At 35.4% G+C, this 72,089-nt stretch overlaps 1 pseudogene; it reads right to left on the reverse strand.

Moving 5' to 3' along the window:
* Positions 1-39,992: 39,992 nt before the first annotated feature.
* LOC123797359 (U2 spliceosomal RNA) lies at positions 39,993-40,142 on the reverse strand (annotated as a pseudogene).
* Between the last annotated feature and the right edge of the window lie 31,947 nt (positions 40,143-72,089).

Raw genomic sequence — 72,089 nt, forward strand, 5'->3', positions numbered from 1 at the left:
ACAGAATAATGGATTATTTTTCAGGTTCTCAATAGTGCTCTTTCTTACTGTTTTCATTAAAATAATGAATGTCAGTCTTCGATCCAATGTAACTGAAGGTTAATTGGTAAGCTTTTTTCTGGGAGGTTTTGTCAGTATGGGAGTTGTCAGACCCTGCTGTGTGGTGCTGATAGCTGCAGCTATGGAGGAAGCCAAGCAGAAGCAGCCTGATTAGCACTGGGATTATTTCATATACGATGTAATCAGGCCAAGATACTACAACAATGAGGTGTCTGTCTTCCTTTGAAACAAAGTACAAGAAGTGGCAGAAAAGGAAGGTTAAGGAGAAGGTGGAATGCTTCATGTGCAATCAATCTCCAGTGATCTTGGAAGAGTCTAGTGGAATCTTGGCTCTACAGAGATGGCAATGCTAATTTTAATCAGACACATTACGAAGCAAATTAAACAAAATCACCTTAAACCTTTTTGAGACTAAGCTAAGGTATAAACAAGAAAACAGATACCCAAACAGACAAAGGGTTTAATGTGTTCTGTAAAAGCAACCAACAAACAAACATTCCAAACCACGTATAAAAGTCTGTCCTCTTTTATAAGCACAGTCTGGCAGACATTTGCCTCCTCTCCTTTGAAATGTGCTGCATAGGCTAAACTATGAAAAATCAATCCTACTGGAGAGACTTGTTTTGCAACTTTTCTCTGTGGGCAAGTAAAAGTATACCAAAAGGTTCAGAGTCAAATTAACTCTGTCATGGCCATTAGGATTTTATTTGGTCAAGTGTTGCCATTGCTCACTAAATATGGACTTAGTGCCAGTAAATATGCACTGTTGCTCACTAAATAAGCACTGTATCACTTAGTAAGTGGTTTAGACCATTTAGGCTGCTATAACAAAATACCATAGACTGGGTTGCTTAAAAACAAGAGAAATTTATTTCTCACACTTCTGGAGCTTAGGAACTCCAAGATCAAGACACCAGCATGATTGCCTTCTGGATAGGATCCTCTTCTTGCTTCATAGCTGGCACCTCCTTTCTGTGTCCTCACATGGTGGAAGGGGCAAGAGATCTCTCTGGAGCCTCTTTAATGAGAGCATTAATCCCATTCATTAAGGCTCTGCCCTCATGACTTAAGTACCTTTCAAAGGCCTACTTCCTCTTGGGGGGTTAGGATTTCAACATAAATTTTAGAGATACGCAAATATTCAGCCTATAGCAGCAAGTTGCTGGTGTAACACAAAAATCAATATATCCTAATGGCCTCCAAAAGTCAGTTTACTTTGGAAACTTCTCCAGTCCTATGAGGACTCCTTTGCCACCAGGAGAGGAGTGGCAGCGGCAGAGACAATAATAATTTTGCCAAAGTGACAGGAGGGCCTTTAGCCATTGTTCCTCTTTTTTTTTAAGATTTTATTTATTTATTTGTGAGAGAGAGAGAGAGAAAGAAAACACAAGCAGGGGGAGCGGTAGACAGAGGGAGAAGCAGGCTCGCCACTGAGCAAGGAGCCCAATGCAGGACTCAATCCCAAGATCCCAGGATCATGACCTTGAGCCAAATGCAGCCACTTAACTGACTGAGCCACCCAGGCATCCCAAGCCATTGTTCCTCTTTAAACCTATTCACCATCCACTCCCACTACATATTGCTCAGTTGCCTGAACTATTACCAAACATAGCTGCTCTCTCTCCTCAGCACACAGAATGTATTATTCTCCTACCATTACAACACCATCAACCTCTACTTTTCTGCCAAACCAAACCTCTCCTTTACCACAAAATTCTACTGGAGATTTACCTCCTGTAGCAAGCCTTCCCAACTGGCTTTACACAGATGGTCACTTCTGCCTTCCAAACTTCCATTTTCTTCTCTGTGAATTCTATAACACTGATAAATGTTTATCTGGACAACTGCACAAATATCACACAAACACACTCACATATACCCACATGTTCATTCATGTGTTTTTAGACCCATTGCTTTTGATGGACTATATTCTAATGTATTTCAGAAATTCCTCTTCTGCTAGTAGTGGTTACTACATTTGCATTGCCATTCACATTGGCTAAGAATTTGAAAAAGAATGAATTTCTCAAAACAGAATCTTGAAAAAAAATCAACCAAGAAATCTTGTCTTTCCACTCTCATTCTTTATTTTTACTTTTCTTTTGTTCCTCATAAAACAACACTCTTTAAGTCCACATCACTTTCCACATATTCCCTAAAAATGCCATTATGCTTAAAGAGCTATTTGTTTCCTTTCTTGCCTCATAATTCTTGGCAGTGATATCACACATTTTTTTTTAAGGCAAAACCAATTGTGGAGAGAAAGCTGCTATCTGCTCAGATCTAACTCACTAACTAAACCAACATATGTATATATGTATACATGTGCACACACATGTACCCACCCATATATAACTCTGTAGTTGACAAAAAGCAATGTGTTTAGAAATGAACTTTTTATTGCACTATTTTGAGACATGGAAATATATTTAGGTTTGAGCATTAAAGCTCTACATTTTTCTGGTAAAATCTTGTATGTAGAAATACATATATATTGTTTAATGTAAATAGTTATAGATCTAATACACACAGAAGCTAAATTCATGGACGTATTTTCTATTCTTTATTTAAGCCCCTGTATTACCAGGGATTTGATGCTGTGCTAGAACTCTGAAGGATGATAGCTGCAAGGACAACAATAATTCTGCCAAAGCAACAGGAGGCCCTTTAGCCATTGTGCCTCTTTGAACTCATTCACTTTTTACTACGAACCCTGGTGGTAGAATTTGAGTAAACCAACAACAGCAACATGACTTAAAAAAAAAAAAAGACAACACAAAATCTTGGAAATCTTGGAGGGTGAAATTGAATATTTGCCACATTTAGTAGGGATTCATGAGTAGTGTTCATGTCATCAAATGTACTATGTATGTTATTTGCTATGAAACACAAATCCTACCTTAAATATATCAGTTATATGTCTTCTATTAATCTCCTATTTTAGGAAGCAAGCAATTTCTGTTGAATTCCATTATATAGATTCCTATTAAACCCAAACAAAAATGGATAAGAATACCTGATTCCCCGAGCTAACATTATTTGCTGCTGAGTTTTTCTCCAGTTATCATTGACCAGAGTAATTTTTTGATCTTTAGAATTTTTCAATAGAATGTATCAAATTCATTTTCTACTATTGGCCCAACTATGTTATGGAAATTTGAACATAGGGGGTAGTAATATCACATGCTAAATCAATCTTCTTGGATTATTCAATATTTATTAATGTTTTGGGTATATTTGGTATTGAGTAAGATTTTAATATAGTGTGCACACTTTCATTTCCTCAGCCTTAAGCAATGAATTTTAGGTCCACTCATTTCAAATGTCTCTCTCTCACACACCCCAACACATGCATACCCAATAATCATTTCAGACTGTATCCTTTCAAACTTCTATGGGCAGATCCACAAATTCTATGGTATCAGGGACATCATTAGGTTTGGCCATTTAGGGATAAATAAATGACAGAAAAGATGTGCGGCTGCCCTTAGCAACTACTGCATCACATGCTATTTGTGTTATCTGTGAGCCACAGAGTATCACCTTCTTTTTAAGAAACACAACCATGCACATATAGTATACCCTATGATGGTTTTCAGCTAATCACAGCTTCTAAAATAATTATAGCTAAGAAGTGGTGCACATATTCCTTTGGCTTCACTTTCCTGTTTATCATGCAGATATTTTCAAAATGTAACATTTTATTTTTTCTTGTTTTTAAGGAACAATTTCACTGAATAATATTTTTATGGAGAGAATAAGAGGCAGTGGAGCATTAGATTTGATTGTGATAGCAGGCTGTTTAAAATAACAATAACTACTTTAGTCAACAATTTGAAAGATTTCTCAGTATAGAAATCTGGCTTTTAGATGATTTTCCTTTCCAATTTCGTGATATGCATTTAAAGTTTTTCTTCTTTAAAGGTCATAGCACAGTATTTGTTATAAAGGAACATTGAAACAGAAAGAGTTTTTAATCCTAGGTATTATGAATGGAACCAAATAATGTTTGTAAAATGGTATAGGACAAAAGGAAGTTGTTTCATGCAAATTTATCTAATTAAACTTTTAATAGTCTCACCTCTGTAAAATTTTTAAGTATTTACATCTGTGGATTAGCTGGCCTACCTGTCCTTTCAGAAAGACAATTATCAAAAGGAATTGATTTTTTAAAAAATCAGATATTCTTTAAAACATTAGGCATTTCTCACTATAAAAATAAAGAATATTCTTCGGAGTTCTCTGTAAGACAAAGACTGAATGTGAGGTGCTTTCTTTTTCCTATCTTTCTTTCTTTTTTTCTTTAAGGTAGGGATACATTGATGAAGAATTTTCACTTTAAGAATTTCTGTCCTGTGACCAATTGTGTAGTCATAGGATCATTCATGAATACTATGTTTTTCCTCTTTCTGATACATGATAGGATTTGAGTTTAGTTGAAGCCATGTGACTTACTTTAGCCACTAAAATATGAACAGAAAGGACTTGGGTTACTTGAAGGGTGAAGGCTTAAGGGCTGGTGCTTGCTTGGCTACTTTCCCATTTCCTCCCTCCTCAGCAGTTGTTTCAAGCACATGTGGAGACAGCTTCCATCAACTCAGACTCCTGAGTTACTACTCTGAGTACAACCCCACCTTCAGCTAAGATTTTGAGGGTTTTAAGTTACTGCAACATCATCTAGCACAATTTCATGAATATAAAGATGAAAAGGAAACAAACAAAAACCTTAAGGCTACTGAAGTTTAATCACTGCAGAGGAGGTTAGATTGTTTTTGTTCCACCTTTGGGTTGCAAAGTTGAGGATAGGGTTGTATTTTCCCCCTAGGAACCTTGTGGTAAATTACAAAAATTGCCTCACCCCTCCTTTTATCCATGCCCTTTGCCGTGTTGTTTTTTAGTCTTCTACTCTAGCTCTGGGTTTAGCCATATGACCTCCTTTAGTATACTAGCAAACATGAAACAAGAAGAGTCTTGAAAATGATTACACTATTGGATGTGCATTCTCTTTTCTTTCTCTTCCACTACCATTGCAACATGCCTGGGATAACCCACTCACCAGTGAGAAAAATGTGAACAGAATCAAGTTGCCCTTATCATCTCAATCAAGGTCAGCTTAAATAAGTGGACAGCCAGCCAAATTTCAGACATGTGAGAGAACCCAACCAAGATCAACAAAACCCCTAGAAAGTCATCCTAAGCACATGAGCAATAAACACTTGCATGCCAACGAGGTTTTGTGGATTGTTTGTTGCAGAACATTATCATGGATTTAGATAACTAATATATCCTCCGAACTTCTCATCCTTATTCTCCATAGTTCCCTCTGAAACATCATCCTCTGGGTAACTCCGTATTTGCTGTTTCTTCACAAGTTTCCCTCCCTCCTCTCTCATGAGAAACCACTTCCTTGGTAGATAAATGATACAAGTTACCTTTTACAAACTGGTGGTACTTAGTCTTTATCTTTCTAGCATTTTTTGTTCTATTATCAGGCATATTGGCTCTTCCTACCTAGCTACCCTCCCTGCCTAAACACTGGATGAAAAAAAGTCTTCTGCTTAACTTGTGTGTGTGTGTGTGTGTGTGTGTGTGTGTGTGTGTGTGTGTGTGTAAAACATACATTTGGGAGATTCCTTACATGCAAAAATGATCCAAAGCTGTATACTTCTCATTGATAAATCAATTAATTAATCTCCTCTCTGCTTATCTAAACAACTGGCTCAGTGGGAGAATTAATCCTATAAATTTATACTTCACCTAATACTGAAGTGACTTTTATTTTTTCCTTGCCCTACAACTGAAGGAAGGTTAAGTTGGCAAGACACTGCCAGGAGACAAAAGGGATCTGAAATTTCAGTAACTTATTTTCCAATTTGTTTGCAGTTTGTTTTCTCTTCCAGAATTGCATTAAAGTGATATTTAGTTGGATGAGTTTACATATAAAAAGGAAAAATATATTCCCCAAAATAATTATAAGCCAAAATACAAAGATTTAGGGTATCCCAAAATTTATTATTTTACAGATTTCTTAAGACTCCATCAATCAACTATGGTATTATTATTTATAAAAATCTCTCCCTTGTCCAAAAAAGTGTTAACAGGTGTTAAAATTAGATGTTTCAGAAAAGTCAATATTGTGTTAAATCAACAATACTTCTGCCAGTCAGAGACCATCACCACATTATTTTAATACTTTTTGAAGGTATTAATCCTCAAGTTTATAATGTCTTTCGAGAACATGATCATGCTTTTTCTTTTTTCATTCATTTTGTATTTTCCCACCTGGAAAATAATGATTTCTCTATTGCTCCATTAAGTGTGTATTATAAGCTACTGGCCAATGTGGTTACTCTAGAAGTAATTTTAGCCATTTTGTGCCACATTTGGGGTAGCATTACAAAAGCCCAATCATAAAAACCCAAATTCAAACCTCTAATGAGACAAAGGCTGAGGTTTTGTTTCTTCTATTATGCTATCAGAGAGAAAAAAAAATCTTTAAAGAGTCTTACTCTACATGTATTTCTTTCTTTTTTAAAAAAGATTTTATTCATTTATTTATTTGAGAGAGAGAGAGCGCATACCAGGGAAGGGGCAGAGGGAGAGAAGGAATCCCAAGCAGACTCTCTGCTGAGTGCAGAGCCCGATGTGGGGCTCAATCTCACAACCCTGAGATCACTACCTGAGCCAAAACCAAGTCCAATGCTCAACAAACTGAGCCACCCAGGCACCCCCCTGCTTGCATTTCTGCTTCCAAATGTATTTAACAGGTATATGGACAGTTCTGAATACTATACAAAATACAATATTTTGCCTGACAATAATCTGTCATTTATTCCTGTAAACCCACTAAGTCTATCAAAGCAAATCACAATTTTGTAGCTCTGTTAAGCACTTTGCATTTTTCATAGTAAATCCACACTTAGTTATTTAACAGGTGTTTCTATAATTGTGTTACATTAGGAAAATTCAATGCTCATTGATCCTCAAGCACATCCACCTGTTGAGTGTATTGGTCCATTATTAGTATATGAAATGAAATTATAAAATGTATAAAATGTTAACTGATTAAAGACTAGGTTTGGCTTATTCCGATTGTGGTTAGATTTTTCTTGTCGCTTCATTCATGTTAAGCACATTTTTGCCACCTTAGGAAAAAAAATGAAGTTATTGATATATTTCACAAGAAATACAGATGTTATATATTCAAATTGAGACCTTGAATTTAAGAAACAGATAGTTTTCTGTGTTATAAATCTAATTTCGAAGAGAAATGAAGCAAGATAAAAAGTCAGTGACTATTGCAGGAATATAGTTCCATGCTATAGTGTTCTAAACTGTGCTTAGATGATAGGTCATTGCAAAGTGTTAAATGATTTTTAAAAATCTTTCAAAAAGCCTTTTTTGAGCACAAATAGCCCTGGAGAATGGGGGGGGGGCCTTCTTAGTATTGTGCTATGAGAAAATGCAAGGTCCTTGACCCGTCCAAAACTTTATCATTTAGTTTGGAATGAAAAACTAATATGGGAAACAATTAGTCAACAAGTAGATGCTAAAGCTTCACAAATGAGGTGAAACTGGAGGTTAACTCTAGAAAACTTCAACAGAAGAAAGATGAACTCAAAGTTGGAGGGGAGAACAACTAGCACTAGCAAAGCCTTGAAGGCAAGAATAAACATGAAGAAGGTCATGAAAATAATAGCTTGAGAGACTGGAAATATGAGCTAATATCTTTGCTGTATTCAGAAGTTTTAATTGTAGTAATTTCATTACCATTTATTACTAAGCACTTTAAAATTTCCATTGTAATTTCTTATTCGTCTCATGACTGATTTAGAAATGTTTCTAATTTCTGAAAGTATCAGTGCCCTTTCTTCTTTGTTTGTTATTGATCCAACTTAATAGAATTATGATCAGAAATTAGTCTGCATGATATCCATTCACTAAAAATTTTAGTAGCTTCTTTAGTTTAATATGTATTCAGTTTTCATCAATATGTTGTTAAGAAGAAAAGGCATACCCTCTACCTGTTCAGTGTAGGGTGCAGGTTTTTATATATATATTATATATATCTGCATACATAGCTCATTAAATTAAATGTATTATTTATGTTATCCAAGTTTTCTATAACTTTATTAAACTTTGTCTTTTTGACATATCAGTTGAGAGAAGTCTGTTGAAAACTTGCACTAAAATGATGGATTTGTATATTATCCATTCTAGTTGGTATAAGGTGATATTTTACTGTGGTTTGGATTTGCATTTCCCTAATGATTAGTGATGTTGAACATCTTTTCATGTGTCTAGAAGACACATCTAGATGTCTTCTTTGGAAAAATGTCTATTCATGTCTTCTGCCTATTTTTTAATTGGATTGTTTATTTTCTTGGTGTTGAGCTGTAAGAGTTCTTTATATATTTTGGATATTAAGCCCTTATTGGATATATAAATTGCAAATATTTTCTCCCATGTAGTAGGTTGTCTTTTTGTTTTGTTGGTGGTTTCCTCTGCCATGCAAAAGCTTTTTAGTTTGGTGTAGTCCCAAGTTTATTTTTGCTTTTGTTTCCCTTGCATCAGGAAACATGTTACAAATATGTCGCTATGGCCAGTGTCAAGAGAAATTACTGCCTGTGCTCTTTTCTAGGATTTTTATGGTTTCAGTACTCACATTTAGGTCTTTAATCCATTTTAAATTTATTTTTGTCTATAGTGTTGGAAAATAGTCCAATTTCATTCTTTTTCATATAGTTGACCAGTTTTCCCAACATTTATTGAAGAGACTATCTTTTCCTCATTGTATATTCTTGCCTATTTTGTCATAGATTAATTGACCATATAATTGTGGGTTTACTTTTGGCATCTCTACTCTATTTCATTGATGTATGTGCCTATTTTTGTGCCAGTACCATACTGTTTTGATCATTATGGCTTTGTAGTATATCTTGATATCTGGAATTGTGATACCTCCAGCTTTGTTCTTCTTTCTCAGTATTGTTTTGGCTATTCAGAGTCTTCTGTGGTTCCATACAAATTTTAGTGTTATTTGTCCTAATTTTGTAAAAACACTCTTGGTATTTTGATAGAAATTGCAATGAATCTGTATACTGCTTTGGATAAGATGGGCATTTTAACAATATTAATGCTTCTAGTTCACGAGCACAGACTTTCCATTTGTTTATGTCATCTTCAATTTCTTTCATCAGCACTTTATAGTTTTCATAGTACAGGTCTTTCATCATTTTGGTTAAGTTTATTTCTAACTATTTTATTCTTTTTGGTGCAATTGTCAATGGTGTTATTTTTCTTTCTTTTTCTGCTGCATCATTATTAATATATAGAAATGTTACTGATTTCTGGGTATTAATTTTGTATCATTCCACTTTACTGAATTTGTTTATTACTTCTAGTAATAAGCTAGTAATAAAATGGTTTTTTTTGCTGGAGTCTTTAGGGTTTTCTATGTACAATACCATGTCATTTGCAGATAGCGATGGGTTAACTTCTTTACCAATATGGATGCCTCTTTTTTCTTCTTTTTCTTTTTCTAGTCTGCCTACTGTGTCTAGGACTTCCAGTACCATGTTGAATATCAGTGGTGAGAGTAGACATCTTTGTCTTATTTCTGACTTTAGAGGGAAAACTCATTTTTTCCCACTGAGTATGATGTTAACTGTGGGTTTTTCATAAATGGCTTTTATTATGTTCAGGTATGTTCTCTCTAATCCCACTTTGTTGAGAGATTTTATCATGAATGAATATTGAATCTTGTCAAATGCTTTTTCTGCATCTATTGAGATGATCATATGATTTTTATCTTTCATTTTGTTAAAGTAGTGTATGATGTTGATTGATTTGCAAATATTAAGCTATCCTTGCATCGTTGGAATAAATCCTACCTGATTGTGTGAATGACCTTTTTAATGTTTTGTTGTATGTGGTTTGCTAATATTTTGTTGAGGATTTTTGCATCTCTGTGATGTCTTTGGTTTTGGTATCAAGGTAATGCTGGTCTTGTAGAATGTATTTTGAAGCTGTCCTTCCTCTTCTACTTTTTTGGAATAGTTCGAGGAGAATAGGTATTAACTCATCCTTAAATGTCTGGTAGAATTCCCCCTTTGAACCTATCTGGTTCAATAAAACTTATAAAATTTCTATGTTTTTATGTATTAGACATAATACATTAATTGTATTTGGATTATTATTTTTAACAACTCTGACAATTTCAGTCTTTTAATGAGTGAGTTTAATTCAATAACATTTATTGTGGTTCACTGAGATATTTGAACTTGAACTTGCTTCTACAATTTTTGTACTTTCCCTTTCTCCTGATAAACTTTAAAAGTAATAAAGAACAAGAACATTAGAATACTAACCCTAATTAGTGCCTTCTGACTTCACAATAATTTTTTTTCATTATTTTAGTTCTCTTTTCTTCAATATCACACATTGAATATTATTTTTGTTATCATTTCATAAGGATATGAAATGAGCCCTTCATTTACTTTTTTATGTCACAAATTACTTCTGTAGTTATTTCATTCTACCTGAGACATTCTTTAGAAATCTTTTGTTAATAGTCTGTTGGCAATGAGTGCTTTCATTTTTGGTTCATTTCAAAATGATGTTTTTCTAACCTTTTTATTGAGAAATAGTTTTCTGGATACACAGTTGTAGGTAGACAGTTATTTTCTTTCAGCAGTTTTAAGATTTTATTACACTTTCTTGGATTTCTTAATTATACCTAAGACATATACTATTATTGTTATTTTCATTCCTTTGTAAATGGTTTTTCCTCTGGATTTTTGTAAAATATTTTTGCCTTTGATGTTCTGCAGGTGGACTACAATATCCCTGAAGTGTGGATTCATTTTTTTAAATCAGTTCTGGAATGTTTTTATCCATTATCTCTTTTTTATTTTTATTTTTTATTATTTTTATTTTTATTTTACTTATTTTTATTTATTTTTAAAGATTTTATTTGACAGAGAGAGAGAGAGAGAGAGAAAGGGATAGAGCACAAGCAGGAGAAGTGGGAGGGGGTAAAGCTGGCTCCCCACTGAGAGGGAGCCTGCAGGGTTTGATCCCAGAACCATGGGATCATGACCTGAGCTGAAGGCAGATGCTTAACTGACAGCCACCCAGGCACTCCCCATTTTCTCTTTAAATACAGCTTTTCTCTGTTCTATTATTTTTTCTGGTATAGTTATTTATATTAGACTTTCTCATTCTATCCTACATGTCTCTAAAATCTCTAGGCTCACTGGTAATATCATCTCAGTCACTATTTTTCCCCCATAAATTGTTTATAATCTGCACTAAACCCTATCCAGTGAATTTTTAATTTAACTATTTTACCATTTCTAAATGTTCTATTTAGTAATTTATCAAATGTTACCTGTCATTTTTGATCATCATTTATTGTTTGCTCATTTGTATTTGACCTTTCATATCATTAAACATCTCATATGTAAGCATTTACAACACACATTTTTGAAGGTCTAAATTTATCTCTAAAAGAAAGTCAGAGATTTTGAGTCCATTCAAACTTCCCTTTAAATGTAAATTCTATAAACAAAAAGTATCAATTGTGGAAGAGCTAAGAAAAAAAAAACATGTGACCTTTTCTTAAGAAACTTACAAGATAATAATCTCCAGTCAGCCAAGAGATGACTACAAGAAAGGACAGTCAGTAAGCATTAAAAATATTTAACAGTATACCTAAGTCTACAACCATAGGGTGGATTACTAAGACAGCGCACAATGAAAATTATATATGTCCAAATAATTATAAATAATAAAACTAAAAAAAAAATCAGGAGAACAGAGAAAGAATGTGGATTCAAGGGGCAGAACTGATTCATTGATTGGCTTATCTGTAACAGCTAAGAGTGAAATAATATCATTTTAAAACTGCAAGACAAGTAATAGAACATAGTGGTGCACCAAGGGGTGTGTGTGTGAATAGAAGTGGTACATTTATGTCCCTGCAAGAAGGAGTATTCTATCACTGACATAGAATTTCTACTGCATGATAATAATAAAACACAGATATATTCAGTAAGTTTTGTTATTGTTTTTAAATTCCTTGTAGACAATGTACTCCCTTATTTCTGTCCCTAGGATGGACCACTCCCACTGTCCCTCCTTGATATGCCACCAATAGCAGTACAAGCATACTGAACACTGCATAAGTAAGCACCAAAAAAATATTACTGAGTAAAATTGATTGATGGTAAGATGAGAAGAAAATGATAAGGATCAGGAGATATGCTAATTTTATTATTGCTTTCAGTAGGAAACTAAGAGATAGAGTTTGAAGGAATAGAGAACCAAGGTATTATGCCAAGTCTGTATAAATATAATTGTTTGAACAAAAATACGAACTTTTTTATGTGTCCAAAGATTTATAAAAAATGAAGGCAAGCTGATCACATTGTGAAAAACTTAGAAACAAAAAATATATAAAATACTATGACATTATAACATATCTGTTATATCACTACACGTAAGTTAGCTAAATTTACAAATTAAAAGAGAAACGGTTTCTGATTTTATTCAAAAAGTAAACCCAATTCAATTTTTATACAAAAAATATACATCAAAGTTGGCCAGGGGCTGCTGCAAAAGTGATTGAAATAGATTGAAAATAAAAGGATGAACAAACTCATCCTGTGAACAGGCAAACAAAGCACAGACAATGATCTTACCATTTGACAAGATGACATTCAGTTTCAGTTGAGATGTGAAAATGGATTTCAAGGTTGTAGGGAGATTAGAAAAAAATAACTTGATAGCTAAGACATAAAGATAACTCTAACCATGTATTTGAGATATTTAGGCTGAATGAGAATTTTAGTATTATCTAGAAGATATACCTGGGCCAGGTGGAAAAATAACTTTGAACAGTTACAGGACCCTATCAAGTTCTTATCTCTTTCTTCCTTCTTTTTCTAAATATTTATTGAGTACCAGCTATGTGTCAGACACTGTTGTAGTCGCTTGGAAATCAGCAGGAAATAAAATAAATGAAAACCATGGCTTTTACAAATCTGCGTTCTAGTAGAAAAGACTTCCAATAAAGACTTCCAATAAAATATTTCTATTTTTGGGGGCGTCTGGGTGGCACAGCGGTTAAGCGTCTGCCTTCGGCTCAGGGCGTGATCCTGGCGTTGTGGGATCGAGCCCCACATCAGGCTCCTCTGCTAGGAGCCTGCTTCTTCCTCTCCCACTCCCCCTGCTTGTGTTCCTTCTCTCGCTGGCTGTCTCTCTCTGTCAAATTAATAAATAAAATCTTTAAAAAAAAAATATTTCTATTTTTGCTTTAAATGAAAGATAGAAAAGTTCCAAGAATAGATATAAGTATCAAGGAGGAAAACATAGCAGGACAGAATGACAAAAGAATGTAGAGGACATTGCAATTTTAAATAGGGTGGCCAGAAAAGGCCTTGTCGGAAAGGTAACATTTGAGCAAAGACCTAAGGAAGTGAAAAACAAAATCAGCCAGATGTCTAAAGGAAGAGTGTTGAAAGGCAGAGGGAACAGTAGATGCAGTCTCTAAGATGGGTGAATGTCAGGTGAATCTGGTAAGAAGGCTCATACGGCTGAAATTGAGGGAATAAGGGGAGGTGCAGTAGGAGATGAAGTCAGAGATATAATCGGGAACATGCAGCATAATCTGCAGGGCCTTGTATGCCATTATAAGGACATTGGGTTTTACTTTGAGTGAGATAGGCAGCTATTAGAGGGCTTTAATGAAAGAAGTGACTTAATCTCCTGCTTATAAGCAGGAGAGAAAAAGAAGGAGAAAGAATCAAATGGGTAAAGAGAAAGGGCATAATTAAGTTCCTGTTATAAAACTCTTAAAGCCAAAGTTTGCATTTTTCTACTTTATTAGTAAAACCATTGTAGTATATTTATAATACACACAGTACAATATTTATAAAATGTTCACTCCATGATGAAGTAAGTTTACAACTGCTGAAAATTAAATGTAACATTCTACGACAATTATCAAACTTTAGGGTGCATCAGAATCACATGGAGGGTGTGTTAAAATGTAGATTTTTGGGCTCCACCTACTGAGTTTCTGATTTAGTTCTGCTGAGGTAAGACCTAAAAATTTGCATTTTGAGCAAGTTCCCAGTTGATGTCTGTGCTGCTGCTTTAGGCTTTGAACTTTGAGATCCACTGGTCTAGAATACTTAGTGCATGTGAGTATTGCAGAGATGACCTGAGAATTATTGGCATTTTTAGTAACCCTTCTGAGGAAATAACCTTGTGTATTGACCTCCAATGTTTAGAACCTACAAAGTCTTACTTTCTCATGACTGACATCTGAAAATAAAATAATTGGGTCCTTCTGTGTTAATTTATCTACCACATATTAATTAAACAGAAAATAAGAAAGGCATAAACTTTCTTACAAAAACCTGCTTAATTCTTTTAAAAATTCTGAAAGTGCTAATATTAAATTTTTGGAAGGGGTCAAAATATTTTGCTATCAAGCCAAATGCATTCATACTACAAAATGCTTAAACCAGATAATTCTTATTATTAAACTTTGTTTTTTTATTGTTACTCTGACTCTTGCAATTTTAAAATGATATTCTTTCACTCTTAGCTGTTACAGATAAGCCAATCAATGAATCAGTTCTGCCCCTTGAATCTGCATTCTTTCTCTGTTCTCCTAATTTCTTTTAGTTTTATTATTTTATAATTATTAGGACATGTATAAGTTTCATTGTGCGCTGTCTTAGTAATCCACCCTATGGTTGTAGACTTAGGTATACTGTTAAATATTTTTAATGCTTACTGACTGCCCTTTCTTGTAGTCATCTCTTGGTTGACTGGACGTTATCATCTTGTAAGTTCCTTAAGAAAAGCTCATGTGTTTTATTTTCTGACTCTTTACTCTCAGAAATTTATTAATAGGGCTTCATTTTTATTGTAATTATTCTGTCTCTGTTCTGAAGAGGAAATCTACAATAAAGGTTTATATGATATGTCATCTGGACAGTGTTTTTTTGTTTGTTTGTTTGTTTTTACTAGTTGTTATCCTTTTTAGAATAAAACGTGTGAGAAACTAAATAAACTTTTCCAAGGGTTTTTGCTGTGATTTTAAAGATGGTGCACCTGGAAACAGTTGACTATTACAGGAATACTAGGTAGGATTGATGTGCTAAAATTTTCAGTCCAAGAATCTTTCATAAATATTCTTTGCTATCAGCAAGGTGAATGGGAATAGCATTTGGTATTGCTAAATTTTTAAGGATTTATTATTGTCAAGGGACATTTCTTTAGTTTTCTGGCTTTACAGATTTTCAGTTAACCGGTGAGGTTTCACGTGTTAATTTGGTATTTAGAAAATCTGCAAGCGAGAAGCAGGACCAAAGCCAACAAAATAAATGTGGAAAAAAAGGGAGAATACTTTTTAATAGTTTTACAGGTTTTGTGATCTTACCAATTTCTTCCTGCAAGGAATGTGGGCAATTGACCTATTACACCCTGAAAATGAAAGGTTAAATATATCTAGTTACATGTATATTTGTTTTCCAAATCCCAAAGAAAACATAAGACAAAATAAATCATTTAGACTCAGAATATATGATCTATTAAATCTGTCAATTTGGTGAAAGATTATTTCAAGATGCTAATATCTTGTGACTGTGTTTGAAGTGAAAGAAGGGACAGATCAATTGGGCTTAGATTATTCCAAACCACTTTATTTTTAAATAATGCTTTTGGGAAGTTTTTAAAAATATTTAAATATTTAAATTAATATTCTTAGCATTCACTAAAAAGATGTACAGATAATGACATGCTTTCATTTTTACTCTTGTTCTTTATATTTGCACATTTACCTTTGAACTTCTGAAAGTATATTGATAATTTTAAATATGTCATTTCCTCAACATAAACAAAGGTGATTTTAAACTGTCCGTATTTGCTCTATTCCATAAGTAAAGTTATTACAGCATATGAACATTTTAGATGCTACTCATTGCTGATGAGAACTGTTTTTTGTTTTGTATATTTAGGTAACTTTAGTAATTACTAGTATAGCTAGGTATATAGGTTCACTGAGAAGATTGTGATCTTCATGGAGATGAGCCTTACTATTAAAATCTGAAATTTTTTCATGTATTCAGGCAGAAGCTATTAAAGCTAAATGACATCTTTGTTCTTTGTATTTTCCCTGTGTCTTACACATAGCAAGCACAAACTGATAAAATATTGTGGGAAGAATGAATGCAAGATATTTCAAGTACTTAGTGGATAAACCTTAATAGACCTTAATACAATGGTGCTGTTGCTTTTTAAAATTATTATTATTTATTATTTATGTGAGAGTGGTAGATCAGGCAGGAAGAGACACAAGATTTTACCAACACCTGTGCATTGTGCAATATGTGTGCTTTGTTTAATCCTTATAACAACCATGTGAGGTGACTACCATTATTTTCTTCATTTTGCAGATAAGGAAACTGAGGAACAAAGATTAAGAACATCGCTGATGACAGAGCTAGGATCAAAACACATCTGGCTCCAGAGAACATGTTGTGAACCATTTAGGTACACTGATTCCTTTCATGTTCTAATCTGTCCTCCTTTTGTTGTATAGGCCAGAGTGAGGACATTAAGAATGCAAAGTAGGTGACCCTTATTGTGGATGGCAGGAGAGTAAAATGTAGCTAGTGAAATTAATGTTTCTAACTTAGAGGTGAGGTCAAGGACTTTTGAAAGATTATATAGCTTAAGACTTATTCAGGGAGATGGGGCGCCTGTGTGGCACAGTGGTTAAGCCTCTGCCTTCTGCTCAGGGCGTGATCCCGGAGTTATGGGATAGAGCACCACATCAGGCTCCTCCGCTATGAGCCTGCTTCTTCCTCTCCCATTCCCCCTGCTTGTGCTCCCTCTCTCGCTGGCTGTCTCTCTGTCAAATAAATAAAATCTTTAAAAAAAAAGACTTATTCAGGGAGAGAGACTAAGGTAACTGGGAGAATTCATACAGAGGACAGAACGATGAGAGTACTTCCAGAACAATGGAAGTAGCTGAGGAAGGCCCTTCACCCTTCCATTAACAACATTGTCGTCATCATCATCATCATCATCATCATCATCATCATCATTTCTTTTGGAAAAGAATGTATATGCCAACAGAACTCTGACCCTTTTAAAAATCATTTACCAAAGTCTTACCCAGCATTTTCTGCTTAATTTAACTGTTAAAAAGGGGGTCACATGACCACATCTAGCTGGGAAGCTACAAGACATAAAGGGAGTTCTAGATGGGATTGGGATCAATCAATACTCTATAAAAAATAATAATTCACAATAAAAACAAAACTTTATGTGTGGAGATTTCATTGCAACATTGTTCATAATAACAAAAATTAGAAGTAACCTACTTATCCAATGATAATGAGAAAAGTAAATCATTGCATACCCATACAAAGGAAAATAAGCAATCTTTAACATATTTATGAAGAGAAATGTTATAAAAAAGTCCTATAATATTAAATGAAATAAAGCAGTACATACTGCAGTACAAGATGTTAGCAGAAGATTTCCTTAAGATAGTAGGAAAATAGGTGACTTTCAATAATTTAGTCATACTAATAATATTTTCCAAGATTTTTACAATGATTGCTAATTATCTTCATAACAAATGTATTAACTAGTAGACTTTCAAAATTAAATTTTGAAAGTATTAAAAAACAACTCTGACTACACCAAGAAGGAAAAAAAGAAAGATTTATTGGATGGATACTGTGTCCCTCACAAAAACAAAGGAAGACTAGAGAAAACTAGGCCACATGAAGAAACCAGGGAAGTTCTAAATATTTCAGTTTTAGCTATTCTAGCACCAGAATACTTCCATCTGATATCTTAAATCCAATTGTATTAATTTCTATGTATCACCATTCAAAAACCACATTCTCAGGAAGGAAACTCTAATAAGCCTACCTTGGGTCACAAACTAACCCTGTGGCCAGAGGAGCAGAGTTCTGTCAATGACAACTCTGTTGGAATTATCTGGAATAGGGAATGGGCTATTTCCCAAAGGAAAAGATTATGGTCAGATAAAACAGCATGTGTAATACCAGCAGGAAAAAAAGTTTTCTTTTTTTAAAATCATACTCAGTAACACTCAAAGTTGTGACAACACAGAAAGAGACCAGAATTTAGCCGTCTTTCATAGAAGCCACACTACTGCTTTAAGATCATAACACTCAAAGGGGAGTGCTGAATTTAGATATTAGATGGGCTGAAATTAGTATCCAAGGAGGTTTAGTGCAGTGCAAAATTTTGAGTCAAAAGGGTGGTTATATTATAGGTTTGAATGGCATGAGAAATATCCATTACCTAGAGAAACACACTGAAAAGAAGGAAAAAAGATTAACAATATGCAAGTGCCCTTCTTGAACCACACACTGGGCTAAGAACTTAACGTGTCCTGACAACTCTGTAAAGTAAGACTTATTCTTATTTTGAATTGAAAAACAAGTTCAGAAAAATTAAATCACTTACTGAGATCGTATGCCAATGAGTGGTAGAGCTGGAATTCAAACTTAGATTTAAGATGTTGAGAGCTAACTAAACAAATTGGATTCAAGACAGAGTTCTAGCTCTATTGGGTTGAATAACTAAGAAAGATTCCAGTTCCTAGGAATCTGACCTGGTAAACATGGTAAGAGTTAGAGGAATCTGAAGATTTCATCCAAGCCATAGAAGACCCCAAAATAGAGTGGGAAGAGCCTGCCCACTGGTAGAAGAATACAGTCAATTCTACTTCCTGGCTTTGGTCCAAATTGACTCAGTTTGAGGGGGTAGAAATTATTGGTGCCAAGACTTAATGACTACAGGTAAGCAGAAATTAACTGAAATCTAAGATATTAAGAATGTTCAATTATCTTGAAAGAATAGTCTATGTACTAAAATATTAGAGTGGGACAAGTCCAAGAAAAAACAGGAACAAAGCTCAAAGTAAACTAAGGCTATGGATCGTGATGTACTAATCCACAGCTGTATAACCAATTACACAGAACTTTACACAAAAATAACACCAAAATTGAGCAGCTTAAAATAATAATATATGCAGTCTTTTTGAATCAGAAATCTAGAAGTTCTTTACTTGGGTCTTTTTGGCTCAAGATCTCTCATGAGGTTGAAGTCAAGATGTCACTGTATCTGTAGTCATGGAATGTCTTGATGGGGCCTGGAGGACTCATTCCCAAGGTGGTTCATTCACATGTCTGATATTCTGGGAAAGGCAAAGCTATGGAGACAGCAACAAGATCAGTGCTTTCTAGAGGTTCCAAGGGAGAGAGGGAAAGATGAATAGATGGAGCACAGGGTATGTACAGGGCAGTGAAATTATTCTATGTGATATTATAATAGTGGATAAATGCCATTATACATTTATCAAAACTCAGAATGTAGAACACAAATAATATACCCTAATGTAAACTATGGGCTTTAGTTAATAACAGTGTATCAATATTGGCTCATCAACTGTGAGAAATATACAATGTTAATGCAAGACATTAATAATATTGGAGGGAGTTGAGGGGCATATGAGAACTCTGCTTTTTGCTCAATTTTTCTGTAAACCTAAAACTGCTCAAGAAATGATTTGTTAAGTGTATCTGGGTGGCTCAGATGGTTAAGCATCTGTCTTTGGCTCAGGTCATGATCCCGGGGTCCTGGGATCAAGCCCCCAGTCGAACTCCCTGCTCAGCAGGGAGTCTCCTTGTCCCTCTGCCCCTCCCCCCACTCATGTGCGTGTGCTCACCCTCTCTCTTTCTCTGAAATAAATAAAAAATCTTTTAAAAAAAGAAGTGATCTATTAATTTAAATTAGCAATATCTATTTATTTTATTTTATTTATTAATTTTTAAAATATTTTATTTATTCATTCAAGAGAGAGAGAAAGAACCTGAGCGGGGGCAGGGGTGCAGAGGGAGAGGGAGAAGCAGACTCCCTGCTGAGCAGGGAGCCCTACATGGGGCTCCACCCCAGGTCCCTTAGATCATGACCTGAGCCAAAGGCAGATGTTTAAACATCTGAGCCACCCGGGCCCCCAATTAGCAATATTTAAATAGCAATAAAAATAAAAGTATTCTTTATATTGCCAATTGACTTTAAAAAAATTGAAATATGTACAGTTTGACAAAAAGTGAAAAATATTCATTATATCTAGTGTTGTCAAACATATGAAATTAACAATTTAATTTGTTTTTTAATAGCATGTAAATGGATTGAACATCTTGGAGGGAAATTTGGCAGTTTTTTCCACAGTCATTTGTTCATTCAGGTCTTTATATTTCATTAACTAATTTTGAAAGTTGTCCACTACCCTGAGATTGCCAAATTATTAGATTGTACATAGCCTTATCTCATTATTAGTAAATAATCTACATCCTTTATTATCTTTTCTTTATTACTTCTAATTTTCTTGTGTTTTCAAACTTTTTCAAATTATACTTTTCAGATTTAAAAGAAGTTTTATTTTGTTGTTGTTTTGTCCCTGAGCACTAGTTCTTAGATTAAGTTAAATTTTTAATTCTGATTTTCACTTTCTCTAAGGAATTTATTTCTGCCTTTAGCTTTGCCATTTCTTTCCCTCTATTTTTCTTTGTAATATTTTCTTGTCCTTTTTCTAGTTTCTTGATTTAAAGCTAATTCATGTTTTTTTTCCACTAGCTTTTCTTTAATAATTAAAGTCTTTTTAAGGCTACAAGTTTTTTCTAAATGAAGTTTTGGCAACATTGTCTAAGGTTTAATAGATTGAGCTCTCACTGCTGTTAATTTATAAAGACCGTGTACATTGTTTTTTATTAAGTTCAGTTAGCCAACATTTTTTAAGATTTTATTTATTTATTTGAGAGAGAGAGAGAACGAGTGGGGGTAAGGGCAGAAGAAGAGGGAAAGGGACAAACAGACTCCCTACTGAGCACAGAACTGGACTAGGGGCTCAACACAGGGTTCGATGCTGGGCTCTATTCCAGGACTCTGAGAGCATGACCTGAGCCAAAGTCAGATGCTTAACTGAGCCACCCAGGCACCCCTGTATACATTATGTTTTGATATTCTCTTTCACACAATCCTTATTTTAAATAGTCAAGGGATGATAATGATGATTCCTTAATAGTTACATATTCCATTGCTTAATTAAACTACAGATATCTAGATTTATTGTCTCATGAGAGACAACTTGATTTGGAGGGATTTATTGAGGCTTATTTTGGTTGTTTGTTTGATTATTTGTTTTTTAATACCTAGACAGAAATCTATAAGCTATATTCTTTAGAGGAGGCTTAATAGGTTCGCTAAGTTCTGATTTGTGTTATCAAAATATATTTTAAATGTTTTGGTATTGTAATTATCAAATTGCATATAAAATACCTGTTTATACATGTTTTCTTATTGAGTTTATAAAAAGCAAATGTTATAAGGATAAATATATAAAATAAATATAGATATTACCAAATTTTTATAAATTTTCATGCATGCTTAAAAAAAGTGTGAAATTTCGATGAATTTTCTTTAAAATTATTACATTTTATTTTTGTGAGTTTGTCTGCTAGCTATTTGCCTACACTATTTTTACTTCAAAATGTGTCATACATACAATAGAATTTATATAAAAAATATATATTTAAATATATAAAACAAAATTAAATCCATGTATACAGTACCCAATTTAAAGATTAAATATTACCAGTGCCTTTAAAGTTAGCTGTATGTCCTCCACATCACAATGCCCATTTTCCCCCCAGAAGAAGCACTCTCCAAAATTTTATGCTTGTTATTCCTTTGCTTTCATCTATAAATTAAAACCATAATATAATCTCTAAATAATATTGCTTGCTTTTGGAAAATTATTATTTATTAAAATGAAAAATTATTCTATCTGTTGACTCAGTAGTCTCATGACCAGAAATATCCCTCAAAATGTTAAATCTGCATTTAAGGTGGTTAATCCTATATCTGTCCCTTTTTTAAGTTACATTTTCCCTTTTGTAAATTCATGGTTAATCTTCAGAGTGATACTCTGAGACTATGTATATGTCTATTCCCCAATAGCCTTACATTCATTGATGATCCTTGATTAATAAATCAATTATTCTATTGTTAGATGTAAAATGGTGACTAAGTCTGTCATTCCTTCTATGCTTATTAGCTGTCATTGTCTCTAAAGCAAAGGTTTCTTTCCCTCTCTCTTTTTGTGTATCATTATAAGCTCATGGATTCTCTTTTAATATAATATATTACCATGCTCAAATCACTCCAGATATGGCCAGTATGAGCCTTTTTTTAATATGCTTCCATTATTTGAATATTTCCTTGCTTTCTAGCACAACACTTTTTTAAAAATATTTTATTTATTTTGATAGAGATAGAGAGAGCACAAGCAGGGGGGGCTGCAAGGAGAGGGAGAAGCAGGCTCCCCGTGGAGCAGGGAGCCTGATGTAGGGCTCAATTCCAAGACCCTAGGATCATGACCTGAGCCAAAGGCAGATGCTTAACTGACTCAGAGCCACACAAGAGCCCCCACAAAATGTTGTTCCTGTATAGGTTTATCCTTTGCTTTGTCTGGTGCAGACCTGGAATTGGTTATTTTTACAAGAAGATCCATTTTCTTTTATGGAGAATGTTATTTAGAAACCTATGTCTGGGTATTAGGGTGATCATTACTACTGGGGTAGTTTTGCTTCTAGGATCTAGTTGACACTACAGAGAAATATAGTCTTTAAGAAATCATGAGTTCATACTGGTACTCAAATGCAAATGTAGCAATAAGAGTTCTGCATTTTCTCCCATTGCATATTTATATCTCATTAGGGGACAATGTGCAATTATTGATTTTGCCACAAAAAATGACTGGAAGACTTTCTATTTCATGAACCTCTGAAATTTTTAACTATAATAAAGAACTTCCTCCTTCTGAATAAATGTTAATAAGGTACTGAGATTGAATTGTTTTTTGTATTACACCCAACAAGTCATGCTTGTTTAATGTACTGATTACACATTTATTATATATGTTCTCATTATTTCTATATTATTTTCTACACATATGCCTGGGAACCTTTATTAATATAGTTTTACCATCTCACAAAAAGAGGGGAAATAAAATATAATTTCAAAAGTTATTACTTTCAACTGTTATTACAGCTCTTTGGTTTGTACACAACAGGATACAACCCTCTCATAATTTTAGTGAAATAGTATAATTAATCTGTATGTTTATTTTTTCTTGATGTAATTATGATCTCTTTTGTTGTTGTTGGTTGTGGGGGAGAGAACTTAATAAGAGATTCTGGCAGATTTTCTGTTGTTTTTTTTTTAAATTTTATTTATTTATCTGAGAGAGACAGAGTTAGGGAGGGGGAGAGAGAGACAAGAGAACGAGAGAGCACAACAGGGAAGAAAGTGAGAAGCAGACTCCCCACTGAGCAGGGAGCCCAATGCTGGGCTCAATCCCAGGACCCTGGGATCACAACCAGAGCCAAAGGCAGATGCCTAACCAAATGAGCCACCCAGGTGCCCCTCTGTTGGATTTTAAAAGGAAACTTTCAAGTTTTAGAACAAATTCCAAAGATTTATAAGTATCAGAAAATTTAAGGAGATGAAAAGAATATTTAAGTGTTTCAACCACAGTATAAAAAAAAGACAAATGGAACTACACAACAAAATGAAAGTCTTTATTTGATAAGCAAAGACAAAAGAACTCAGCAGGAGATTCAGTTACAAAGCATGAAAGAGGTGGCTACTGGGGCGCCTGGGTGGCACAGCGGTTAAGCGCGTCTGCCTTCGGCTCAGGGCGTGATCCCAGCATTATGGGATCGAGCCCCACATCGGGCTCCTCCGCTGTGAGCCTGCTTCTTCCTCTCCCACTCCCCCTGCTTCTGTTCCCTCTCTCACTGGCTGTCTCTATCTCTGTTGAATGAATAAATAAATAAAATCTTAAAAAAAAAAGAAAGAGGTGGCTATTATAAGAAGCATATTTGCATGAAGTAAAAAATATTGAGAACCATAGTCTCAAATATATGATGGTAATAGTTAAATAAAATAAATAGTTAAATAAAAGCATATATTGTATGTGGGGTTTTTTTGTATTTACATAGCAAATGAGAGTAAAATTTGTTTACAGTGGAGACATGCTTCACAGAACATTACTTGGACGATCTTTTTATTACTTTACTATACATTCTTTTTGATGTATGATTGTTTGATTATGTTATGAGGCAATCCGGAAAAGAAATTGAATACAGTCCAGTCTTTTTTTCAGTCACCTTAAGAACTAAATTAAATTATTAAACTGATCTTTCAGTGATAAACAAATCTGTAAATTATCCAGCTTGTGATCACAGATAGACAAGTAGTAAAGGTAGGGTAGCACAATTATTATCTTATTGTCAAGGTCTAGTAAAACATTCTACTGAGGGAAGCTCCAGGTAATAGCTGCTTCTTTCTTAAGCTTATATAGGAATCTCCTCCTGTGTTGTTTTCCAAATTTCAATTCAAAGAGGGAAGGAGACATAGAAGAGATAAGAGAAAGAAAAGAGAGAAAAAAAAAAGAAAGAAGACAGGAAGAAAGAAAAAAGAAAGAAAGGAAGGAAGGAAGAAAAAGAAACTAGGTTGAATGATTTGTAGGCTGTAGAAGTTGGAAAAATAGATCCTAATAGCCATAAGTATATTTATGTCATGTATTTTCATATGACACCTCTTAATCTTAACCATAGACACTTCTACCTTAACTAAATCTTACATTTAAAAATTAATCTGTTGTTCTTTCCTCCTTTAACCTAAACTGCATCTGAAGTAACCAGCAAAATATCTTGGGAGATACATTAACATTTTGCTAATAGATACATTAAGGAAAAATATTTCTTCATAACAGCTTAATTACATCTACAGAGTAAAATATACATGTAAGTAAATTTATAAGAACCTTCCTTTAGACTATCTATTACCTTATATACACATACAAATCCCTTTGCTCATTGAAATAAGAATCTATTGTTTTTTGAAGTTCACTATGAAAGATGAATGAGCATGAGGCTCATTAAGATAGAAAATTGACTACATTTTTCAACAGGGGTAATTGTGAAGATCTACAACCTATCCTATACAGAGAAAAAAAAATCACAAACACAGGTGCACATGTTTTTAAATACTTGAGATTTCTGCATTTGGTTTGGGGGGAGCTTTTTTGTCCAGTAGATAGATGATATTGGATGATAAATGATGGTAGAGTATTTCCCAAAGTAGAAGACCAAGTGATGTTTATAGGATCCTGGTTCATAGTGGTAGAATTGTCTTCCATTTCTCTTTATTGCCTCTTGATTCTTAAGGTTTATTAACAGCTCTATGAAGTCAGAGCTAAAACTTGACTAGGGTCTCTTGTGGCAACAAGCAACATTCTATGAAATTTTCTCTTTGCTCTGGATAGATAAAACCTCCCTGTCATGGAATGTTTAAGGACACTTAGATATTCAAGCATGTTCCCTGATATAAATTTGTTCAAGGCTGTCATGGGAAAGAAAAAAAAATCTTGTCTACAGTTAGGGCTCAGATTTGACTGATAGAAAGAAGGATGATATGATGGGAGGCAGGTATCAACGGGGAACAAGAACTTGATAAGCAATTCTCCTAACTGAGGAAGATGTCTGGTGAGTGGGCCAGATTCAAACTGTAACTTCATTGATTTTCTATTTCAGAATTTTCTTTGATTTTTTGCTTGTCTATTTTTCCATACAAATTTTAGAATCAACTTCTCTAATTACAGATTAAAATAATAACCTGTTAGGGGCGCCTGGGTGGCTCAGTCATTAAGCGTCTGCCTTCGGCTCAGGGCATGATCCTGGAGTCCTGGGATCAAGCCCCACATCAGGCTCCTCTGCTGGGAGCCTGCTTCTTCCACTCCCGCTCCCCCTGCTTGTGTTGCCTCTCTCGCTGGCTGTCTCTCTGTCAAATAAATAAATAAAATCTAAAAAAATAAAAAATAAAAAAAATAATAATAACCTGTTGGTATTCTTATTGGGACACATTATATTTACAAATTTTCTTGGAATGAATTTATATACATGTAAAGTTGAATCTTTCTACACAGGAACATAGCAGGCCTATTCATGTGTTCTTGTATTCCTCCTAGTGTTTAAAAGTTTTCTCCTGGGGCGCCTGGGTGGCACAGTCCTTAAGCGTCTGCCTTCGGCTCAGGGCATGATCCCGGCGTTCCGGGATCGAGCTCCACGTCAGGCTCCTCCGCTGGGAGCCTGCTTCTTCCTCTCCCACTCCCCCTGCTTGTGTTCCCTCTCTTGCTGGCTGTCTCTCTCTGTCTAATAAATAAATAAACAAATCTTTAAAAAAAAAGTTTTCTCCTACACTATGAACAGTACAATTAAAAATGGGCCAGGTAGTGAAATAAGCCAAACAGAGAAAGACAAATACTGTAAAATCTCACTTACACGTGGAATCTAAAAAAAGAAATTGAACTCATAGATACAGAGAACAAATTGGTGATTGCTAGAGGCAAGGAGTGGAGGGTGGGCAAAAAGGATGAAAGAAGTCAAGAGTCAAAATTTCCAGTTATAAGATAAGTAAGTCCTAGAGATGCAATGTGAAATTCTTTTAAAAGAAAGAAAAGGTTAAGATGGTAAATTTTATGTGTACATTACCACAGTTAAAAGTAAAAAAGAAAAGAGGTTATTGGTAATAAAATGTAATTAAGGAAGTAAAAAATTCTGCCCTGTCTAGGAAATAAACTAGATCTACTTTTAAAAATTCTCTTTAGGGGCACCTGGGTGGCTCAGTCTGTTAAGTGTCCACCTTTGGCTCAGGTCATGATCCGAGAATCCTGGGATTGGGCCCCACATCTGCTGAGCAGACTTCCTGCTCAGCAGAGAGCTTGCTTCTCCTCCTGCCCCTCACCCTGCTCATGTGCTTGTTCTCTCTCTTGTTCTCTCTCTCTCTCAAATAAATAAATACCATCTTAAAAAGTTAAAAATCCTCTCTATATAGGTATTTTAAAAAATATTTTATGTACTTATTTGAGAGAGTGCACACAAGCAGTGGGAGCAGGAGAGGGAGAGAGAGAAGCAGGCTCCCTGATGAGCAGGGAACCCGATGCGGGGCTTGATCCCAGGACCCTGAGATCATGACCTGAGCCGAAGGCAGATGCTTAACCATCTGAGCCACCCAGGCACAGCTCTTGTTATAGGTAGTATAGAAGTTCATTCCTAAGTCTTTTATAATAGTGTTGCTATTGTAAATGGTTTTTTGGAATAGAAATTTTCATTAGTACACATGAAACAAATAATCAAATCAAAAAATGGGCAGAAGATACGAACAACCACTTTTCCAATGAAGACATACAAATGGCTGGCTAACAGACACATGAAAAAATGTTCAAAATCGTTAGCCATCAGGGAAATTCAAATCAAAACCACACTGAGGTACCACCTTACACCAGTTAGAATGGCAAAAATTGACAAGGCAGAAAACAACAAATGCTGGAGAGGATGTGGAGAAAGGGGGTCCCTCTTACACTGTTGGTGGGAATGCAAGTTGGTACAGCCACTTTGGAAAACAGTGTGGAGGTCCCTTAAAAAGTTAAAAATTGAGCTACCCTATGATCCAGTAATTGCATTACTAGGTATTTACCCCAAAGATACAGATGTAGTGAAGAGAAGGACCATATGCACCCCAATGTTCATAGCAGCATTGTCTACAATAGCTAAATCGTGGAAGGAGCCAAGATGCCCTTCAACAGATGACTGGATTGAGAAGATGTGGTCCATATATACAATGGAATATTACTCAGCCATCAGAAAGAACAATTACACAGCATTTGCAGCAACATGGACGGAACTGGAGGAGATAATGCTAAGTGAAATAAGTCAAGCAGAGAAAGACAATTATCATATGGTTTCACTCATTTATGGAACATAAGAAATAGGAAGATCAGTAGGAGAAGGAAGAGAAGAACGGGGGGGGGGGGTAAACAGAAGGGGGAATTAACCGTGAGAGACTGTGGACTCTGGGAAACAAACTGAGGGCTTCAGAGGGGAGGAGGGTGGGGGATTGGGATATGCTGGTGATGGGTATTAAGGAGGGCACATATTGCATGGTGCACTGGGTGTTATATGCAAATAATGAATCATGGAACACTGCATCAAAAACTGGGAATGTACTGTACGGTGACTAATATAACAAAATAAAAATTATAAAAAAAATAAAAATTAAAAATTAAAAAAAAGAAATTTTTCATTAGTTAATTGCATGTGTGGGATATATATATCTCCCATACATTAATATTTACCTTTCTTAACTCGATTGTTTGCAATAGTATTCTCGGTTGATTCTCTTGTATTTGTCAGTTACATAATTATATCATCTACAAAGAATGATAATACTTTTATCTTTTATCCAATTTTTTTGCTTGAGTGTCCCTTATCTGATTACATTAGCTATTGTGTGTAGTAAAGTGTTAAATAATAGTGGGGATAATGGACATGCCAAACTTCTTGCTGATTTGATTGGTAATGATGGCTGTGTTTTCTTATGATAGTGAATTTTGGGCTGAGATAGAGTTAATCATGTTAAAGAAGTATTGATTTCTTCTCATTGAGTTTTTAAAATTGAAACTTATGATTGAATTTTGTCAAATTCATTTTCAGCATCTATGGAGAAAAGCATATATATTTTTTCCTTTAATCAATTAATATAATTACTTATTTTAATAGCTTTCTAAATAGTAAACCATTTTGATTTCTATATAAATCTCATGGGTCTGGATGCATGTTTCTTAAAATGTACTGCTGGATTCTGCTTGCTAATATTTTGTTTAAGAATTTTCAGTGTTTTTATTATAGTATAACCCATATAACATAATATTCTCTTTTTAAAAGTGTATAATTAAGTGATTTTACTAAAATCACAAAGTTGTGCAACCATGGCTACTAATTCCAAAATTTTTTCATCATGTCAAGAAAAAAACCTTACCTATTATTAGTTACTCCTCAACCTCCAAACCTAGCCCTTGGACAATACTATTCTACTTTCTACCTGTTATGTGTTTGCCTTTTCTGTATATTTCATATAAATAGAATCATCCAATACATAGCTTTTGTGTATGGCTTCCTTTACTTAGCATAATGTTTTCAAGGTTCATCTGTATTGTAGCATATATTTCATTCCTTAACTATTGGAGCTGAGGATCTCTTCATGTGTTTATTGGTTTTTTTTCTTTTCTTTTGAGGCTGTCTATTCAAATATTTTGCCAACTTTTAACAGAGTTATTATAGTTTTATAGTTTTATGTTGAGTTCCTTATACATTCTGGGTACTAGACATTTTGCAAATATTTTCTCTCAGTCTATAGATTGTTTCTTCACTTTCATGATATCTTTTAAGCATAAATGTTTTTAACTTGATGCAGTTCAATTTATCTTCCCCCCTGCCTTGGTCTCATACTATAAGGTGTCATATCTGAGAATCCATTGCCTAATTCAAGGTCACAGAGATGTACTGCTATGTTTTCTTCTAAGAGTTTTGTAGCTTTACTTCTTATATTTAGGTCTTTGATCCGTTTAAGTTTTGTATATGGTGTGGAGTAGGGCTCAATTTGATTCTTTTGCACGTAGATATCCAATTTTCCCAGTACTACTTGTTGAAAAGACTTCATTTCCCCATTGAATTGTTTTGACACCCTAGTTGAAAATAGATTGACTGTAAATGTATGGGTTTATCTTTAAACTTTCAATTTTGTTCTATTGATCTTTATTTTTATTCTTATGCCAAAACCATATAGTCTCGATTACTGTAGCATTGTAATAATTTTCAAAATTGAAAAGTACAATTCCTCCAACTTATTTTCTTTGTGTTTTTATTGTCATAAAAATTACATCTTTATACACTGTGTACCCATTAACTTAGTTCATTTGTATTTTAATCATATAGAAGAAAAAAGTTACAAAGATACACTTATACTCTTATGTTTACCTGTGTAGTTGTCTTTACTAGTTATTTCTTCATATAGATTGGAAATATTGTCTGGTGTCCTTTCATTTTGTTAATTTCCTTCAGGCACTCCTTTTAGTATTTCTTATAGGTCAGGTCTGCTAGCCATTAATTCTTTCCTTTTTTTGTCATGTAAGAAAGTTTTATTTTTCCAATCATTTTTAAGGATAATTTTGCCAAATATGTACTTTCTTTGCAGAATTTTTTTTCAGCCTTTGAATGTCATCCTACTACCCTCTGGCCTCCATGCTCTCTGATGAGAAATAATTTGTTAATCTTGTTGAGGATCTCTTACACATGATAAGTCACTTCTCTCTTGCTGTTTTCAATTTTCTTTTCCTTGGTTTTTGACAGTTTGATTATGATGCATGTAGGTATGGATTTCTTTTATTTTACCTTACTTGGCATTTATTGAACTTCTTGAATAAGTATATTAATGTCTTTCATTATATTTGGGAAGCGTTCCAATTATGTCTTTACTATTTTTTCTATTCCTTGTCTCTGTCCTCTCCTACAACTTTACTTTTCATATGTATATATTGTTGGTGGTGTCCCACAGGTCTCTAAGTCTCTGTTCACTTTATTTATTCTTAGACTCAATAATTTCAATTGACCTACCTTCATATTGCTGATTTTTTTCTGCCAGTTAAAATTTACCGTTGAACATCTCTAATGAAGTTTTCAACTAAGTTATTGTATTTTTCAACTACAGAATTTCTATTTCCTTCTTTTTATAATTTCTATGCCTTTATTGATATTTTCTATTTGGTAAAATTTAGAAAATTCTCATCCCTTCCTTTAGATTTTTAGACATGGCTTCTCTTAGTATTTTGAACATATTTAAAATAGCTGATTTAAATTATTTGTCTAGTAAACCCAACATCTGGGCTTTTTCTGGGATAGTTTCTATTAATTCCCTGTTTTTTCTTATTTCTTTATAAATCTCATGTATTTTTATTGAAACTTAACACTTTAAATAATATAGTGTGTTGATTTATCCTCAAGATTGTTGTTATTCCTGCTCTTTGTATTTTCAAGTGACTTTTCTGAATTAATTATGTAAAAACTGTATTTTTTGTCATGTTTGAATTTTGAAGTTTCTGTTCAGTTACCTTAGTGGTTAGGTAATAATTGGACAGAGATTTTCAATTCAGTAAGTCTCCCAGGCTTTGTTGAGGGGCTTTGTGTGCACGTGGGTGCACATCTTTACCACTCAATTAGGCAATTGACAACTCTGTCTTAACCTTTACTTCCTACCTAAGGAGACGCAAGGTCACCCAGACACGAGAGTAAGTCTTTTCTGAGCATACTTAAAGGTCTAGGCATGTGCACATCCCTGTTGTATGCACAATATAACATATGTGCATGTCCTTCAAGATCTTCAGGAATATGTTAGAGCTTTACAAAAGGCCATACAGATATCTCATTACCTAGCTTTTCCTTTTAGGCCTTTTGGTTTCAGTCTATTGTTTGCTCATCTGTTATCTATGTCCTCAGCCACAAAGTCAAACATTCACCAGTAATTATTTAACAAATGCCCAGAGAGAAAGGCCTTTTTGCACTGACTGAGCTTTGAGTCACATAAAGTAAAGGCAGCCTTGCAAGTTGAGTATTCCAGGGAATCACCAGACAGGTTTAATAATGACAATTACCTGAGAATGAGGAGATTGAAGGAGCTCTAACCTCATTCTACTCCCTCTAGTTTCTGCCATTCTGCTCATTTTCACCAAAACTGAAGGCTGTTGGTTTTCAAGGCTACCTTGGAGTTAGTCAAATCAGAAGAGGAGAAGTTAAATTTCCACAAAACTTTTTGGTATTGCTAAGATTCCAAAATTATTTCTTAAATAAATGCTCCCCAGAATGCTCCAAGCATTTGCTTAATTTTCAGAGTACTAAAATTTCAGTGTAACAACTTTTGCTAATTTTCCCATTGACTTTATGGAGTAGAGAATTTGCAGAAGCCTTATTTTGCCATTTTTGCTGATGGCATCATTCTTGTTAAGGAGTTTTGCATCAGTATATATAAATGACATTTATAGGCTTTTTTTTCCTGCAAAATATTTTACAAGTTCTGGTGTTAGTATTAAACTCACATTAAAATAGAATGTGGAGATTTCCTTTTTTGGGACAGTATTACCAGATTTGTAATTATCTGTCTTTTAAAAGTTTTATAGAATAGTCTGTGAAACCATTGGAAACTAATTGCTATTTGAGGGGATAGCACTTTGATCAAGTTTTTCATTACTTTACATAAATGTATATGTTCGAATTTTCTATCTTTTCTGAGAATAACTTGGTAAATTAAATTTCCCTAGATTATTAGATATTTTATTCAAATATTCAAATTTAATTGTGTTGCATAGGTTTAAGAAGAGTTGTCTCTTACCTTTTAATTAACTCTGATTCTGTGGTTATTTCCTCCTTTAATATTTTATCTTTCATTAGTGATTTTCTCTTTTTAAATTTTTTAAAAGATTTATTTATTTATTTGATAGAGAGAAAGAGTGTGCTAGTGAGGAGAGGGGCAGAAGGAGAGAATCTTCAAGCAGACTCCCTGCTGAGCACAGAGCCCTTCTCTGGGCTTTTCTCACAATCCTGAGATCATGACCTGGACCAAAATCAAGACTCAGATGCTTAACAGACGGAGACACCCAGGTGCCCCTTCCCTTTTCAATTTTTAATTAGATTAGGTGGAGATATTTCTTAGTATTTTTTATTTAAATATAGTTGACACACAATGTTATATTAGTTTCAGGGGTACAACCTAATGATTCAACAAGTTTATACATTATGCTATTCTCACCACAATTGTAGCTACCATCTGTTACCATACAACACTATTACAATATCATTGACTACATTTCTTATGCTATGCCTTTTATTTCCATGTCTTCTTCATTCCATAGTTGGAAATCTGAAGCTCCCACTACCCTTTACCCATTTTGCTTAACCTCTCCCCCTGCTCCCCACTCACAACCATCAGTTTCTTCTCTGTGTTTATAGGTCTGATTCTGTTATTCGCTTGTTTTTTTCATTTGATTTTTTTAAGATTCCGCTTATTAGTGAAATTATATAGTATTTGTCTTTCTTAGTCTGATTCATTTCATTTATCACAATATCATTTAGTTCTATCCATGTTGTTTTAAATAGCACAATCTCTTCCTTTTTCTTCTTCCATTCATTCTATCAATGCACACTTGGGTTGCTTCCATATCTTGACTATTGTAAATAATGCTGCAATAAATATAGGGGTGCATATACCTTTTTGGATTACTGTTTTCATTTTCTTTGAGTAAATACCCAGTAGTGGAATTAATAGATCATATGGTAAATCTATTTTTAATTTTTTTGAGAAACCTCCATAGTGTTTTCCAGGGTGGCTGTGCCAATTTACGTCACCACCAACAGTGTACAAGAATCCCTTTTTTGCCATATCCTCACCAACATTTGTTATTTCTTCTCTGATTTTTGACATTCTGACAGGTGTCAGGTGATATTTCATTTTTTCTATTTCAAATTTTTATTTAAATTCCAGTTAGTTAACAAATAGGGTAATATTAGTTTCGGGAATAGAATTTAGTAATTCATCACTTACATACAGCACCCAGTGCTCATCACAACAAGTGGCCTCCTTAATATCCATCACCCATTTAACCCATCCCCCTGCCCACCTCCCCTTCAGCAACCCTCAGTTTGTTCTCTGTAGTTAAGAGTATGTTTTATGGCTTGCCTTTCTTTTTCTTCCACCTTACGTTCATGTTTCATTACTTAAATTCAACGTATGAGTGAAATCATGTGGTATTTGTCTTTGACTGACTTATTTCACTTAGCATTATACACTCTAGCTCCACCTGTTATTGTGGTTTTGATTTGCATTTCTGTAATAACTAGTAATATTGAACATTTTTTCATGTGTCTGTTGGCCATCTATATGTCTTCTTTGGTAAAATGTTTATTTAGGTCCTCTGCCCATTTTTTAATTGAATTGTTTATATATATTTTTTGGTGTTGTATAAATTCTTTATATTCTTTGGATATTAACCCCTTATGATATATATCACTTGCAAATGTCTTCTATGCAATAGGTTCCCTTTTTGTTTTGTTTATGGTTTTTCTCCGACTGTGCAAAAGCTTTTATTTTGATGTAGTCCCAATGTTTACTTTTGCTTTTGTTTCCATTTCCTTAAGAAACATACCTAGAAAAATGTTGCTACAGTTGATGTCAGAGAAATAAATAACTACCTGTGCTCTCTTTTTGGGTTCTTATGGTTTCAGGTCTCACACTTAGGTCTTCAATCCATTTTGAGTTTATTTTTGTGTATGGTGTTAGAAAATGCTCCAGTTCATTCTCTTGCATGAAACTGTCCAGTTTTCCCAGTACCATTTATGAAAAACAAAACAAAACTGTCTTTTCTCAATTGTGTATTGTTGCCTCCAGTGTCATAAGTTAATAATTAACAATGTTAGTGTGAATTTATTGATATATGTGTTAGCTATAATGATCTCCTTTTCCATAATTGGATATGGGAACACCTCAGTTTCTTACTTCAATATTCTCTGCTATAGAAAATATAGAAATGTGTAAATTTGCCATTGAATTGAAATTCTCAGAAGCAATGATCTAGATATACATGTCTACATTGCTTTAACTTCAAAATCTAAATTCCTCAAAGTTTTACAGTGTAATAATGAAAAGCTTAATATTAAGAATTAAGTTGGGTGGCAATTTTAAAGATAGTTGAGTATTTAACAAAAAGTTTTCTCACTATTTGACAACTGGTTGGAGAGATGTTTCAGTTTTTTTAATGTATCTCCTACAATTACGTTTCCTTTGAGTAAAATCATGGTCAGGTGACTAAAGCCACTCCATATTGAAAAGACAAGGTACAGTCAATTAGGCATCATTGTCTTCCTGATACATCCACTGTCAGACTTTGACAACAGTTGGCAGAGGTGGAAGATACCTTGGAAATATTTCTAGAGCTCAAATGAGAAGTCTTTCCTTGAATGTGATAGATGTTTATAGATCCCTTGAGGACAAAGTGTCTCTCTCAATATGACTTAAATCCTTAATCTCTGTACTATGCTGAGAATACTGTCCAAGCTAAACAAATCATGTCTTTTTATTTCATTTAAGTGCAACTGAACAAGGAATTTTTACTCTAACAGCATTTAAACATTTAAACCTGTCATATCCCCAAGCAGCAATGTCTCTATTACCTGAAGGTAATATAATTATGTAATACAGTCATGTATAGTATTTGTATTCTCTCAAGATAGAAGGGTGTTGAGTTATGACAAATAAATCATGTAAAACATATACAGATTCTTGCTAAATGACCATTTGTCAGGTACTACAATTCAGAGGAATGAAAGGACATAATACTTTGATATTTACAAAATCCTTATTTTTCACTGGTTCATATCCTTCTTAAGTAAGTATATCCATTGCCAGATTCAGAGCATAGTAATGTCAGCTGTAAGATTGAATGCATTTGGAATTTCCATCTCCCCTCAGTTTTCATAGATTGCTGAGGATTTGTAGAGAGTGGCCCACTTGGTTTTCAGAGTAGAATGACAGTTTATTGTCAGTGAGTGGCTGAGTGCATAGGGGCTGGAGGTAGGGGTTATGGAGGAAGGAGGGAGCAAAAGCCAGTGTAAGACACACAGTAATGACATGTTTGTTGGGATTGGCTGTTGGCTTATAGTAACCTAACCTCTAAATTAGAAGGGGTAATAAGAACACATTATATCAGGCAAAAGAATGATGAGAAATGCATTACATTATTTCTAAGGCACATAGACTTTTTATTTATTTTTATTTTTTTAAGATTTTATTTATTTGACAGAGAGACACAGTGAGAGAGGGAACACAAGCAAGGGGAGTGGGAGGGGGAGAAGCAGGCTTCCCAATGAGCAGGGATCCTGATGCGGGGCTAGGTCCCAGGACCCTGGGATCATGACCTGAGCCAAAGACAGACGCTTAACGACTGAGCCACCCAGGCACCCTAGATTTTTTTTTTAATTTTTCTTAAAAATGCATCCAAATCCAATAAGCTAACCTCTGAATGAATTTCCTTTTACTGTTATTCTGAATTATGAATTCCAACAAAGTACCAAATGATGAATCAGAGAGAACTGCCCTGCTGATGATTACCTGTTGAACAACAAAGTTCCTCAAAGAGGGTTGGATTTTTTCTATGTAAACTGTTCATTCTATTTAATAACATCCCTGAATAGCTAAGATGTAGAGTAATATTTTTCTCTTTGAAATGCTAGCATCTTTATACAGCTAACTGCCAGCTGGTTTCTCATAAAATGGTTCCCAGTTATCATACCTCAAGATAAGAAACATTACCTTGGGGCGGGGGAGAATCATTACCCTGGAGTAGAAGCTTGACAAGTTAAAAAGAAAACCAAAATTCAGAATCCTTACCCTATTTGGGTCCTATTTTAACTTTCTTCATGTCACCATGAACAGAGATTGTTCTTCAAAGTTTATGTATGTAAATGTCCCTGAAAATGTGCAATAAAACAGAGAGAACACACCAACAAAAGGTTTTCAGCCTTGCAATTTATAGAGTTAATCTGAATTATTACTTCAGTGATTTGAATATTAAGTTCTTATTTCATCTCTAAAACGACAATAATCAAACCATCTTAAGTCAGCAGCAGAAATTATCATTAGCAAAATTTTCTGGAACTTACAAACAAAAAGTTAAGGGTTTTATTATGAATATTGCTTGCTGAAAGTAGCAGCTCTCATGCCTTACTGTGCTGAAGAAATGAAATACCAAAGCAGTAAAGTGCCAGAACGTTCATCATAATAAACAACAAATTCAAGGTTACAAAGATTAACCTCAACTTGCTCTTGTTTTAAGTTGGACAATTTCTCACCTCTGTTTCCTAAAACTGGTTTCACACTTTCTGTTACTAGATAACACTGAAGGAGAAACTAGAAACTCTGTTTTATTTAACATCCTTCTTCCTTAGAATTCACATAAGTAGAACTCAGTGTCAAAGAAATGCAAAGAAAGCAAATATGAGAAAAAATGTTAAATCTCCAAGGAGGACACATGATGCTTCTTTTTGGCTTGGCTTAATGAGGTATTTTTTGGCTTTGTTTTCTTTAACTCATTTGGACACTGCAGGACTGAAAGATGGAGATGTGCTCAATTTATTCTCAATCTATCCTAGGTCATTAAGTCACAAAATGAGGTCCACGGATTATCTGCATAAGAATCACTGGAATTCTGGTTAAAAATAAAAATTCTGGAATGACATCCAATAACTACCGAGATAAAGTCTTCTAAAATAGGACTTAGAAATCTTTATGAAGGTGGTGAAGAAAGAAACTGACTTGACTTTGTAAAAACAATGTCTTGATAAAATAGGATTAGGCTAAACACAGAACAAAACAAAAACTACTAAATCACTAGACTGTAGTTGGTAAATTTGTTTCTCGCAGTAAAACAGGTAAGCAATTCTGAAACTACATGTATACTGTTTGAACAAATTAGTAAATATATTATAGATGGTATGAGCCAAATTTCACAGTGGTAGAAAAAGAAGCTTATAGGAAAAAATAAAGGAGCAATGTTAGAATGAATCCTGTCGTATTGAGTTAGACGTAGATATCAATATGAACGCATGTTTATTTTAATATGTATATGTATATTTAATATATTTATTTAAATAGATGATAGATAGATAAAGGAGTAAATATGAATGTGTATATATACATGGGTTAGCATATTTACAAACATTTCCTAGGTCTGCATACCTAACAATCAGATTTTGATTTCTAAATACTATTCTCCAATAAAAGGATCCAGGGATACTTGGTAAATGGCTGATTTTAGCCCTGGAGCAGTGAAAATACAAGATTCCCTTGTAGCATCATGTAGTCCAAGAAAGTAACAAAGTATTCAAGGAAAAAAAGAAAAGAAAAGAAAAGAAAAGAAAAGAACACAGTAGTCAATCCAACAGAACTCCCAATGACCAAAGCCAGGATAATTTGAGTAACAAAATAAATACTAATATGGATTATGAGCCGAAGAATAAAATAAAAATCCATGAATCCATTCTGATATAAATAGGTGAATAAATAAATACTGGGAAAATGGAATAAACCTTCTCTACAGAACAATTACAATTGATAACTGTAGAAGAAATGAGGAAACTAGAAACTCACCTTAGAATACCACAGTAACAATTATGGTTGGCAATATCAATGGATGGATGCTAAAATTATTCTGTAAAACTTTAAGAGAAAAGAGTATATTTGTACAGTCTCAAAATATCACTCCCAAAATATTAATTACTGTGGTATTTTTCTAACACATGCCCACAAATTCTTTGATGATACTCATCCTTATAGCATGTGGAATTTAATTTTCCCTTCCCTTGAGTGTGTAGATTTAGTGACTTATTTCTAATGAAAATAGTATAGAAAGGGAAAAATAGTAACTCTGTTGTGTAGAAAGCTAGCTGACTCCACTTTCACCAAACAATCACAGTTAAGATTACCAGTAGTAGGGGCACCTGGGTAGCTCAGTCAGGTAGGCATCTGACTCTTGATTTCAGCTCAGATCATGGTCTCAGGGTCATGAGATCAAACCCCACTTTGTGCTCTGTGCTCAGCATGGAGTCTGATAGAGATTTTCTCTCTCCTTCTGCCTCTCTCCCCACTTGCTTGTGCTCTCTTTCTTTTTCTATTTCTCTGTCTCCTATAAATAAATAAATAAAATCTTTAAAAGTAATTACCAGTAGTAAGTTATATTGATACTACTGACCCCTTGATATTAAGCAATGAGAATGTAATATCACCTGTTGACTATATAACCTCAGACCAATCATGGGAAAACATCAGACAAAAGTCAAGATCAGTCAACATCAGGAGGAGGGGGGAAAGATGGCAGAGGAATAAGGGGCCCTATTTCAATCAGTCTCCTGAATTGAGCTGGATATCTACCAGATCATTCTGAATACCCATGAAATCAGCCTGTATCTGGAGCTCTATAAACAGAACATCTCTGACAGTTGGTGTCGAGGTATGAAGCGGGGAGCCAAGATTCTGTGGGCAGATATCAAGAGATAAATGGAAGGAGGAGGGAGCTCCCATGCTCTTGCACCGGGAAGGCAAAAGCCTCCCACACTGGGGACCAGGCACACACTAGCAGACAGGTAGCTGTGGGGAAAGGACTTTAGGGCAGCCCCCCAGTCTGAAACCTGGAGATACTGGGGTGCGCATGCGAACTGGGGGCTGCTGGAGTTTTAGAAGAACAAATGACAGAAACATGCCTGGCCCTGGGAGTGAGGACTGGGAGAGCAGCTGCAGGGTGCACAAACCAGGACACTGTGAGTTTTTAGCAGCACAGATAGAAACTGAGTCCGTGTGACCTGGAGAGCTCAGTGAAGAGCAGACTGTGATCTCTCTATTCTGAGACAGAAGTTTGGATACTGTCACTTCTGCTCTGACTTTCAGAAGAGACATGGAAAGCTGCCAGGAAAAGCCGCCAGAAAACAAAAGCCCCCCAAAACTTGTTCTCACTGAGCCCATCCCCCCAACAGGGGGCAGGGAAACTGAGCCCAAACAGGGTTGCCTGAGTATCAGTGCGGCAGGCCCCACCCCCAGAAGGCAGGCTGGAAGAACAAGAGGCACACGTCCCTAAGGTCCCTATAAAACAGGTGCATCTTGCTTGGGTCATGGTCAATAATTTGGACTCTATACATTCCCTCAACCATACCTCATCAGAATGACTAAGAGGAGGAACCCCCAACAAAGGAAAGAAACAGAGACTATGGCCTCTGCCACAGAACTAATGGATATGGATATAACCAAGATGTCAGAAATGGATTTCAAAGTAACAATTATCAAGGTGATATCTAGGCTTGAGAAAAATATTAATGAAAACAACAAATCTCTAAGGGCTGAAATGAGATCTAATCTAGCTGAACTTTAAAAAGCTATGAATGAAATGCAGTCTAAACTAGATGCTCTGACTGCCAGTGTAAATGCTACACTTGATCTTAGCCAAAAGGCCGAGAAGCGATTCTGACTGCCAGTGTAAATGAAGCAGAAGAACGAATTAGTCAGTCAGAGGATAAGATGATAGAAAAGAAGGAAAATGAGGTGACACGAGGAAAAAGAATACCATTTCAAGAAGCTAAGCTGAGAGAGATTACTGACTCAATGAAACGTTTCAATAGCAGAATTACTGGGATCTCCGAAGGGGTAGAGAAAGAGAGAGGTTTAGAAGATATATTTGAGCAAATCATAGCTGAGAACTTCCCTAATCTGGGGAAGGAAACAAGCATTTGTGTCCAAGAGGCAGAGAGGACCCCTCCCAAGATCGGTGAGAACAGACTGACGCTATGACATATCATGGTACAATTTGCAAATCTTAGATCCAAGGAAAATCTTGAAAGCAGTGAGAGGGAAGAGATTTCTTATGTACAGAGGGAGGAACATCAGAATAACGTCAGACCTGTCCACAGAGACCTGGCAAGCCAGAAAGGGCTAGCAAGACATATTCAGGGTACTAAATGAGAAGAACATGCAGCCAAGGATCCTTTATCCAGCAAGGCTGTCATTCAGAATGGATGGAGAGACAAAGAGCTTCCAAGACCTGCAGAAACTGAAAGACTATGTGACCACCAAGCCAGGCCTGCAAAAAATATTAAGAGGGGGTCTGTAAAAGGAGAAAACCCCCAAGAGTGATACAGAACAGAAATTTACAGAGACTATCTATAGAAACAAGGACTTCACAGGCAACATGATGACATTAAAATCATATCTCTCAATAATCACTCTTAACCTGAACAGCGTAAATGCTCCCATAAAATGCCACACAGTTGCAGATTGGATAAAAAGACATGACCCATCCTTATGCTGTCTACAAGAGACTCATTTTGAACCTAAAGATACATCCAGACTGAAAGTGAAGGGATGGAGAACCATTTTCCATGCCAACAGACCTCAAAAGAAAGCTGGGGTAACAATTCTTATATCAGACAAATTAGATTTTAAGCTAAAGACTGTAGTTAGAGATACAGAAGGACACTATATCATTCTTAAAGGGTTTATCCAACAAGAGGATCTAACAATTGTAAATATCTATGCCCCCAACATGGGAGCAGCCAACTACATATAAGCCAACTGTTACTTTAATAGTAGGAGATCTCAACACTCCACCCTCAGCAATGGACAGATAATTTAAGCAGAAAATCAAGAAAGAAACAAGAGGTTTGAATGACACACTGGACCAGATGGATTTCAAAGATATATACAGAACATTCCACCCTAAAACATCAGAATATTCATTCTTCTTGAATGCACATTGAACTTTCTTCAGAATAGACCACATTGGGTAACAAATTAGGTCTCAACTGATACCAAAAGATTGAGATTATTTCCTGCATATTCTCAGACCACAATATTTTGAAACTAGAACTCAATCACAAGAAAAAAAAATGGAAGAAACTCAAACACTTGGAAACTAAGGACCGTCCTCCTTAAGAATGTTTGGGTCAACCAGGAAATTAAAGAACTTAAACAATTTATGGAAACCAATAGGAACAAAAACACATCAGTCCAAAACCTATGGGATACTGCAAAGGTGGTCCTAAGGGGGAAATACATAGCCATACAAGCCTCACTGAAAAGATTAGAAAAATCTAAAATACAGACACTATACTTAAACCTTAAACAGCTGGAGATGGAACAACAAAGTAGGCCTAAGCCACATATGAAAAGAAAATTAATTAAGATTAGAACAGAGATCAATGAATTAGAAACCAGAAATACAGTAGAGCAGCTCAACGAAACTAGAGGCTGGTTCTTTAAAGAATTAATAAGATCTTTAAACCACTGGCCACACCTATCCAAAAGAAAAGTGAAAGGACCCAAATTAATAAAATTATGAATGAAAGGGGAGAGATCACAACTAACACCAAGGAAATAGAAACAATTTTAGAAATTATTATCAACAACTATATGCCAATAAATTAAGCAACCCGGAAGAAATGGATGCCTTCCTGGAAACCTATAAACTACCAAGACTGAAACAGGAAGAAATTGACAACCTAAATAAACCAATAACCAGTAACGAGATTGAAGCAGTAATCAAAAACCTCCCAAAAAACAAGAGCCTAGGGCCTGATGGATTTCCTGAGGAATACTACCAAACATTCAAAGAAGAAATAATACCTATTCTCCTGAAGCTGTTTCACAAAATAGAAACAGAAGGAAAACTTCCAAACCCATTCTATGAGGCCAGCATTACCTTGATCCCTAAACCAGGCAAAGATCCCATCAAAAAGGAGATTTACAGACCAATATCCTTGATGAATATGGATGCCAAAATTCTCAACAAGATCCTAGCTAATAGAATCCAACAGTACGTTAAAAGGATTATCCATCACGAGCAGGTGGGATTCATCCCTGGGATGCAAGTGTGGTTCAAATTCACAAATCAATCAGTGTGATAGAATACATTAATAAGAGAAGAGAAAAGAATCATATGGTCCTCTCAATTGATGCAAAAAAGCATTTGACAAAATAGAGCATACTTCCCTGATTAAACTCTTCAGAGTGTAGGGATAGATGGTACATTCCTCAATTTCATAAAAACCATCTATGAAAAGCCCACAGTGAATATCATTCTCAATGGGGAAAAGCTGAGAGCCTTTCCCTTAAGATCAGGAACACAACAAGCATGTCCACTCTCACCACTATTGTTCAACATAGTACTAGAAGTCTTAGCAACATCAATCAGACAACAAAAAGAAATAAAAGGTGTTCAAATTGGCAGAGAAGAAGTCGAACTCCTTCTCTTCACAGATGACATGATGCTTTGTGTGGAAAATCCAAAAGACTCCACTCCTAAATTACCAGAACTCATATAGCAATTCAGTAATGTGGCAGGATATAAAATCAATGCACAGATATCATTTGGTTTCCTATATACTAGCAATTAACTGTAGAAAGAGAAATTAGGGAATCCATTCCATTGACAATAGCACCAAAAACCATAAGATATCTTGGAATAAACCTAACCAAAGAGGTAAAGGATCTATGCTCTAGACACTACAGAACACTGATGAAAGACATTGAAGAAGACACAAAAAGATGGAAAAACATTCCATGCTCATGAATCAGAAGAATTAACATAGTTAAAATGTCTATGGTACATACACAATGATGAATTCTAAATGGATGAAAGACATCAATGTGAGACAGGAATCCATCAAAATCCTAGAGGAGAACATAGGCGGTAACCTCTTTGATATCAGCCACAGTAACTTTTTTCATGACATATCTCCAAAGGCGAGGGAAACGAAAGCAAAAATGAACTTTTGGGACTTCATCAGGATAAAACGCTTCTGCACAGCAAAGGAAACAGTCAACAAAACAAAGAGGTACCCCACGGAATGGGAGAAGATATTTGCAAATGACACTTCAGATAAAGGGCTGGTATCCGAGATCTGTAAAGAAGTTCTCAAACTCAACACCCAAAAAACAAATAATCAAGTAAAATAATGGGCAGAAAATATGAACACTTTTCCAATGAAGACATACAAATGGCTAACAGACACATGAAAAAATGTTCAACATCATTAGCCATCAGGGAAATTCAAATCAAAACCACACTGAAATACCACCTTACACCAGTTAGAATGGCAAAAATTGACAAGGCAAGAAACAACAAATGCTGGAGAGGATGTGGAGAAAGGGGATCCCTCTTACACTGTTGGTGGGAATGCAAGTTGGTGCAACCACTTGGGAAAACAGTATGGAGGTCCCTTAAAAAGTTAAAAATTGAGCTACCCTATTACCCAGCAATTGCACTACTGGGTATTTACCCCAAAGATACAGATGTAGTGAAAAGAAGGGCCATATGCACCCCAATGTTCATAGCAGCAATGTCCACAATAGCCCAACTGTGGAAGGAGCCGAGATGCCTTTCAACAGACAAATGGATAAAGAAGATGTGGTCCATATATATAAAAGAATATTACTCAGCCATCAGAAAGAATGATTACCCAACATTTGCATCAACATGGATGGGCCTGGAGGAGATTATGCTAAGTGAAATAAGTCAAGCAGAGAAAGACAATTTTCATATGGTTTCACTTATTTGTGGAACATAAGTAATATCAGGGAGGATTTTAGGAGAAGAAAGGGAAAACTGAAGGGGGGGGGAAACATGGGGGAGATGAACCATGGGAGACCATGAACTCCAGGAAACAAGATGAGGGTTTTAGAGGGGAGGGGGTGGGGGTATGGTCTAGCCCAATGAGAGCACATATAACATGGAGCTCTGGGTGTTATGTGCAAACAATGAATCATGGAACACTACATCAAGAACTAATGATGTACTGTATGATGACTAACATAATATAACAAAAAAATTAAAAATTAAAAATCAAAAATTTAAAAAAGGGTCAGTCAACATCAGTAAAGATCATGAAAGACTAGGAAAACCCGAGAAAAGTTGTTACATATTGAATGATATTTAGGAGACATGACAACAAAATGCAATGTAGTATCCTGGATTGGATCCTGGAATGGCAAAAAGACATTAATATAAAATTGGGTAAATCTAAATAAATTATATAATGTAGTTAATAGTATTGTGCTAATGTTAATTTTTTAATTTTATTAAATGTAACATGATTATGTAAGATACTAGCATTCTGAAATCTGGATGAAGAGTATATGAGAACCCTTTTGCCTTAGCTAGGGTTGTCATAACCAAGCACTATAGACTGAGTGTCTTACACAACACACATTTAGTTTTTCACTGTTCTGTAGCCTGGAAGTTTGAGATCAAGGCTTGACATCATGGCTGATTTCTGGTGAGAGCTCTCTCCCTGGCTTGTAGATGGCCACCTCTCACTATGTCTTCACATGGGCTTTCCTGGGTGCATGTGTGTGGGAATGGTGGGACAGAAGCAGGGAGAGAGAGAGCGAAATGTAGCATGATAATTTCAATGGAAGCATTATGATGATTTTTCCCCAACAATATGATAATCTGGTTCATTGCTGTTTATAATAGCCAACCGAGATCCTTAACATTTGGCTGTGACCATTGTGTTTTCATAAACATTAATCTGTCCACAAGTGTTTTTTATGTGTGGAAGTATAGCAGAAATATGACTTTATTTGTGGAGCACAGAAGTTTCTAATAAAGAACTGAGAATTGACATTTTTATTAATGTATTGTAAAATCTTAAATGTATACCAATAAATAGACATCAGTGAAGCAATGGATTACAAAAATATCGTTTTGACAGTAGTCCAACTATTCAAGGTCAGTGAGTAATGAGAGAAAGTGTCAACTATTTAAGATTGAAAATAATTTCTGAGGAAGTTTACTCCTGCTGTCTTTTCATCTCCTACACACACACTTAAAAACGCAAGCTAACAAATTCCAGTGGTTTGTTAATAATCGGTCTACAGTGAATTAAACCTGAATTCATTCTGTTATATGTTTTTGGCAGCTTGGAACTCTATATATTTTAGTTTTTCTCTATTCCCTAAGTGCAGATTGCTTGATGGTGTGTGAGAGAACTAATTAGATATAAATACCAACCAGCACCCAAATAACAAGGATCATAATGATCATACAGTGAACAGCTGTGCCATTCGATAAATTGGTTTCTGTTCTAATACTGCAGCAATTCAAACATTTTCTAGCTCCAAAAATGTTTTACCCTTTCATAGGCCAGTTTCAATTAAAAAAAAAAAAAGTCCTGCATTAGCAAGACTTTATAAGACCAGAAAAATCTGAGGCTTTGTGAACTTTTTTTTTTTTTTTTGCAAAAGCTGTACAGAATTCTTATTGATTCTGGCATTCTCTGATTTCTTAACTGATAGCACAACAACATATAAGGAGTAATGCTTTTGGGATCAGTGCAAGGAGGGAATACAGGATTATAATTAAAGATTGAGAAGTAAATAGCTGCCCTCTGTAAAACTGAGCTTTATTGTGTTTTGTTTTGCTTTGTTTTTCCATATTCTGTTTTGATCTGCCATTGAAAAGGTTTGGGGCAATGTTTTAATATCGCTTTAGATTGACAGGTCTAAATTCAATTTAATTCAATACATATTTATTTAATGCCTCCTCTGTGCCTGGTGCTATTTTAAGTGCTGGGAAACAGACAGACATTTGATCTTTCCTTTCCTCAAGCAATTAACAGTCTAGTTTGGGGGAAAGCCCAAAATCCTCTTAATATTATAAAACAAAATAAATAAAAATTGTGATTTCTGTGTAGGGAAAAAGGAGGTGAGGCACTGCCCTAGGAAATCATGGAGGGCTGAGAAGTTACCTGAGATAAATAGTCTAAGAAAGCTTCTCTGAGGAAGTGACATTTAAGCTGAGATCTAATTTAAGCTGATGGAAAAGGAACACCCCATATTCCTACAAATCAGAAAGAAAAAAAAATCATGCTACTTATTTTGTGGTCACATTTCAGTCTTATTTTGAAGTTTTGTAAAACAGCTTCCAGCTTCTACTTAAAAATGATTCTTGAACGCCTTGCCACCCTCCTAAAACTCCATTAAAATGATTGCCAAAAGATTAAACTTGGAAGGAGGCATGATATTCATAATATCAACAGGACCAAAAGAACAAGAAAGGAGACAGCAGGAAACAAAATTTTGCAATGTACAAAGCAGATGGATGAATGGAAACTGGCTTGGTATACCCAGAAAAGCTAAATCCTTATAGTGGAGAAAGCCAAGAAGCAACCAGTTTTATATCATTGTGCTCCTGAAAACCTTAGGGAGGGTAGTGCCAAGAACCACTGGAAGATGAATAAGGAGTTAAAAAACAGGAAGATTGGTTTAAAACATTCACTTGAATTTCCTTGAGAAGTTACAACCCAAGTACATTTTCTATTTCATGTAGCTGATGTAATGCCCTTTCTCTATCCATGGAAAAATAATGACAGTCAATTCTCTGGCAAAGGTAAAATAAAGGGTCTCTGGAATGGGAGAAACTAAGTATAACTAGGGACTTGGCTACTGTATTAAAACAGGTGGATTGTGTGAAAGTTTGTATATTGAATATGAAAAAACACATTTTCCCTCACTGAGATTCCAGAATGCTGGCAGCCAGGTTTATATTTCATAGTAAGGAGATTAGAAAATCCAGGTATCCTCTAAGGAAATGATTTAGCCAGGTCACACTACCATGAAGCCAGTCAATAAAACTTATCCAACACACAGAACTTCCGATCTGCTTTTTAGTGCCCAACACTAAACTATAATGTGTCACTCAGAGATCACTAGCCATTTGAAAAAAATGTCCAATGGATAACAAAACAAATAGACATAACAGAACAACATGGAGGAAATAAAGACTATGAATGAAAAATAATACAAAAAATATCCTCAGATAAAGGAGAGGTTATTAACTTATGAAACAAGAATGGTTTGCTATAAAAAGTAATATCTATGGACAATAAAGGGTTTTGAAAATTGCAAATAACTTCTTATACATGAAAACCTAATAAGAAGGCTTAAAAGATAAAATCTAAGAAATATTCCAGAAAGTAGAGTAAAAAGGCAAAAAGATAGAAAATGAAAAAGACAGTAAAAATAGAAGATCTATCCAAGAGAACCAAGATTCCAATAATAGGAGTTGCAGGAAGAAAGAATATAGAAATCAGATGGAAGAAAATGATCAAAGAAACAATTCAATAAAATGTCCCAGGCCTAAAGGACATGAGTTTCCAGATTGAAAGGGCTCATCAAGTACCTAGCACAGCAGATAAAATTAGGCTCACCAAAACACATCGTCATAAAATTTTAGAACTCTAGAGGCGAGAAGGGTCCTAAAAGATTCAGAGAAAGAACTTCCCTCACACAAGGGATCATATCACAGAATGGTATCAAATTTCTCAGCAATATTAGAAGCTAGAAAAGAATGAAACAATGATTTCAAGATTTTGAAAGAAAATTACTTTCAACCTAGAATTCTATGCCTATGAACTATCAATCAAGATAAGGATAGAATAAAAACTTCAGATATGCAAGGTCTCAAAAACTGTGCCACTCAGGCATCCTTTCCCAGGAACGTACTAGAGGATATACAACTCTAAAACCAGGGTAAGGGGTGCCTGGGTGGCTCAGTCATTAAGCGTCTGCCTTCAGCTCAGGTCATGGTCCCAGCATTCTGGGATTGAGCCCCACATTGGGCTCCCCGCTCGGCGGGAAGTCTGCTTCTCCCTCTCCCACTCCCCCTGCTTGTGTTCCCTCTCTCTCTGCCTCTCTCTCTGTCAAATAAATAAATAAAATCTTTAAAAAAAATAAAATAAAAAAATAAAACCAAGGTAAATACCAAGAAAGGGGAAGAAAAAAAGAGACTATCATAGTCACCAAAAAATTGGTTCCTTGAAGGACATTAAGAAGATAAAATTGTGCTTGAATATACGAAAGAAGATTTATAAAACAGGGAGAGTATGGGTTTAAATTAGTGATAAATAGAAAGCTAAGCAATCAAAACCAAAATAATTGTTAATGAGGGGAGAACCAAAAGTTGAGTAGGAAAGACAAGTACAAACAGATTACTACATAACTCAGCACAGTTACTCATTTGCTTTGTCATATTCATGTAAACACTAAGTAATAAATGATATAACTATATTGAGAGAATAGGACACAGGAAGTATAGTAGAGGTTGTGAAAAAGAATTAACTCCTCATCATACAGTAAGAAAGAAATAGATAATACCAAAAAATTAGTAACAATATTAAAATGTAACAATATAAATATATTATATGACAATATGAAGGCACATACCAAAATGATCAGTTAAATGAAAGAGATTGGTTGTCTCTAGGTAGTAGAAAATATGGGATAAAGGGAGTCAGGGAAGTGATCTTAATATGCTTCATAGGATTATTTGCCTATTTAAATCATGTACCTGATTAACTTTGATAAAATAAAAACTAAAACAAAAATGTAAGTAGCTGCCAAAATTAAGGCTTGCTTACATAGTCAGGATAAGTCTAAATTTATGCAAATATAGTAATTCTATTTACTTTGAAATAAAGTTATGAAATTATTTATCTCTTGTTAATCCTTAATTGAATCCAAATTCTATAGTAATATTTGACTCCACTCTTTTACTTGCTGTCCCAGCAACTAGAACGTGATACAGAGTTGGTGCTCAATAAATGTGTTTCCTCATTTCCTTCTTAAGGACTGTTTTCCCTGTATCATTTTCCATTGGTTCTCCTGATTTGTTGTTGTGTTAGTTTCCTTTGTGTGTTTGTCCCAATTTCTCCACTGTGTGTTAACTATCCCACAATTCAATTTCATCCCCAACTTTCCCAACCCTGCAAACAAAACAATTTTGTGGGAAAATACTGCTAGATCATAATATTTCTAAAAGATTTGTAGACTTTTGCTCATTTGAAGTTTCAGGATCTTAAAACTGATTTATTTCTAATCTTGAGATTGTTCTTTTTTTTTTTTTAATTTGGATTCAGATGCTAACTGGTTTATGTTCAGAAAAAGAGAAGGCTAATTAATGACAAAATATTCCATGGGATGAGTGGGGATTTAGTGGCATTGCTATTCGTTTTCTGAACAAGAAAGGTGTTGAAATCTGTGCTAAGATATACACTAAGGGTTGAAGTTCTACTACTTCTATCTAGGTCTTCTATCTAAGAAATGCAAACTAGTACCATTCAAGAAGATTCACATGGGATAGTAACCCACTTCAGGAACAAAGGAGTTTGTGGCTTGGCCAATAATAGAACTGAAGGATTCGTATCATCAGTCCCTTCATCAGCACCAAATGAGTATCTCCAAAAAGATTTTTAATAATGCACTTATACAAAAGAATAAAGGTCACATTTAAAAGGTGCAAGCTGATAAACTTGGTGTTAATAGATTTAGTGGAATTACTGGTCTGTATATCAATTTAAATCAGTCATATTAAATCTCAATGGGCAAATTGTACATTTTAACTGCATGTACTGTTAATCCAAAAAATCACTTTTTTCCTATCATATAAGTAAAATAAAGAAACTGTAATATAGAAAAGCACCACACAAAATAAAACCAAAAGTCACATGTAACCACAATCCAAAAATAGACCTTGTTAACATTTTGCCAGGTTGATATGTATCCTTAAAGTCTTTATTCTAAGTGTATATATATATGTTTGTGTATGCAGACATATTTTTATTTTTCCAAAAATTTAAATGATATACTATTTGCTATATTTTAAATTTCTTTAAAAATATTTAATGACATAAGAATTTCCTATGTCAATAAATAGCCTTCTATAATATAATTTTTTAATGTAGCATATAACTCAATTATATATGAATAATACCCCATCATTTTCATACTAAGTTTCCTGCTATAGGGCATCTGTTCCCAATACTTCTTGACTATTAATTAAGCTGATATGAACATCATTGTGTATATACTTTTGCACCTATCTCTGATTTTGCTTTTAAATAAATTTCTAAAGTTGGAATTTCTGGATAAACTCTTCCTACTCTTTGATTTAACAATTTACCTCTAGAAATTTAGTCTAAGAAAATTAATTAAAGTCCATTTAAAATCTATTTTTTACATGCTATGAAGATTTATTTTAGATAGGGATAATCATAGTTCCATATAACCAAATTATAATTATAATTTCAGTGACAGATGACTTCTGTGAAGAAAATAGGGCTGAAGAGGTACAAGTGTTGCTCCTCCTCCATTTTCTCTATCCTTCTAGAGATCTCTTGATACAGATTTTAGGATTCTGTACCTTTCCTCATGTCTCTTTTCTTTCATGTGCTTCCATTTCAATACAGCATTGTTGTTGTCGTTGCTGTTTTAATTGAAGCATGATTGACATACGATATCCTACTAGTTTCAGGCATACATCGCAATGATTTGATATTATTTTTTTAATTTAAAATAATTTTTAAAAGATTTTAGTTATTTATTTGAGAGAGAGAGTGCACAAGAGGGGGAAAGGCAGAGGGAGAGGGACAAGCTGACTGCCTGCTGAGCAGGGAGCCCCACAAGGGACTCAATCCCAAGACCCTGGGATCATGACCAAAGCTGAAGGCAGATGCTCAATCACTTGAGCCACCAAGGTGCCCCATGATTCAATATTTTTATTTTTATTTATTTATCTTTTAAAACTTTTATTTATTTATTTTTCAGGGAGAGAGAGAGAGGAAGTGCACACAAGCAGGGGGAATGGCACACACAGGGAGAAGCAGGCTCCTTGCTGAGCAAGGAGCCCAATGTGGGACTCCATCCCAGGATCCTGGGGTCATGACCTGAACCAAAGGCAGAAGCTTAACTGACTGAGCCACCCAGGTGTCCCATGATTCAATATTTTTAAACATAACAGTCCCCATGATAGGTCCAGTTACCATCTGTTACCATACACAATCACTACAATATTATTGACTCTGTTCCCTATGCTGTACATGACATCCCATGGCTTCTGTACTTTACATCTGGAAGTTTATACCTTCTAATCCCCTTCACTCTTTTGCCCGCCCTCCGAGTTTTCTCTTCTCTGGTATCTGACATTGTTTCCTGTATCTGTGAGTCTGTTTCTGTTTTGTTTTTTAGTAAAATCTATTTTTAAATTCATTTTAAATCTGCTGCCCACTTAATAAATAGGATAATAGACATTGAGTCATTAATTTTAGTCAAATCAAAAATTTACATTTTTGCCTAATCCCAGTCCCATCACAACTCACTGGCATAAGGGAGAGTTTCATTTGAAAGGTCTTCAATAAGTTCTGGGAAATACCTGTGGAAGTAATACTACACATCTATGATAGAATAAAATCCCGTGCTGATATATGGTATTGAAGCTAATTGGAAAATTCTGTGAATGTAAGAGAATTGGGTGAGATATATCTCAAAGACTGATTTAAGAGGGACAAGTTTTGTTACAGAAAAGAAAATTATTTGATCTTTCCAATATAAGACAATGTTTTGATTATTTCTTTATAAGGGTTCTATCCAACCAGGATTGTCTGTCTACAAGTTGAGTAAAGAGACCTAACTTTCTCCATCTCTTCTTTCATTGCTTTCATAAACAATTTAACTAGTATAATATACTTTAAGTTTTGCTTTAAATTAACTAAGCAGACAGGCTTCATTTTAAATAAAGTAGTGGAAGCCATACTCATAAGAGTCATTAAAAATGAAGAGATGTGTCTTAGTTGTCAAATTCATTTTATGTTTAAAAAGTAAAAAGGTTACCATGAGAGACTATGGACTCCAGGAAACAAATTGAGGGTTTTAGAGGGGAGGGCAGTGGGGGGATGGGCTAGCCCAGTGAAGAGTATTAAGGAGGGCACATATTGTATGGAGCACTGGGTGTTATATGCAAACAATGAATCATGGAACATTACATCAAAAGCTAATAATGTACTGTATGGTGACTAACATATCATAATTAAAAAAAAAAGAAAAACGTTAATCACCAAAATCCCCTAACTCAGTGAATTTTTTTCAAATATTGCAGCCAGAATAACCTGGGGTCCTTGTTAATTATGCAAGTTCCTGGCTCTACCCCAGACCTAATGAATAGTCTCTTGGGATAGAACCTGGAATCCACATTTTTAATAAATTTCCCAGATGATTCTTGTTCATACAACCATATGGAAACCAGTATTCTAATTGATTATAAAGCTTAGAAAAAACAGTTTAAATTTCTAAGAAAGGACAGGGATGAAAGTATAACAGACAAGAAAAGGAATGAATAGATCACAAATGTTCACCCTCATAATCATTAGATCTGAATCATCAAAAACCCACACACATACTACACATACTACACACACACACACATACACACACAAACACAGAGAATATAGTTTTGTTAGGTTATTTTTTAAATGCTGTTAATTTTTTTAAAAAAATCAGAATATGAAATGAAGTATGTAATAAAATACCTTTATATAATTTCAAAATATATACACATACTAAACATCACTACATACTTATACAAGGATATATCCTTTGATAAGTAGTCTTTCCTTATTTCCTCAACAATTAGAGCTCAGTTTCCAGCTTCTTTGTTGCTCAGTGAGTCCACATAATAGAATCAGACCAAGAGGTTGTTATTGAAAGTGGTATGTGAAAATTGAAGGTCTTCTTTTCAGGAGTGGAAATGTTAGTCTATTTCCTTCTGGCAAGAATGCTGGTATGTTGGCTGGAATTCTGACATGATGGTGGGGCTCAAGTAGTCAAATTGCAAACTTTTGAAAGTGGTTTAACAATAAGATAGAAGAAGATAGAGTTATAATATTCACTGAATACTGTACTAGCCTGAAGCTGTTTATATTAGGTGAACAACAAATGTCTGACTTCAGGGTTATGTTAGTTTTTCATGTTAATCACATATAATCCTACTTTGTCTTTATATTTAGAGAGGGGGACAGGGGAGTTTAAATTCCAGAAAGTGAAGTACCAAAGGTGTAAGGCTTAAACATTTAAGTAAATATCAAAATTTAGTTATTTGCAAAAATAACAAAACTGACAAACCTTTAGCTAGACTAACCAAAAGAAAAAGAAAGAAGATTCAAATTACCAAACTCAAGAATAAGAAAAAGGACATCACTACCAACTTACAGGGGAAAAAATGTAGAGGAAACAATGAACAAATGCATGCCAACAAATTAGATAACCTAGCTGAAATGGTATTCTTTTTTAAAGATGTTATTTACTTATTTGAGAGACAGAGTGAGAGTGAGAAAGAGAGAGCACAGCAGAGTGCAGAGCAGAGGGAGAGGAAGAAGCAGAATCCCCGCTGAGCAGGGACCCCAATGTGGGACTCTGGGGTCATGACCCAAGCTGAAGGCAGACGCCTAACTGACTGAGCTACCCAGGTGCCCCGATTTAATGTGTTTTTTTTTTAAAGATTCAAACTACCAAAATTGACTCAAGTAGAATTAGAAAACCTCAATAGAACTATATAACAAGTTAATAAGCTTAATTGCTAATCAAAAGAGTAGCCCAGAATCCAGCTTCACTGGTGAATTCCACCAAATATTTAAAGAGGAATGAACAGAACTCCTTTACAAACACTTTCAAAAAATAAAAGTGGAGGGAATATTTCCCAGTTCATTCTATGAGAACAGTATTATCTTAATACCAAAACTGGACAAAAACATGTTATAAAGAAAACTACAGACAATATCTTCTACAGAGACACAGAAATCCTCAAGAAAGTAGTAGCAAACCAAATCCAGCAACATATAAAAATATACGACCAAGTAGGATTTATCCAAGAGCAAGGTTATCTTAATATCCAAAAATCAATTAATGTAATACACTATATTAATGAATAAAGGACAAAAGTATATGACTAACTCAAAAGATATGGCAAAAACATTTGACAAAATCCAATGACCATGATAAAAAACAGACAAAAAAACTAGGAGTAAAATACATTTTCCTCAACCTAATAAAAAAATTCTTGGAGAAAAAACACAGCTAATTTCACTCAATGATAAAGTGTTGAATGCTTTTCCCCTAAGACTGGGAGCAAGGCAAGGAAATCTGTTCTCATCACATTTATTCAACATTGTACTGGAAGTTCTAGCCAGGGCAATTACTCAAGAAAAATAAAGTACATCCAGATTAGAAAGCAAAAATTAAAACTGTCTGTCTTGCAGGTGACATGATCTTTATACAGAAAATCCTAAGGCATCAACAAAAAACCAAAACAACAAAACAAAACCCACAACTATTAGAACTATTAGAGCTAAAAGTAAGTTTGGCAAAGTTGCAGAATACTAGATTAATATTCAAACATCAATTATATTTCTATACCTTAGAGGGAACAATCTTTAAATAAAATTAAAAAACAATTCTGTTTACAATAGCATTAAAAAGAATAAAACACTTAGAAATAGATTAACCAAAAGAAGTACAGGACTTGTATTGTGACCCTACAAAATATGTTTGTTATAAATTAAAGAAGATCTAAATAAAATGTACACTCAGTGTTCATAAATTGCAAGATATATTTTTTAGAAGGCAATCTTCCCCAAACTTATCTACAGACTTAACACAATCCCTATAAAAATTCTAGCTGGCTTTTTGTCAAAAATAATAATTTTATTCTAGAATTCATATGGACATGCAAGGGATTCAGAACAACCAAATAATCTTGACAAGGAACAAAAATGGAGGACTCATACTTCTCAGTTTCCAAACTTAGTATAAAGCTACAGTACCAAGACAATATGGTTCTGGCATAAGGATAGACATACAGATCGATGAAACAGAATGTGATTCCAGAAATCAATGCATACTTTTATGATCATTTTATTTTTGACAAAGGTCCTAAGACAATTCAATTCAAGAGACAAAAAATAGTCCTTTCAACAAAATGGTGTTGGAACAACAGGATATGCATATGCAAATGAAGTTGGACCCCTTCCTTATTCTATACACAAAAATTAACTCCAAATGGATAATAAACCTGCTTCTTTAGATAGGTCACCATAAAGAGTGTACCAAAGGAAAATAGATAAGTATCTTCTTTGGAGAAATGTCTATTTAATTCTTTTCCCCATTTTTATTTGGGTTGTCTTTTTATTATTGATTGACACAACCCCCTTATCCCATCTATGATTTGTAAGTATTTTCACTCATGCTATGTGTTTCTTTTTCACTCTCTTGTTTATATGGCTTGTATGACAAAAAAAATAATTTTGATGAAGTCCAATTTATCTAGGTTAATTCATTATACATGAATTATACCTTAAGGCTGCTTTTAAAAAATCTATATAAAGATATATTTGTTTGTGAGTAAATATAGCCAGGGACAAATTTACTTAAAGTCTGATGTGCTTTTGTGGAAATAGTATCACCAAAGTAACTGAAAGGCTGGCTTGCAAAAACCTGTAATGTTTGACACCTAAAGCAATCCTGAGGCCCTCAAACATGCACCAACAAAAGTGAGCTATAGGTCTTATTCATCAATCTGACTTTGAGCTCCTTCTTTCTTGCAAACAAGGATTTTCCATACTGGCTTCTTAGTTTTTCTTGTATGAAACAGTTCAGTGTTAAATATTTTCAGGAAGGAAGCATAATGTAGCTGTTCCAACAATGGACTTCAAACCCAAACTTCTTGAGTTCAAATCCTAGCCCCATCTGTCAATAACTGTGTGACCACAAGCAAGTTACTTAACCCTTCTGTACTTCAGGTAGTTCCATTTGTAAAATGGGAATGATAATAATAGTAGCTTTCTCAAAGGGTGGGTGTAAGTTTTAAATGAGTACATGTATGCACAGCTTTAATAACAGTGTCTAACATATAGTAAGTGCTAAGCATAAATTACTAATACTATTTCTATGTGCTTTTTAGTAGGGAGAGTAGACTTTTACATTAGCTCAATATGCCTACTACTCAGTTTTGCAGTTGGCAAAATTAAACCTTGCATTTATTCTCTCCCTCCACTGACTCCCCTCTCCCTCAAACTTCCTCATTTTTCTAGATAGTGCCATGATCTCCTCAGCTTTCCAGATAAAATAACTCTGAGTCTTCAGGGTCTCCTTTATTCTTTTTCCTTCACTTCACACATTAAATCCATTAGCAAAAATTTTCAGCTCTATCTCTGAAATATATTCCAAATTTTTCCATGTTTCACTACATCCAACATCATCTTAGTATAAGCCATCATCATTCATCCCTTGGTCTGTTATGGTAGTTTTCTAACTTGTCTCACAAACTATGTTCTTGCAACACTAAAATGTATTCTACACAGTATCCAGAATATTTTTTAAGCCTAAATCAAATCACATCACTCATTAAAACTGTCAACGTTTTCTCATGTACTTAGATTATAATCCAAACACATTACCATGACCTACAAGAGTTTTTATGGTAGTTGGTCTACAAAGATTGCAATTATCATTTAAGAGGTAGAGTCCATTCTCTCTTTGAAATTGAGTTGGCCCTGTGACTTGCTCAGACTGACGGGATGCAGTGGAAGTGACATTCTATGAATTTCAAGATTAAATCATAAGAGGTATAGAAGCTTCTGCTTCTTTCCTGGTGGAAGCCAGTTGCCATGTATTAAGTCTGACTGCCCTAAGACTACCATGTTTTGAGAAAGTCCAATGTAGTCATATAAATAGAGAGAGGACACATGGAAAAGCACCAATATACCAGGGATATGAGAGTCTTCTTGGGCAATTCAGTCCAGCCCAACCACCAGATAAACACTGCCAAGTGACTTCAACTGACACCACATGGAGCAGAAGAATCCCTGAGCCAAGGCCTGCTCAAATTCCTGACCCACAAGATCCTTAGGAAAAATAAACTGGATTAAGCCATTACTTTTGAAGTGGCTTGATTTGCAGCAATAGATAATGGAAATATCCTTCATAATGCCTTTCCCCTGTACTTCTACAGATTCATGTGATAATAAGTTTTCCATATTCTAATTATGCTTACTCTTTTTCTTCTGATATGAAAACCTTATTCCATCCCCATGGCACTTGAAGCCACTATTCCCTTTCCTAGAAGTTCCTTTCCTGAATTATGAGCATAACTAACTTATCATTCAGATCTCAGTTCAGTTGTCACCTCTTCAAATAGGCCTTCCTTAGCTACATCATCTGAAGTAGCTTCACACCACCACTGTGATCATCCAATCATACTTCATTTTATTGTCTTAATATTACTTAAAATCATCTGAAGATTTTTTCGGCTATTTACTCATGTTTTTACTGTTGGCCTTCTTTCATGAGGACAGGAAATTTGTCTATTTTGTTCACCGCTATAAAATTAAAACAGTGAATAGTACATGGTGCATAAGTGCTAAATAAACATTGAATAAATTAATAAAGGTTAAAGGGTGTTCTTATATTCCATCAGACCCAGTGTAGTGACTATTTGTTACTGTAATGGATAGTCTCTATTTTCCTTACTTAAATTCTTTCTCTATCCTCTTAACCCTATGTTGTGCCCCCCAAGAAGCTGGCTTTTATGTCTGGATCAACAGTCTTCTTGTCCTCTATATTTTGATTACTTTTGGCCAATGAGAGGCACTGATGGGAGATTAGAAGATCAGAAGGGAAGAAAAGTCAGGGTATTTATTCTAACAGCTTCCTCTCAGAGAGTTCACTAGCAGTTAGCTACATCCCTCTTCCAAAGATCACAGCTCCCAGAAGGTAGCTTTCTATTATAGTAAAACTATCTTTTCCAGGATCTGGTAGTATTTTCCTCCTTTTGTTCAGTCAGGCCAAGGCACAGTTCCTTACTGTCACTAGTCCTAGCATGTTTCACCAATTTTTGTTGGTTTACCGTAGCCCTTCCCATACCTTTTAAATATTTTTTTCATTTAAAATCTCTTCAAACAATTTTTAAGTGTACCCTCATTTCCCTGCCAAAACTCTAATAGTTACATTATAGTTCTAAATAATAAATCTTTCTTATATATAACTGTACTAACTAAATTAAAATACTTTTAATATTTTTTTCATAAATAAGGTATTATTTATTTTTATTTTAGTTACACTACACATTTGTTAATCTATCCCTAGATAATTGAAAGATGACTATACCTATTTACCACTCTTCTGAAACTAGTTCCTTTGGGTAATTATGAGCCTATGAGTACACACATATACTTACACACATTTACACACCCACATATAATACATCTGTTTCTGCTTTCATTGCTTCTGCTAAGGCAAACTCAGCATCTCACTTTGTGGATTCTGTTCTCACCACCTCCAGACACTGTAGTCATGGAGACCCACTCCAGAACTGTTCAGCTATTCTTTTACTAATAATACTCATACTGGCTCTGAAGGGAGAATACAACATCAAGGACAAGGAATGGAAATAGAAGAGTTCAGGATGATGTCACATAATGAGAAGACAATAAACAATCCAGATCAGTACCTTCATCAATGCACAGACCAAATACGGATGTAAGGAAGGATAATTTGTCCTATTTAGTTATGTATGCTACCAACTTAATGAGAACACATGTCGGTAAAAATGTTAGTGGCTTTGAATAGGCATTGGCAAGATGGTTGCTTTTGTGAGTCTGGCTGCAAGGATGAGGCAATAGCAACTTAATTTGAATTCAAAAACAAGTTCCCTGAAAGTTAGGTGAAGGCAAATGACAGTGCTAAAAGAGTAGAATTTATCTTTAACTTAAAGTAGGATTTTTAAAATTGTTTTCATGAAACATTCATACATCTTTAATCACAAAAGTGTAAAGTTTTATCATTAGGAGGATCCTAAGATCATTTGTCTAAATCCCTTATTTCATAATTAAAAAATCAAGGTCTAGAGTGATTGGTCAGAGGTCAAAACTGATATAATTCCTTGTGTCTTTTTCAGCCTCTGTTCTTTCCTTTTCATCATTTGTTTTTCAAGTATGTCTTCCATGATCCATGATGTGGTAGGGTGGGCAAGGCAAGATAGGTTGGCAGTTCACAAGGCCCATGGAAAAAGGAAGGTCCTGGAATGGCACATCCTTTACAGTCCATCACAATAAAAGCCTCTCTACTTTTCTTGGTTTTATACATGTTTCTGTGTAAGACTTTGTTTGGAAAAATTCTGTTGTGTTAAAAAAAGATAGAGATTAGAAAAGCACCACTCTATCATGCTAAAAACGTAGCAAGAAACTAGTTGAAGAAGTCCACAAGAAAAAATTGCATTGATTTGATTGAATCTGTTGGTGCACAAGTAAATGTTTAAAAATTTGCTCTCTGAGAAAAGAAAATCTGATTTGTGGCATTTGCTGATTTCTGTCCCATCCTGGTTGTCTTCGAGAACTAATGTGATGTCAATAAGCATGCAAATTTCCTGGAAATTAAGCAATCAGCTTTGCCAAGCCATTATGAGCTTGTTCCAGCACAGCATTGATTGAATTCCTTCTGTGTGAAATGCACTCTCATGGTTTTTCTGATTTTTATTCTTTTATTTATTTATTTATTTTGATTTTTAAAAATTTGGTTTTTATTTAAATTCCAATTAGTTTACATACACTATTAGTTTCAGGTGTACAATTTAGTGATTCAACACTTACATATGACACCCATTGCTCATCACAAGTGCCCTTCTTAATCCCCATTACCTATTTAATCCATCCTCCAACCTGTCTCCCTTCTGGTAACCATTAATTTGGTCTGTACAGTTAAGAGTCTGTTCCTTGGTTTGCCTCACTCTTTTCCCCCTTATGATCATTTGTTTTATTAAATTCCACATATGAGTAAAATCATATGGTATTTATATTTCTCTGACTGACTTATTTTGCTTAGCCTAATACTCTCTAGCTCCAACCACATTGTTGCAAATGCCAAGACTTCATTCTTTTTTATGGCTGGGTAATATTACATATTACATGCATGCCACCTCTTCTTCATTCATTCATCAATTTATGGGCATTTAGATTCTTTCCACAAGTTGACTGTTGTTCATAATGCTGCTATAAACATCAGCATGCATGTATCCCTTTGGATTAATATTTTTCTATCCTAATAGGGGTGCCTGAGTGGCTCAGTTGGTTAAGCATCTGCCTTTAGCTTAAGTCATGATCCCAGCATCCTGGGATTGAGCCCCACATTGGGCTCTCTGCTCAGCGGGAGCCTGCTTCTCCCTCTCCCTCCCTCTCCCTGCCACTCCCCTTGCTTGTACTCTCTCTCTCTCTGTCAAATAAATAAATAAAATATATATAAAAAATAAATAAAAACCTAATAGTTTTTGTCATTGTGTAAATAGATAAAACACAAATCAGTCTACAGGCCTTGGAAAATATTCTTCATCACTCTTAAGTTTTCATGAGTTGTTTATGTATTTATTGGTTTGGGGTTTGGGGAGAAGATTTGGACACAAGTAAACATGTGATCTCTTCGCTAAAAAAATAGCATATTTCAAGGGGAATGTTAATGAAAAAACTGTGGATGAAATCAACGACCACCCTAGAGGTGGATGAGAATGTTTACACACATATGGATCTTTTTGTGCACCAATGACATCTGCTTTTATATCCACAGAGGTGTTATTTGATCAAACATAAGGAAATATCTTGGCATGAATTACTCTTCCTGCTTCATCTCCCCAGGAAGCTGATTGATTATATCCCATTATTTTCTTTGCCTCAGTGGGTGTTCCATACTTAGATTGGTTCTTTTTTTTCACCCCAAAGACCTTCTTCCACAGGTCTCTCATATTGCTTTACCTCCTGCTGCCCTTGAAACACAAAGACAGGTAGAAATTTCCACATTAAAAGAGAAAGGTTTTGAGGTATAAGAGAAGAAAAATCAGAGAAGGAAAAACTGTCTAAATATCTATGCCAAGGTAGTTTCAATGTGTATGGCCGTTCTTCTCTCTCCTTTTCTCTAGTTTTACGTATGGGAGGATGGATTTGGAGCATATTTCTACTTTACAATGGGTACGTTATAACACAATCTAACTTATGAAAATTGTTCCAGCTAATCTTTGAACGCCTACTTTCTGTGCTATACTCTTAACTTCTGGCATTAAAATCTCAGGAGTAAAATAAATAATAAAATCTTTTAAAAATCTCAGGAGTAGAAGAGATATCTTCATTTTTTTTTCATTTCTCAATTTCTTCTTTTTTTTTAGAAGTGAATATGAATTTTTTTTTATTATATTATGTTAGTCACCATACAGTACATACCTGGTTTCTGATGTAAAGTTCGATGATTCATTAGTTGCGTATAACACCCAGTGCACCATGCAATACGTGCCCTCCTTACTACCCATCACCAGCCTATCACATTCCCCCACCCCCCTCCCCTCTGAAGCCCTCAGTTTGTTTCTCAGAGTCCATAATCTCTCATGCTTCATTCCCCCTTCTGTTTACCCCCCTTTCTTTGTCCCTTTCTTCTTCTACCCATCTTCTAACTTCTTATGTTCCATAGATGAGAGAAACCATATACTTCTCTTTCTCTGCTTGACTTATTTCACTTAGCATTATCTCCTCCAGTGCCGTTCATGCTACAGCAAATGTTGAGAAATGGTTCTTTTTGATACCTGAGTAATATTCCATTGTGTATATGGACCAAATCTTCTGAGAAATCGTTCTTTCTGTTAGCTGAGTAATATTCCATTGTATATATGGACCACAACTTCTTAATCCAGTCATCTGTTGAAGGGCATCTCGGTTCCTTCCACGATTTAGCTATCGTGGACAATGCTGCTATGAACATTGGGGTGCATATGGCCCTTCTTCTCACTACATCTGTATCCTTGGGGTAAATACCCAGTAGTGCAATGGCTGGGTCATAGGGTAGCTCAATTTTTAACTTTTTAAGAGACCTCCACACTGTTTTCCAGAGTGGCTGTACCAACTTGCATTCCCACCAACAATGTAGGAGGGATCCCCTTTCTCCACATCCTCTCCAACAATTGTTGTTTCTTGCCTTGTCAATTTTTGCCATTCTAACTGGCGTAAGGTGGTATCTTAGTGTGGTTTTGATTTGAATTTCCCTGATGGCTAATGATTTTGAACATTTTTTCATGTGTCTGTTAGCCATTTGTATGTCTTCATTGGAAAAGTGTCTGTTCATATCTTGTGCCCATTTTATGATTTGTTTCTCGCGTATTGAGTTTGAGAAGTTCTTTGTAGATTTGGATACAGTCTTTTATCTGTAGCATCATTTGCAAATATATTCTCCCATTCCTTGGGCTGTCTCAGTTTTTTTGACTGTTTCCTTGGCTGTGCGGAAGCTTTTCATCTTGATGAAGTCCCACAAGTTCATTTTATCTTTTGTTTCTCTTGCCTTTGGAGATGTGTCATGAAAAAGGTTGCTGTGGCCGATGTCGTAGAGGTTGCTGCCTATATTCTCCTCTAGGATTTTGATGGATTACCGTCTCACATCGAGGTCTTTCATCCATTTGGAGTTTATCTTTGTGTATGGTGTGAGAGAGTGGTCAAGTTTCATTCTTTTGCATGTAGCTGTCCAATTTTCCCAGCACCATTTATTGAAGAGACTGTCTTTTTTCCACTTGATGTTTTTTCCTGCTTTGTCAAAGATTAGATGCCCAAAGAGCCAAGGGTCCATTTCTGGGTTCTCTATTCTGTTCCATTGGTCTATGTGTCTGTTTTTGTGCCAGTACCATGCTGTCTTTGCAATCACAGCTTTGTAGTACAGCTCGAAGTCCGGCATTGTGATGCCCCCAGCATTCTTTTTCCTTTTCAACAGTTCCTTGGCGATTTGGGGCCTTTTCTGTTCCATACAAATTTAAGGACTATTTGTTCCAGTTCTTTGAAAAATGTCATTGGTATTTTGATCGGGATAGCATTGAAAGTGTAGATTGCACTGGGTAGCATGAATATTTTAACTATGTTAATTCTTCCGATCCATGAGCATTGAATATTTTTCCATCTTTTTGTGTCTTCTTCAATGTCTTTCAAGAGCAATTTATGGTTTCTAGAATATAGGTCTTTTACGTCTCTGGTTAAGTTAATTCCAAGGTAACGTATGGTTTTTGGTGCTATTGTAAATGGGATGGATTGCCTAATTTCTATTTCTTCAGTCTCATTATTCGTGTATAGAAATGCAACTGATTTCTGAGCAATTGATTTTGTATCCTGCCACATTACTGAATTCTTCTATAACATCTAATAGTTTGGGAGTGAATTCTTTTGGGTTTTCCATATAGAGTATCATGTAATCTGTGAAGAGAGACAGTTTGACTTCTTATTTGCCCATTTGGATACCTTTTATCCCTTTTTGTTGTCTGATTGCTGTTGCAGGGACTTCCAGTACTATGTTGAATAATAGTGGCGAGAGTGGGCATCCTTGTCTTGTTCCTGATCTTAAGGGAAAGGCTTCCAGCTTTTCCCCATTGAGAATGATATTTGCTGTAGGCTTTTCATAGATGGTTTTTATGAACTTGAGGAATGTACCCTCTATCCCTACACTCTGAAGGGTTTCAATCAGGAAAGGATGCTGTATTTTGTCAAATGCTTTTTCTGAATCTACTGAGAGAATCATATGATTTTTGGCTTTTTCCTTCTGGATAAAATCTAAGACACCTATTGATTTGCAAATGTTGAACCACCCTTGCATCCTAGGGAAGAATCCCACTTGGTCATAATGGATAATCCTTTTAATGTACCGTTGGATTCTGTTAGCCAGGATCTTGTTGAGAATTTTGGCATCCATATTCATTAGGGAAATTGGTCTGTAATTCTCTTTTTGTTGGGGTCTTTGCCTGGTTTGGGGATCAAGGTAATATTGGCCTCATAGAATGAGTTTTGTAGTTTTCCTTCTGTTTCTATTTTTTGAAATAACTTTAGGAGAATAGGTATTATTTCTTCTTTGAATGTTTGGTAGAATTCCCCAGGAAAACTGTCCGGTCCTAGAGTTTTGTTTTTTGGAAGGTTGTTTATCACTGTTTCAATCTCTTCATAATTAATTGGCCTGTTTAAAAAGTCAATTTCTTCCTGTTTCAGTCTTGGTAGTTAATAGGTTTCCAGGAAGTCCTCCATCTCTTCCAGATTGCTTAATTTATTGGCATAAAGCTGTTGATAAAAGTTTCTAATAATCTGGGGTACCTGGGTAGCACAGTTGTTAAGCGTCTGCCTTCGGCTCAGGGCGTGATCCCGGCATTCCAGGATTGAGTCCCATATCGGACTCCTCCGCTGGGAGCCTGCTTCTTCTTCTCCCACTCCCCTGCTGTTTTCCCTCTCTCGCTGGCTATCTCCCTGTCACATAAATAAATAAAATCTTTAAAAAAAAAGTTTCTAATAATCCTTCCAGTATCATTGGTGTTGGTTGTGACCTCTCCCTTTTCATTCATAATTTTATTAATTTGGGTCCTTTCTCTATTCTTTTGGATAAGTCTTGCCAGTGGTCTGTCAATTTTATTGATTCTCTCAAAGAACCAGCTTCTAGTTCTGTTGATCTGCTCTACTGTACTCCTGGTTTCTAATTTATTGATTTCTGCTCTAATCTTGGTCAACTGCTTCCTGCTATGTGGATTAAGCCTGTCCCTCTGTTGCTGTTCCAGCTTCTTGAGGTGAGAATATAAAAACTGCACTTTAGATTTTTCTATTCTTTTGAGTGAGGCTTGGATGGCTATGTATTTCCCCCTTAGGACTGCTTTTGCAGTGTCCCACAGGTTTTGGACCATTGTGTTTTCATTCTCGTTGGTCTCCATAAATTGTTTAAATTGATTTTTGAGTTCCTGGTTTATTGAATCATTCCTGAGCAGGATGGTTCTTAGTCTCCCAGTGTTTGAATTTCTTCTAAATTTTTCCTTATGGTTGAGTTTCAATTTCAAAGCATTGTGGTCTGGGAATATGCAGGGAATAATTTCGGTCTTTTGGTATCCATTGAGACCTGTTTTGTGACCCAGAATATGGTCTATTTTGAGAATATTCCATGGGCAGTAGAATAGAATGAGTAATCTTTGGTTCTGGGGTATAGTGTTCTATATAAATCTATGAGGTTCACCTTGTCAAGTATGGCATTCAAAGCCCTTGTTTCTTTGTCAATTTTTTGCATGGGTGTTCTATCTATTTCTGATAGTGGAGTGTTGAGGTCCCCTACTATTAACATGTTTTTATCTGTATGTCTCTTTATTCTGGTTAAGAGGTGGCTTGTGTATCTTGCTGCTCCCCTGTTGGGGGCATATATATTTATAATTGTCATATCCACTTGTTGGATACATCCCTTAAGAATAATATAGTGCCCTTCTGTGTCTCTAACGATAGTCTTTAGTTTAAAATCCAATCTGTCTGATATGAGAATTGCCACCCCAGCTTTCTTTTGAGGTCCATTGGCATGAAAGATGGTAGTCCATCCCTTTACTTTCAGTCTGGATATATCTTTAGGTTCAAAATGAGTCTCTCGTAGACAGCAAATGAATGGGTCATGTCTTTTTCTCCAAGCTGCAACCCTGTGGCAGCATTTAGGCCATTTACAGTGAGACTGATTATTGAGAGATATGATTTTAATGATGCCATGTTGCCAGTAAAGTCTTTGTTTCTATAGAATGTGACTTTCTGTTCTGTATCACTCTTGGGGCCTTGTTACTTTTATAGAACCCCCCTGAATATCTCCTGTAGGGCTGGTTTCGTGGTTACAAAATTGGTCAATGACTGGTGATTCTGGAAGGTCTTTATCTCTCCATCAATTCTGAATGACAGCCTTGCTGGATAAAGGATCCTTGGCTGCATGTTTTTCTCTGAAAGAGCTTAAAAATGCCCCCCCCCAACCCCTCTCTCATTCCAGGTCTGTGTAGACAGGTCTGACATAATTCTGATACCTTTGCCTTGGTACGTGAAAAATTTCTTTGCCCTGGCTGCTTTCAGTACTGTATCCTTGGATCTAATATTTGCGAATGCACTATGACGTGCCGTGGTGTAGTTTTGACGTGGTTGAGCTTGGGAGGAGTCGTCTCTGCCTCTTGGACACAAATGCTTGTTTCCTTTGTCAGATTAGGGAAGTTTTCAGCTACAATTTGTTCAAATATCTCTTCTCGACCTCTGTTTTTCTCCACCCCCTCGGGCATGCTGATGATTCTGACATTGGAACGTTTCATTGAGTAAGTAATCTCCCGTAACCTACATTCTTGAGATTGGATTTTTTTGAGCCAAGTTTCTGTCTTAGCTTTCTCTTCTATCCCATCGTCTAATTTGCTGATACGTTCTTCTGCCTCATTCACCCTGGCCATCAGAGCCTCTAGTTTTCAATTCATTTGGCTCATAGAATTTTTAATTTCTGCCAGGTTTGCTCTCATTTCTGCCCTTATAGATTCTATATTCTCATTAACATTTTTGTTAATACTTTTTTCAAGTCTACACATCTTCTTGACCATTGTTACTCTGAACTCCATTTCTTATATTTTGGTTATATCCATATCTATTAGTTCTGTGGCAGAGGCCACAGACTCATTGTCTTTTCTTTGCTGGGGGGGGATTTCTCCTTCTCGTCATTCTGATGGGGAGAGTTTGCGGGGTTGTCCAGAGCCCAAATTATTGACCGGGACCCAGCAGTGCACACTTGTTTTATAGGGACCTTAGAGATGTGGGCTTCTTGATTTTTCAGCCTGCCTTCTGGGGGAGTGGCCTGCCGCACCGATACTCAGGCAACCCTGTTTGGGTAGGTTCTCTATGTCCCCTGGGAGGAGGATGGGGATGGGCACACTGTGAGCTGGTATTTCCAGGCTTTTGTTCTCTGGCGGCTTTCCCTGGCAGTTTGCTGTGCCTCTTCTGAGAGTCAGAGCAGCAGTGGCCGAGTCTCAGCCTCTGTCTCAGAACAGAGGGATCGCGGGCCATTCTCCACTGATGTTCTGGCCACTTTAACTCTGTTTCTGTTGGTGCCTCTCAACCCTGCAGCATCCTGGGATGTGCGTCCCACACCCGGCGTCATAGCCCTCACTTCCAGGGCTGGTGCGTCTCTGTCCTTTGTGTTTCTAACACTGCCATCTGCCAGCTGCCAGCCAACCCCGTGCACTCCAGAGCTCCCGGTCTCAGTCTGTTTCCAGTGAGCACACCGGAGCTCCGTTTCAGTCTGGTCATGCGCGTTCCCCAGCTCACGGTGTCAGTCTGCTCTCTTGCGGGTGCCGGTCTGAGAGTCCACCCGCTCCCCCGTGCAGGTAGCTGCCACTTCCTGGCACCCAAATGCGGCGGCTCCCTCCCCCTTCTGTTTATCTTCCAATATCTGTGCATGGATTTATGGCTCCCCGCTTCGTACCTCAATACTCAGCGCTGGAGATGTTCATTTGTAGAGATCCAGATGTATCTTCCTGTGTCTCATGCTGATTCCATGGATGTTCAGGATGATCTGGTACCTATCCAACTCGACTCAGGGGACCAGCTGAAAAAGGGGTCCCCTACTCTTCCACCATCTTAACTCCCCCCTCATTTCTCAATTTCTTCTTGAACACATGTAAAGCTTAATAATACAATAGTAAGAGAACTATAATGTTCACAGAGGTCTACCTGCCTTTTTTCTGTTTTTTTTTTTTAAGATTTATTTATTTGTTTGAGGGGGCGGGGCGGAGGGAGAGAATCTTAAAACAGGGACTTGATCTTACAACCCACGAGATCATGACCTGAGCTGAAACCAATAGTCATAAACTCAACCAACTGAGCCACCCAGGCACCCCAACATGACCTTTTTCAATCTCTCTGTGTAGGTTGGTGACGATAATGAAACAAGGGTAAGACTCTCTAAGCCAGTCTATAGATTTATGACATCTTTTGAAGAATTTTTAGGCTCAAACTGAAAGAAAATGGATTTGTCAGTAGGAAGATATTTTCTGAGATGCATTTTTTAAAGACTTATTTGTTTATTTTAGAGAGAGAGAGAAAGAAAGAGAGCATGGGGCAGGGGAAAGGCAGAGGGAGAGGGAGAGAGTCTTAAGCAGACTCTATGCTCAACACAGAGCCAGTTGCAGGGCTCAATCTCATGTGCCTGAGATCACAAACTGAGCCAAAACCAAGAGTTGGATGCTTAATCGACTGCACCACCCAGGCACCCCTGGGATGCATTTTTAACAAAGTTGAAAATCGCTTTGATTAAAACATAGTCAAGCCATATGCAAAAATCTAAACAGTCATAGTTTCATAGTGATATTTATAAATTCTCTCTTACTACCTTATGATAGAGAGGTAATACTTGCTCTAATATTAGTCTGCACCAAACCTGCTGCTCTGACAAGTTTATGATAAATTCTAACCAATCCATGCTCCCTCATCTTAATTATCAATACATGTCTTCTATAGGTGATGGTTCTTTGATTCCTATAACCATTGTCAACTCATTTATTCTCTATTTTTAATGAACATCACAGACTTTATTGATACTGAGAAGATGCTGACATTTTCTACTTAAAACCAAGTTACATAATTAGACTCATTCTTTTTCATAAGAAAACTGGCACTATGATGGAAAAATAGGTAAGTAGGATCAGCAGTCACAATGGGATTTTAAGCTGAAAGATGAAATAAACTATGACTTTGCAGAATTTCCCATTTTCAATTAATCAGAGATATATCTGCATTTGTTTTATTTATAAGGTGAGAGAATATTTTCAATATCCAATCTGAAATTTCATCCAGAGAGCTGAGATTCAAGCTGTGTCCTTTCTGCCTCTTTATCACTTCCAGTAATAAAGATTTCTGCAACCAGAATTTACCTGGCAATTTGGTTGATGATGTAGGAGCCACAACAGAAAACACTTTGACTTTTCCTGAGTGGTCTTGTTCCTGACTTCTTGACCAAAAATCTAAGGCTATCAGAAAATTAAGGTATGACTCAAAGATGCTTACAGGATTCATGTACAGCATTGCTAGGCTACTTGGGCTTTAGTGTCCACTTTTATTTTAGTTTAGGATGTCTAAAGAGAAGAGAGAGGGAGAGGAGATACAAACATTTATTCACCTACTTTAACTTAAATTTAATTTAAACTTACTTTAAAGAACCAAGACTCAAAAATACCTGTGTCTAATTTTTCAAATTCATTAATACACTAATTCTCAAATATGTATAAATGTGGGAAATGGGATTTTATTAAAAACACATATATGCAAGGCTGGTCAATTGATAAAAAAATAATTCCTAAATTATTAGAAATAAAATTTTGAGAGATAAACAAAATAGAGTATATCTTTTCTAATGATGAGACTATATGATACTGCTTTGTCCATTTTACTATGCCCTAGCCAGTGACAAGCTGGGTAATGAAACAACATAATATCTGGTCCCTTTATTTTCAACACCAACCCACTGAACTGCGCATCTCTCCCCTCCACTTTGACTCAAGTTAGGTCACATTGTTCTCTGAACAAACAAGTCATTTTCAACCCTATCAAAATCCAATCCAAGCATCATCTAATTGCGCTTTCTCTTCTTCTTTCCCCAACAGGAGTACTTTCTATATATAAACCCCCACAAATTTGCATCGCCTCTTTCCATTCCTATTCTAGGTAGTGGAATTTCATTTTTGACCCAACCTGGGGCTCTGTGTTACATGAAAGAAGCCTACAGGATCTTGACTCTATGTGAGAAGAACAAGGGCAAAGAATACAAGAACATTAACCTCTCAAGTATGTCTTTCATGTGGCTGACATGATAATAACAGATAGTTATTACCTAATTCAAGATTTAAAACAGTCCTTGTAGCATTGTTATCATCATTTTGCAAATGAATAAAGTTTCAACTAAATTTTATTCTACTCCAAATCCCATACAATATGTTTCATCCAAAATGCCACTTGACTGATCAAATTGAAAACATACTCTGTAGGTTGTGAAAAGTAACAAGTTGGGTAGAATTGCTAACTAACATCTTTCCAAACAAAAACAAAGCTCAAAATGAGAAATTGTCATTTAACACAGGAAATAGAATAATGTTCAATATTTTTAAGTCATCCACACTTTTATTGAATAGTAAACTAGAAAGGTATGTAAAATTCTTGGGCTGGAATCAGAGAAAAACCTGTTTAGGGCTGAAGGGAGGTCCTTAGTTTCTTACTACAAAAATCTCCTAAAGGCTATACAAATTCAAGGGTCAGTTTATGGAAAAACTCCAAACTGAAAACCCCATTAGGCAGGAGAAATGGCCAGGATAGAAGGATGTGGGATGTGGGCAGCCAGTCTGCAGCAGGGATAGCTGGGCTGGAGGCTGCAGCTCAGGTCCAGGACCTATAGATAGGAGCAGGCTGGGAAGAAGTCTAGAGGCAGTGGTTAATGCATTCATCCAAAGCCCTTGCTTTCCAGTTGGTCTCTAGGACGCTGATGCTTTCTTCAGACAAGGCAATACAGAGAACATGACTCTACAGGTGGCTACTGGCTTGATCCTTTTGAGGACCTTGACCAGTTAATGTAATCAGTTTGCTAAATTTTCACTGTGTTGAAAAATTCAACTGGTGGTTTGGTTATCATTTATATTTACCCTGAGAGTCCAAATGAAAAATGCATGATAATAGATGAAGAGTGAGTGACTAGGTTCAAGCAACAGAGCTGAATCTAATCATCCTAGCAATTCATAAATTGAATGTAAGTGAATAAGTTTGAGATTTAGTAGACAAGAACTTACAGTTCTATAATAAGACACAGGAAACAGAAAAACAAAAGATATGATCATTTTATATTCTTATTTTGTAAGGTTCTTACGTACATATTGCATTTAGTTTTGAGTTTCACGTGTTGAGAAATTGGGGAGGCTGAAGAGAAGAGTAATGCAGAACTAGATCTAAGACTATAGGCTGAGGAAACTTAGTCTGTAATTTAGTCCTATTAAATACTATTTTGTGTTCTTTTAAAAGGCTCAAAGCATTTAATTAGGAACACCTGTAACATTGACAAAAGGGGAAATACAAATATTTTTTAAAAGTTGCAAAAAAAGGTCAAAAACATCATTTGTATATGGTATTCTATTTAATACTCACATTTAATCTGTGAGATTTTCCCTTTTAAAAAATGATGAAATTGGAGCACCTGGATGGCTTAGTTGGTTAAGCATCTGACTCTTGATTTCGGCTTAGGTCCTGATCCCAGGGTAGTGAGATCAAGCCCCTTGTCAGGCTCTGCACTGGGTGTGGAGACTAAGATTCTTCCTCTCCCTCTCCCTCTGTTCCTCCCCCCACTCATTCTCTCCCTCTCTCTCTATCTCTATCTCTATCTCGCCCAAAAGAATGAAGAAATGAACTCCCAGAGAAGGTAAATGATTTATCCCAAGTTACACACCTAAAAAAGTATAAAGGGATTCAAAACCTGAATCCCTAATTCTAATATTTAGAGATTTGAAAGTACTTCAGTTTTACTGGAGCATAACATAGGTACAAATGCAGAGGCAAGGGTGAAGTGACTGGCAGGAAATGAGGCTGAAAAAATCAGTAAGAACCAGACCACAAGAGTTTTATATATGGAATTTTGATTGCATCTAAATTAAAGGTCACTAAAGAGTTTTAAGATGGGAGGGGAATGTTTAGATTCACATGAGAAAGGTAATTTTGGTAGTACTATGAAAGATGTAAGACTATAGAGTT

Source organism: Ursus americanus, chromosome X (assembly GCF_024610735.1).
Source record: "Ursus americanus isolate L20-20 chromosome X, mUrsAme1.1.p, whole genome shotgun sequence".
Lineage (NCBI taxonomy): Eukaryota > Metazoa > Chordata > Mammalia > Carnivora > Ursidae > Ursus > Ursus americanus.